This window comes from Leuciscus leuciscus (genome assembly GCF_965113295.1).
Source record: "Leuciscus leuciscus genome assembly, chromosome: 8".
Taxonomy (NCBI): Eukaryota; Metazoa; Chordata; class Actinopteri; order Cypriniformes; family Leuciscidae; genus Leuciscus; species Leuciscus leuciscus.
Genome location: NC_138732.1, coordinates 40100257 through 40166140, shown reverse-complemented (window position 1 = coordinate 40166140; position 65884 = coordinate 40100257). Strand labels below are relative to the sequence as shown.

The following is a 65884-nucleotide window of genomic DNA, read 5'->3' as shown; positions in this document are numbered from 1 at the left end:
TGCAACGCAATACACCTTAACAAACCACAAGGACACGCTCTGTGTCACGTATTTTTGAATCCGATTACGAAGCGGTCACATGGGTGTTTTGTGCGGATGAGCAGGCCGGAGCGCATTAAGGGTTTTCTGTTAGAACGGTGTCGTGTTGGCGGCCCCTAAGTTAATGTCTGACAACAGAAAATCTAAATCAAAAACGCCTTTATTGGGGATTCAGTTGTATTAAAATATAGTATGTGACAATTTAGAGAGTAGAATGATGTCACGAATATTGTTGTTATCACGTGACACCCTTCTAAATGTAATAAAGGAGGGGATTTAAGAAAACTACATTTATGTATAAAATATTTTGGCAGTATTTAAAGGGATAGTTCACTTTAAAATGAAAATTCTGTCATCCTTTACTCACCCTCAAGTTGTTTCAAACCTGTATGAATTTCTTTCTGCTGAACACAAAGGAAGATATTTTGAAGAATGTCAGTAACCATTGACTTCCATAGTATTTTTTTCCTACTATGAAAGTCAATGGTTCCAGTTAACTGTTTGGTTACTGACATACTGACACATAATACACAAGTGGTTTCACAGACAAGGTCAAAAGATGTCAAACGCATAAAGCAATAATGCTCATCAATGAAAATCAGTTTTGCACACTTTACATTTGAAGAAGCTGTTGCATGTTTTGCCCAACATGACCTCAGTCATCATCAAACTGAAGCACAATCGTCTCTGCAGGTGATATTTGCTTGCACAGTACCTGATAGAGCCGCCTATACTGAAACACTGATATAGGAGATAGGGAGTAGTTCCTGTGGGATATCTATGTTGGTCTATTAAGGTCTATACAGTACAAAAAGTTCTGTTATATGTTTTTTCAACTTTATTGTTCAAAATAGCTGCGCTTTAAACAAAGCATTTTTAAAATGTCATTGTTATGGGTTAAGTTTACATTGACATTGTTTTCAAATTTACAGTTGAAGTAAATAGACTTTTCACAAGCTAGAAGCAGCAGGAGACCTTTAAGTCGCCGTAGTCGTTCTGCAAGACCTCGCAGTAGCTTCACAAGAGTTTTCTGCTGCTTAAGAAGCATGACACAAAGTGTTGCACCAACAACGTTTGAAAGGGAGGAACTGGAAGCTGCTTACATTTTTGTTGGTGGGTATCGTGTACGTTTTTGTTTATAAACAAAAGTTGTTAAACAAAAGTTTTTCTTCTAAAAATGTTCAAGCATGACCCGATCTAGGAATCTGGTGGTGTTGCCTTGCCCAAACACAGGATGCAAAATTAAGACTTTAAAAGAAAATATGGGACATGCTGTCATCTACATACGTCCTATGCAAAAACACATAGACCTGTCCAGTTCTGTACGTTTTTTAATTTATTTTTACAACAGTTAATGACTTATTTGCTCAATTCTGTGCTTATTACATTTTAGGCAACACAATCATTTTTTTTTATTTTTTCATAATGTACTGAGTTTATTTTTTATTATTTTCATTTACAGTTATCTAAAATTCTGAGATTGCTTTTTTAATTTTTAAGGTTGTCTGCGAATCTCCCATGCTTGGGCCAATGGAGAGATGTCTTACCTGTGAAAAAGTTCAATTTCAATGAACTTAAGGTTCACACTGAGAGCTGCAGGTATGGAAAACATTGACTGGTCATAATCTTGATTTAATATTCAGTTTCTTATTAGGAAAACAAATTTTAATTTCATGTTTTTGAAGGCCTAGGACTGAATGTTCCAATCCCCTGCCACCAACATTAGAGAACGAACACCTAAATGCACATACTTCAGACAGTGATCACTCATCAACCAGTCACACACTGAGGAAAATACTGACCAACTGTTCATCCATTTAACAGAGGAAAATACAGACATGGTAAACTTCACGTTTGCATTGCTAAGAGCTTGTCTTACCATCTACTTCTGCCATAATTTCAGTTTGTAGGTTCACAATATTAGCATTTCAAAACACTTCTTATTTTTCATTTTTTTTTATTTTTCATTTTTTGTATATAATGTTCATCAAACTGAAGAAGAGAGTCTTGTGGATCATCCACATTTATTTGGTACAGGTTTTATGGTAGATGCTCTTAGGAGTGTCTTTAATATTTCTAAATTTCCTATCTCAAAATATTGTCAGGAATCTTTAAGTGAATGGCGGAGGATGCGTGAGGAGCAGGATGAGGAATATAATCAGACTTTGATAGCAGATCAAGCCAAAGTATGTAGGGTAAACTTTATAACAGACATCCTCTGATGACATTGTGTAATCTTTCTGTCTGCATTACAATGCAGTGTCTGAATGTGTCATTTGTTTCAGGAACTTCAGAAGACGAACAGTGAAGAATCAGAAGTAAAGGAAATCAGGACCCCATACTTCCGGAGCAGGAGCTTGGTTCGTATTGCCAGCAGTAAGTCAGACTTGTTCCCGGTGCGTGTTGGACTCCGGCAGGGCTGCCCTTTGTCGCCGGTTCTGTTCATAATTTTTATGGACAGAATTTCTAGGCGCAGCCAGGGGCCGGAGGGGGTCAGGTTTGGGGACCACACGATTTCATCTCTGCTCTTTGCGGATGATGTTGTCGTGTTGGCCTCATCAAACCAGGACCTCCAGCATGCACTGGGACGGTTTGCAGCCGAGTGTGAAGCGGCTGGGATGAAAATCAGCATCCAAATCCGAGGCCATGGTTCTCAGTCGGAAAAGGGTGGTTTGCCCGCTCCAGGTTGGTGGAGAGCTCCTGCCTCAAGTGGAGGAGTTCAAGTATCTTGGGGTCTTGTTCACGAGTGAGGGAAGGATGGAACGGGAGATTGACAGGCGGATCGGTGCAGCTTCTGCAGTAATGCGGTCCCTGTACCGGTCTGTCGTGGTGAAGAAGGAGCTGAGCCGCAAGGCGAAGCTCTCGATTTACCAGTCAATCTACGTTCCTACTCTCACCTATGGTCATGAGCTGTGGGTCATGACCGAAAGGACAAGATCCCGGATACAAGCGGCCGAAATGAGCTTTCTCCGCAGGGTGGCTGGGCGATCCCTTAGAGATAGGGTGAGAAGCTCGGTCACTCGGGAGGAGCTCAGAGGGGTCCTCCACATCGAGAGGGGTCAGTTGAGGTGGCTCGGGCATCTTTTCCGGACGCCTCCTGGACGCCTTCCCGGGAAGGCGTTCCGGGCATGTCCCACCGGGAGGAGACCCCGGGGAAGACCTAGGACACGCTGGAGAGACTATGTCTCCCGGCTGGCCTGGGAACGCCTCGGTGTCCCCCCGGAAGAGCTGGAGGAAGTGTCTAGGGAGAGGGAAGTCTGGGCATCCCTGCTTAGACTGCTGCCCCCGCGACCCGGCCCCGGATAAGCGGTAGAAGATGGATGGATGGATGGACTTGTATGTGTATTTACATAGCAGATGCTTAGATAACCTAAAGCAAATTACAAGCTGAAAAATTCTATAAAAGCATCAACATAGAGAAAATACTTCACTTAAATTTTTACTCTTAGATTTTCCATTGTATCCAACAATGTATCAGTGAAGAAATAATAAATGAAAAAAATGGGCCATGCTTCCATAAAAGCAGAGTAATTAGCTAAACCCACTGCATAATTACCTGATTTGAGCCTTCTAAGGATTCGTATTGTGTTTCCGACGTGTTGGCTTAGGGATTAGCAGTGGCGGTTCCACATTGAATTACACCCTGGGCGAGACCCCCTTCGAGCGTGCCCCCCGCCCCCATTTTTCTTACCCCATTGGCAGATCATGTTTTGCTTGTTTTAAGCAAAAACTCAATTTTTATTTATTTCCCCAGAAAACAAGACTTAATATCTTATGTCATTTTACTACTTTAGTAAAATAACGTTATGCATCTTTATTTAAGAAATGTTTGATATTTGGACTGGAAACAAGACAAAAATACTAAGTAAGAAAAGCATTTTTTTGCAGTGTAATAACTGAACTTGTAACAGTTTTGTTGCAAAGCACAATATTATGGTGAAATTAGATCTCGTGTTTGAGTTAAAACCGAATTATTTTTAAGCATAGCAAGAATCATAGCAAAAAGGCTAACAAATAAGAGTTATAACCACCAATTAATATTGCCCCTTCATTCATGACATGGATACCGTAATCATACAGAGAAAACATAGTTGCATACCTTTATCTTTCGCTCGTTTCTAAAACGGGCACCTGATGGCTTTGACCTTTCTTGTCCATCTCTTATTTGGCACTCGACATCGACAATCAACAGATTTCCCCTGATCCCCCCCATACCAACTGTCACTCACGACGAGTCACGACCAGAAGTCAAGACTAAACCAATTCACCTCGGTGGTGGTGACCAAGTAATCGTTTTGTATTACCTATTTTTATTAGCCATTCAGACAATTTAGAAAAACAAAAATGTGCAGGAAATATAGAGGCCTGTATTTATAATATTATGAATGAAATGTGCGTTATTTGGAAGAAAGTCGAGGTGTGACTGACTTAGATAACTATATGGATAGTTATCTATCCCCCCTTGTCCGTTCCATTTGGGAGAGACCCAGAGGTGAACTGTCATCCGCGCCCGCGCCTCCGCGCCCCCTCCCCTTTCCCCTTCTCAAACAAACAGCTTCTGTGCACGGCATCTTCTCAGGGGCGCCTGCAGCTGCAGGGGGCGCAAATTTGTCAATTCCCCACACTATCTTAAATGATAGATAATAGTCTAAATAATATTTTTTTTTTGCTCGTGCCGGCGACGCCGCCCCCCCAAAAAATGCCGCCCCGGGCGATTGCCCGGTTCGCCTGTGCCAAAAACCGCTACTGGGGATTAGGGATAGTCAGAGTTCCTTTACATCGTGTAAACATTCAATCTGGCCTTGTTTCTGATCTTGTTAAGATTGCTGTTCGTCTGCAACTACCTATTAAAGGTATTGATTTGATTCTCGGTAATGATCTCGCAGGTGGAAAGGTACTGCCGTTTCCTGAAGTAATTGAAGATCCGCTTTCTGACCTATGAAATGTTGTAGACTCAGTTGAAACATCAGTTGCATTATAGCACAATCGAGAAGGAAGCGCTGGCCTTACTGCTTGCGTTACAGTATTTTGAGGTTTATGTGGGGTCAAGTTCACTACCTCTTGTAGTCTTTACAGATCATAACCCGTTGGTTTTTCTGTCTTGGATGCGTAATCCTAACCAACATATTATGCGTTGGGCATTAATCATACAGGAGTTTAATGTAGAAATTTGCTACAAGAAGGGAAAAGAGAATGTTTTGGCAGATACTTTGTCACGTGCGGTGGAACATGTTTAATCAACTATGAGTTGTTGTTTAATGGTGAGGGTGTTACGTTACGTGGATTTTTTTGTGTGTGTCCTTATAATATTTGTGTATGCTTTTTGATCATTGCTGATTTGAAAACAGTGCTGCCGCCTGCCAGTGGTAACTGGATGATCAGCTTGCGGTCCTCTTCCGCTTGGCAGAAGAAGCCTGTTGCGGCTTCGGGTCGGCTCAGACTCCAGATCAAAAATATTTTTCTTGTGTTTCATTTAGAATGTGGTAATGTAGGAGAGACCTGCCTTTTTTTTGTTTGGAACTTATTTATGCTATGTTTTTGATAAGCGTAGTTAAAAAACTAATTCTACTTTATTGTCATTTACTTCTGTGATTCATAAATTTAATTTATGGTTTTTGCCTTCTTTGGTATTCGTTATTCGGTTCTTTTGATCTGATGGCCTGCTGAAAGCTGGTCGTATTTTTCTTTTTTCTTTAGTTTATTGCATCTTACCCCTAGCGGATGTAATACTTCCTTCTCATGATTTGGCCAAAGCTGCAGTGGAGTTCTGTTGCCTGCAGATCTTAGACTGTGACTATTCCAGGCACTCCGAAATTCTTGTAGATGCCTCTGAATTTGTGGCGTGTAAAGCCTTGGTTATACTTTCGCCTGGCTCCGCAGCGCGAGTCTCCGCAGACTGTGCGCGCACCTCTGGAAATGGACGAGGCGTTTATACTTGACGCGCTCGCCGTTGTACTATTCTGTGAAACGATAGGGGGCGACTCGAGTAATTGTCCTCTAAACCAGGGGTTTTCAACTGGTTCTGTGCCAGGGACCACCATTCTAACTAACAAGTAATTGGCGGCCCACTATTGTGTGTGTAAAGTCAAGTCAAGTCAAGTATATTTATAGCGCTTTTCACAATACAGATTGTATCAAAGCAGCTTCACAGTATCAAATTAAAATAATAGCCTACAACAAGGTTTGTTTCTAGTAGAATTTATTGATTGATAAAATTAAATTAAATATCCCCAAAATATCCCCAACATATAGTGTGTGGATTCCTTTGTCAGATAGCACAGTCAGACGTCGAATTGAGGAAAAGGATTTTTTTGTTTGTCAAGTCATTTTGCTTTTTACTGAACCTATTCACGGCTCCATCAACATTTCATGCCAAATCGCTATATTTCCTTGTTTAAAATGTACTGCAAGATGCAGTTTCTTTCCCAATCGCGATAAGTGCCAAACCTATTTTTAGCCTAAACGCGATACATCCTCTCGACTAATCAGAATTCTCTCTCTCTCTCTCTCACCCTCAAATCACTCGCGCGTATCGCGCCAGACGCTCAATTTGCCTCATTCGCGCGACCGCGCCGCGCTAAACGCCTCATTCGCGCTGCAGGACCTCCAGATGCGCGTAAACGCGTCTTTACATTGACTTGACATGAAAATCACTTGCGCCAGACGCTCTATTCGCGTTTGGTGTGAACGCTACTCACTCACTCACTCTCTCACTCACACAAGGTCATGTTGTGATTTGTTTTATGTAAAGCGGACAATGGTTCTACTTTTTATGGGTTCGACACTTTACTGAATGCCAATGTATTTATTAGGCTACTGACTGACTTGCCTTTTTTTTAAGACAAACTTTTTTTTTATGGAAAAAAAAGTGATTTTAATAGTGAAATTACGTAGGCTGGAATGCATGTCACGGACCACATGCAATGCCGCCGCGGACCACCAGGGGGCCGCGGACCACCGGTTGAAAACCCCTGCTCTAAACCATCAGGAATCAGCGGTGAGAAGAAGAAAGCTACACACGTGACAATGTTTATTTTAGTACACCACCACCAATACCACACTACAAAAAGAATCGTGTAAAACCCAGTAAACCCTGAGATTATTACTCGTGACAATAAAACGAAATATATGGATATGAGAATGTGTATACAATATAACTAAATTAACAATCTCTAACATATTTTCTAATTTCACTAAACATTTCATTAAGTTTCGTGAACATTTTTATTAAACATGTACCTTTATGTTCATTAAAAATACTTTTTATGCTATTGAATGCTCATTTTTTAAATGAAGTAACTAATTTAGACGTGCAAACTGGGTGCCGGTGTGGTGAGAAGTTCGAGCTCGGCCAGATTCGGCTCGAAGTCGTTCATCTTCGGATGCGGCGGCGCCGCGCGCGTTGTTACAAAATCTGCCGTGCACATCCCCAGGATAGTGAAGCGCCAGTTTCGGCGTCTGGTCTATTTTTTGCGCGAGCCGCGAGTGATCCGCGTCAATTCCGGCAGGAAGTCACACCAAGAAACACGAGACAATCCGGTCAATTGTCAAAATATAAGCAATTTTCAAGTTAAAATACCGCGAGTGACAACTGCGAAGCAATAGATATAGGGCAAGGGCTCTCCTCCTGTCTACTCGCACTGGGAAACAGGAAGAGGAAAATAGATTTAATAAATTTGAAGAGAGGATGTATATTTCAACGGTATATCTACACTACTACTGTCTACCATATTCTCTCTCTGGCTGCGTGTGTGTCTCGACAACGGATTAATAAAAGAAGTGTACAAACTTCTTGGTTACAGAAACATGGTGTATTCATTTTATGAGGTTATTTATGTGGTGAAGTGCTCCTTTAAGCATGACTCCGCCCCATGATTATTTAGCGGGCCTTATGAAGGGCATTTCTAGAGTGGTAGGATATGGCGTCATCCTTGCGTTCATCTGGGTGTCATGGTTGCTGGTGCTCGCTTGCTCTGTGTGAGCTGACTTTTCCGCGCAGCTGGTGTCTGTGTGGAGGTACGGAGCGTACTGCTCGAGGGTTTTTGTTCCTCTACATTGCTGCTGTAGGTCCAGTGTAGAAAAGGGAACCGATCGCACGTATAACCCGGCGTGCTGTGAGTGACTGCTACTTTACTGCTCGTAAATGGGATGAGGGAATGGTCTGCCGGATATTCGAACGGAAGTCTGGCCGATCGGCCGTTAAAGATGGCGTTTGATCGCGACGCTGTTTAGCCTCGACGCTGCTGTTTTGTTTTCATTGGTTTTGTTTCCTTTGTTTGGTTTGTTTCTATTTTGTTTTGTTAACTGTTTCTGACAACTGTTTTGTGTGCAGCTGTTTTGAGTACAGCTGCTTGTTTTTGGTTTGTTTTCTTTTTCTTATTATAATATTTGGCTTATGCTTAGATTCTGATATAATTGATTATTTGTTTTGTGTTTTTTTTTTTGTCTCTACGGTCGGAAGCAACGGTACATTGGTTCTGTGTGTTTATTGGGCGTTAATTACCCATTGCGGGCAATATTAACAATTAATGCTGTTTTCTTATAGGCTGTATTTATATTCTTTTGTTAATTAGTTTTCTCTTCTTTGTACAGGAGCAGGGGTGATCCAAAAGCGGGCAGGCTAGCCATCCTGTGCATGATGAACAGAAGTTCTCCTTTGAGTGTGCGGTAGAGGTTTTCTTGTAGTGGATTTCACGAGTGTGTGTGCTTTTGGAAGTTTTGGGCACGGTGTACTCCTTGCGGGCTGATTCGAGGCCTACTGCTCAGCCTGCCCAGCTAATGGTGCACCCCAGCTCCGTCACGAGAGTCGACATGTCTGTTTACTGATTGAACTTCGTTGCTCATATACAAAGTAGTGGCTTTGCCATCCAGCCCCATTGCTTGACTGACTCTAGTACCCTTTTTTAATTATTTATGATCATTAAATAAAGAATTATATATATTTTTGTACGTATTCACGTCTCAGTGCCTTGTGATTGTGGGAGGGAGAAACGAACTTGTGTGCCCTTTTTTTATGGGTATTTCCCCAGCTGGGTTAATGCTGGGGTGGCGTAGTCGTGACTTCATTATAGCTCTGTATGGGAGAGCGTGCCCGTAACCATCTAAAGCTCCCCCATCGCCACATTTACTTACCCATGATGTAAAAAATAGCTCTGAATAAACAACAACTGAGCAGAAGCGCTTGTCGACCTCCGCGAAGAATACGCGTCTGGTGTGAACAGGCAGGCGCCGGACCGCGCGCATTTTCCGTTCCGCGCCGCTTCCGCGTCCGGTGTGAACCAGGCGTAATGCTGCGTTCACACCAAACGCGAATATGCGTCTGGCGCGAGTGATTTCAATGTTAAGTCAATGGTAAGACGCGTTTACGCGTGTCTGGAGGTCTTGCGGCACGAATGAGGCGTTTAGCGCGGCGCGGCTCATTCGCGCGTCTAGTTCGCGCGAATTGAGCGCATGGCGCGTTAAGTGCGTTACGCGCGAATGATTTTATTAGTGCTATTTGTGCATTCACGCGTCTGCCGCCCGAGTTGAAAAATCTGAACTTCTGCGTCAATTCGCGCCGCGTTAACCAATCAGGAGCCTGCTTGCTGCTGTCACGTGGTGAAGTGACAGTTTATAATGTTATTTTATGTTTGGCCTCAATAATTTATTTGTAATATGACTAAAATGCTTGGTGTGCAAAGCAAATCTTTCACATAAAAACTCGATTTCAATATATGAGAGATACTCATTTTGTATTGAATGCTATTTATTCCATATCTATTCTAGATTATATGAAACATTATTATTCTAATGTAAAGACAACAAACACAATTAAGTGTATAAAAAACTTTTTTTTTTAAATCACAGGACAGGTTTCACTTTTGGAGGCTGGCTCCATTTATTATCAAAACAAAAATAAATGACAGATTAGGTGGGTGCATTTAGACGCATATTCGCGTTTGGTGTGAACGCAGCATAAGACCAGTGCAAGGCAAACAAATCCATATCCTGGTCCGGATTATGCCATCCTTCATCTTCCAACTGACGAAAGGTGGTGTAGAAGAGGTCTGTTACTTGGTCAAAGACATCTCTCCACAACCGCTCAATTCTTACATAAAAAACAAACTTCAATTTAAAGCAGTTCAGCAAAGGAAAACGCTATTCATGTGGCTACAAGTGAACAAGCCTACCTCTAGTTGTGCACACTTCTTCCTGTGATGTGTGAATGTCAGTTTGTTCCTCTGGTTCTTATCATGAAGCAGGCCTCCAGTACCATTACAACCATTACCTGCGGTTTTGTAGACATGTGTAAAGGATTATATTTAGGTCTGTAAGTGCAGATTCTGTGTGACCCTAGACATTAGCAACATTATCCATTAACTTTACCAAAGAAATGCTTAACACCAACCGAATAAGTTTATGATTCCCATCAATGTGCCACACACTGTTGGGAGCTGGTACACTGTAACGTCAGCATCAGGCCATCCTAAGATAGAACCTGCGCAGTTCCATTCCTTCAGGATCTTGTAACGATAAACTGAACGGAAGCAAATGCAAGTGCAAAGATGTATTTATTAGATAACAAATACTCAATGGTAAAGACAGATCGATGCAATAATATCTCCAGCGCTGAAGGCAGTCTCTCTTTGGGGGAAGCCGATGATCAGGAACACAGCCAGCAGGAGAGCGTGACACAGGGACTGAGACAGGCAATTCCCAAGTGCAGCGTGAAGGTGATGGTGAATCCGTGGTGAGATCAGAGGTGAAGTAATCCAAAGTCCAGTACACAGGAAACACACAGGAACAGGAACGAGGACGGGAAACTCAAACAACGATCTGACAAACATTAGACAAAAGACAGGGCATTAAATAGGCTGGTGAGATGACATACAGCTGCCACTGATAATCAGCGGTAACGCCCACATAAAACAATCAGCGTAACGAGACAATTAACACACAAACACACAAGACAAGAATGAGACAGCGGATCGACCAACCGTGACAGATCTACTCGTCTTAATGATGCTAAAACCCTGTGTTCTGCAACAGATTATAACAATAATATTCGGTAACGCTTTAGATTACAGCCCGGAAAGTACTGCATAATTAAAGCGATTTTACAGTGTAACTTTCGGTAATTATATTGTACCTATAAAGTACTTGCATGTAAGTATAAGGGAACAATTTGTAAAGTTTGTGGACCAGGAGAATAAAAAATATATTTATACTGTAAGTATTATAGAACTAAGGGATACTTATATTCTACTATTATGATACAACAATCTTACATTTGGGAGCAATTTAGCGAGAACATACACTGCATACCTTTTTGTAATAATGGTATACCAATACATACTGTAATAAAAAAAATTACAGAGTACATATCTATGCATTTATACAGTAATATTTTTTAACAAAAGTGCACTGAAAACTAAAACAATTGCAACTTTTGCTTAAATATTGGGGAAAGATACTATTGTTTCATGTAGTGGTGCTTACCCACTTGTTTCTTTTGTTTTGTTTTGTAATGGTTTAAATGGAAAAAGCCAATGGTAGGGATGCACCAAAATTTCAGCTGCCGAAATGTTTTGGCCTAAAATGGCATTATTGGTTTTTAGCCAAAAGAAAAAAAAGGCAGAAAATATCTGCTACTTTCAAACCTGGATGAGACATTAGATGATTAAAATGTTAATATTTGCTACATTTCCTACTTTGTATACGCAGTTGCCTGGATCTTATGTGTCCCAAGATCATCTTGTAGCCAGCACTGGGGTATCTGTGGTGTATTTCCACCAATATTCTATCCAACTCCTCATTCGTAATGGAGGTGTTCAAGTCAAGTTTCCTAAAAACAAAGCATGTTTTAATTATAGTAAGGTATTACACAAAAGGTTTATAATACAATTATATTATAATATTTTAACAAATTCCAACTTCACTGCCCTTTAACTCAATATCCAGCCTAATGTTTCTACATGCTGTATATAATACTATAAAGTCAGTCATGCGATTGACCGCTGTAGTTAAACACATGCAGGCCGTTCAAGGCATGGGAGGCTATTCTTTCTGGAAACATTGACACAACATTTTCTTTTACATACCTTAAACCATCATGTGCAAGTTTTCGTCGGACTGTCCTTAGCGACACACCGATACATCTTGCCGTCTCTTCTGCTGGAACATCCAAACGACTGGTGTTGTTCAAGAATGCTTGGAAGTACAATAGCGTTACGGCTGCTACAGTCCGAGGGACTCAGTCGTTGAATGACACTCTGTGCCTCATCAAACATAACCCAAATCCTTCCATTTACAACCACAATTATCCGCTGCGTTTGCAACATCTGTGAAACTCTATATACAAAATGATAACGAGAGGAGAATTTCTTTCGCAGAAATCAGCTAAAGCTAACAAATCATCCACAACCCCTCTCCAAAGACGTTTAAAAAAAAAAGCGATTTAACGTGCATTTAAAATGATTTATTAATGTACTTTTTATTGTTTTATTAAGCTACGTTTAAAAAACATAAATTAAATAAACTATTTTAAATTTGTCTATTTATTCATACATTTAAAATGTTTATTTATTTATTGTTTTATGGTTTTATTAAAATACATTTAAAAACACGAATCAAATAAACAACTTTAAAAATGTCTATTAATTTGTCCATTTAAAAGTGATTTATTTATATACATTTTCATGTTTGAATTATTAAATTGATAAATTGATTCTTCATTTTATTTTTAAGTGGCACTCCTGGTCCTCCATAGTTATAATGCTCAACGCTGCAAAAGGAAATCTGACTGAATGCCGCAGTCGGATGGATCGAATGAACGTTACGTATTTGTAGTTTGTTTAACCAATATCATCATGACGCCTAAAGACGGTTCAGAGAAACAATAGTTGTAAAATGCCCTCTCGATCAAATGAGAAAACTTGTGGTCGTAGAATGGAGGAAAATATCTGAATACAGATCAGCTAACAGGCGATTATTGACAGGACACGATCTCAAACACAGCACTGATATCGAGATATCTTCTGGTAAAATAAACTTTTCCAGTACCGTCAGGAGATTGTAAAGGACCGAAGAAGTCCACATCCATCTTTCACATTTTTCCTCGATTCCTGGACTCCAAGGGTCTGGGTGAGTATTCATGCTAGCTGAAGTATTAGATTTCCGCTGCTCTGCTGCAACCTTCACCTTATGTGGACTATCCCTGGCTTAGAATAGACAGCAGATAAGATGATTCTCCATGAGTTTAGTGTACACATGCCATTGTGTAAAGCTGTTTAAAGTTGTAAAAGCTGTCAAGCGCTAATATAAATGTAAGTGACCTTGAGTTTTAAAAAATCAACGAAGCATGCGCCAGTGGAGCAGTTATAAACTGACGCTCACTTACAATACAACACCTTTGAGGAGAAAGGCAGCAGCAGAGAAATTCTGTCTGATAGGAAGTCAAGAGGACAGATTTACTTAAAACAGACTCCATAATTGCCCAGAACCTGTATATTTACATCCACCTAAATCCTTCACTAACCACAACTTTAAGTGTTAAAATCACAGCAAACCTGTGCAATATGCACATTTCTGATATTTTGAAAATTTCAATATATATTGTACAGCTCTAATCTTCAATATAGCCTACACTGTAAAACATTTCCTGTAGAAATGACAGTAACTTACAGGCAGCAGTTTGCCAGTAACTTACTGTAAATTAAACTTACAGTAAAAATACTGTATTAATATTTACAGTATCATTGAACTTTAAATGTATAAATATTACAGAAACAGAAACTTTAAATTTAACCATTTAAACTTATTTACAGTATAGTATATTTTTTTACTGTAAAACACAATCATGTTATAGTCTTTTCTCCAGTAGCTAGGCCTAATATATTTTAATACAATACAAATATATGACTTTACACTGTAAAATTTACTGTTATTTGTTTACTATTTATTGTAAAACTGTACAAATTATTGTATTTCAACAGGTCACAGTACTAAAAACTAGTAAATAACTTTGAAAAGAAACAAAGACAATACTGTTTAACTTTTTATTTATTTAATTGTTCGATCTTAATACTTGAAATAACATTTTAATATTCTTGCAGATTGTACTTTCAGTTTTCCAAAATCCTGCAGTTATACATGTATGCATAAGTTTCATATTACAGCATTTTAAAACAATTCATCAACAGATTCAGTCATAAGAACAATCTTAAAAATGTACAAATTCAGAAAACTCCTGTGTAGAATGTATTTGCTCTTAGTAGATTAATAGCTTTGCTAACTGAAATCCAGAAAATCCAGGAGGATACATGAGTCTTCAGGCCAGAGTTCTTCCCAGAGATGGGGGACTCGAGTCATATGACTTGACTCGAGTCAGACTTAAGTCGCAAATTTTAGGACTTGAGACTTGCTTGACAAATATTAATAAAAGACTTGACTTGACTTTGACTTGATATTCATGACTTGAGACTTGACTCGGACTTGAGGTAAATGACTCGAAATAACTTGTCTTTTTAAAAATAAATATCTGTATTTGAACGCACCGCAACAATCACGTGACGCAGCAGGAACGCGCGCTGTGTGGACAAAAGCCGTAATAATGCTGTGTCGTAGTGATGACGCTGAAGCGCGGGATCGTTCGCCAGCTGTGAAACGGTACGTAATGCGCAAGTTTATGATGAATCAGAGAAAAAAATAAAAAATGCACAAGCGTGGTTTCTCCAGAGAGAGAGAGAGAGAGAGAGAGAGAGAGAGAGAGATCGCAGCTCATAAGCAAACTTAAGACATTACATGTCTTTAGGGGTTGTGTGTGAACGCAATCTCTGATTCCGGGAAATCACTGGCACTGGCAGTGTGAATGAACCTAAATCAAACGAACCCGGGTCAAATCTTGGGTCACTTTATCCGTGTATTTTCTGGAATCTCTGTGTGAAAGGGGCTTTGGTCACACACCCTGACAAAGGCTCATTAGCCACAACGCATAGTTGTGCAAGTACTTGTCACCCATTTTTTTAAAATATTAAAGCCATGATGAAATAAAGGCTTTCTATATATTTTTAATAATATTCGAGTGCCTTGGATTAATGATTTTTTTTTATGATCTGAATAATCCCTTACATACATTCAAATTTTCTTGAAAATGAAAATCAGGTTAAAATATGTTAAAATATGCCATATTCCAGTTTTTTCTTACCTGCATGCATCCCTTTGTACTGTCTAGTTATATGCTACCAATTTTGTCTGCTATCCCAGGGTTGCCTTGAATGTTAAAAGAAATATAAAAAAAATCTAACTGTAATTTAATAATAATTAATAATGCATAGGTACAGTCTACCGTTGTCTGGGATTTGTTTTCATGATAATCGAATGTAAAGAGTTTTATCTCTAAAAACTGTTTAGCTTATACCGCTAGTATATAGGGCATAGAGTAAGTAAAAAGAAATCGCTAGTTAATACCACTAAAAGATTGTAAAAAGACACCTACACACAAAGAAAAAAAACATACAGACTTTCGAACCGAACCATGCATACACAAATACACAAAACAAAAATTCAAACTTGCAAGCACAACCATGCACACATGCAAACAAACAATACACTCTTCACTCATACACACGCACACACATTCACTCACAAATATTAATGAATCAATCACACTCAATCAAATCTCTCTCTCTCTCTCTCTCTCTCTCTCTCTCTCTCTCTCTCTCTCTCTCTCTCTCTCTCACACACACACACACACACACACACACACACACACACACACACACACACAGTCAAACACAACCATGGACATGCAAACAATACACTTTTCACACATACACATGCACACACATTCATTCACAAATATTAATAAATCACTCACTCACACAGATTAATAATGTACAATAGTCAATCCACCTGATTGACAGGTGCAAGTTTTGTGTCAATTCAATTATTACTGTTTTTTTCTTGTTATTCTTTTGTTAAAAAGGAAAGATCTAACTTGTTGGGATGTGTTCATGTTCCATAAAGGGGATGCCAGTTTGAAGAATGCCATTTGGTGGCATAGGAACCATTATACTTGAATTGTGAATTGTTTAATACCTTTTAATGGTCTTCTGCAATGTTTGAGGCATATTTATTTTTCATGCTTTAATGTTGGCCTAATTTCAGTTACATTTACATTTTAGGCTATGTAGTTTGAAATGTTTATTTATTTTTTATTGTAGTAACCACTCAGCTGTATGTGGAAATGCATATTTAAAAAAAAAATGTTGCAAATAAAACCATAGTCCACAGCTTATGTAGTTTTAAATTATTTTAATATATAAATTCAGTGAAATCATCAAACGTTTGTATGACTTGCCAGTGACTTGTGACCCAAGCTATGACTTGACTTGACTTGCTTGACATAAAGCAGTGACTTGACTTGACTTGACTTGCTTTTCACAAAATTGACTCGGACTTGCTTGAGACTTGAAGGTTAAGACTTGAGACTTACTTGTGACTTGCACATGTGTGACTTACTCCCACCTCTGGTTCTTCCCACTTCTTTTGCTGACCTGGAACTTTGAGGAGCACTTGCTGTTGTCAGGGTTAATCCTCACAATTAACCTTTACATAACAGAAATAATTGTTAGATCATTTGATGTGTAAAAATGTTTTAAACATTGGTTAAGACAGAAATGTAATTTTTGTCATCATTTACTCACCCTTATGATGTTACAAACCCATAAGACTCATTCACTCATTTTTAGAACACAAAGTTTTTTAACGTCAAGTGCATACATACATTGTTAAAGGAATCCATATGATCTGAGAGGTTTTAGACAAGTAATTACTTCTCAAGTATAAAATAAATCATTTGTCTTTATGCATTTCTTGAGCTAGAATATTTTGGTTGAGTGGAATTTCAGTAGATGGACAAAAATTATGGGAGATTAAAAATAATGAATTTGCGATGAACAAAAGTCATATGTGTTTGGAACAACATGAAGGTGTAAACAACAGAAGTAAACAATAGAAGTCTTTTAACTGTATTAAGATTTGCAAACTTAGCTAAATATTTTAAAGGGTCATAAAACACTAAAGTCATTTTAACAGAGGTGTTTGTGTTACACATCATAGAAGACAATGTTAGCATCCAATAATTGTAATTGTATAGGAGAAAACTGGTTAATTTTCTTCTTTTTTTTCACTATTTTCATCTTCCAGGTTTAAAATCCAACACGATCTCATGAAACTGCGTATCTATAGCACGAATGATATTTCTTGTATCATTTATACGCCAAAACGAGTTTTTGCGTTCAAATGATACGCACTGTAAACCCCTTGGGTAGGATTAGGGGTGAGGAGGGCGTGCATATTACACGCCATAAACTGCGTATCATATGATACGTATCATATGAAAACAAAACAAAAACATAACCAGCCAGTGTTCAAGTTCTCTCTGCTTGCTGTAGCTCGATTCAAATCGGTAAGCTTTTAATAATGTTTTTAATTCCAGTGGTACTGGTGGATTTCCGCGGGAAATTCGAGCATGTCTTTGCGTCATTACGTCACATCTGTCCACATAAAGGAGGAGTCTCGGCTAGTAGGCTATATTGCGTGTGAGGATGTTCGAGGTGGAGATTTATAGCCTTTTCTCACAGCACTTGAAATAATTAAACTTATGGCGGATCCAGAATGTTTCAAACGACAATCACCAGTGACAACTGGAGATTCACCAGTTGTAAAACCCAAAAGACTTCGGACTTCGGAGTGGCTAGAGAAAAAAGAGACTGCAACCAGATAAGGATACACATCGGCAGGGCTTTTGAAAGATGGCGTGAACTCCGTGTTTTAAAGGGGTTCAAAACGGACGCAGAGACGGCTTTATTTCTGCTAGACAGGTAAGACAGTTCAATAGTTTAATTACGTAATAATAGTAGCACACTTGGTCGCTTAATTTACACAGTTACGGAGTTTCCTTTGTTGTGCCTTTCTCGTTTTGCTATTATGGTAAATATGAATTATCTTGTGCTAGCTATGAGAGGGAGCAATTCACCTCTACTCCAAGAAAATCAAACCCGCCTCCTCCGTTGTCAAGTATTGGATCTGAATCAGATCGGTAAAGTAAAAATGTTCCTGTCGTAAGATGTTTATATTATATTATAACACGTTTATGCATAACAGGGATTCCGTTCATACACCGTTTATTTCATAGCACTATGATTGTTATTTGTTTGTATAAAATAACCATAGCTGTCAACATTGAACATTGAAAATATGGGAGATTTCCCAGAATCCATCCCCCAAATAAGGGATTTTTTTTTTTACACGATTAAAAAACAAACTTTAAAAAAACCCAATAATCATTAACAGTCTAAAGAGTTTATAACTACACAATATATATGAAAGAATTACAGACCAATGGATATGTTTAAAGTGCTTTATTTATGAACAAAGTAAACATTACTTACACATTTTCATTTGTTACAACGTGTTTTAGCTTAATGTTGGGAGACAGAGTGAGAAAGAACTCAAAGAATTGGTGGTTAATTCTGTGATTTTGGCCGTCGGCGTCCTGATCCATCATTGCACATCACACTCATCTACTCTACTCTCCTTGAAGTTCACTTCCCGCTACTTTTTCCCTCTTACATTTACATTTACATTTAGTCATTTAGCAGACGCCCTTATCCAAAGCGACTTACAAATTAGGACTAAGTTCAGCGAGTCATCATAAAGAGGCAAAAGCAACAACAACGCAGGAAGTGCTCAAAATACGAAGTTCTGGTATTATTCAGAGTAGCATAAGCCTGATAAGTGATGTTTCAAAGGGAAAGGATTTTTTTTTATTTTTTTTATTTTTTATTTTTTTTTTATAAGGTTAAGTGCTCACGGAAGAGATTGGTTTTCAGCTGTTTTTTGAATGTTGTCAGGGATTCTGCATTCCGGATGAGGGTGGGGAGAGCGTTCCACCAGCATGGAACTGTAAATGAGAATGTTCTGGAAAGTGATTTTGTGGCTTTCTGTGATGGAACCACGAGACGTCGCTCGTTGACCGATCGTAGGTGTCTGGTAGGGATGTAGACTCGTAGGAGTGAGTGAAAGTAGGAGGGAGCTGAGCCTGTGATAGTTCTGTAAGCAAGCGTCAGTGCCTTGAACTTGATGCGAGCAGCGAGAGGTAGCCAGTGCAGAGAGATGAACAGAGGAGTGACGTGGGCCCTCTCTTCCTCCCGCGTCCGTGCCGCTGCGACTGTCTTCTTCTTCTTCTTCTTCGATAGAAGCCTAAGCTACTGTCTGTACACTGCCACCTGCTTTACTGGAGGTCTAGCAACCCAAGTGCAAGCCACTTCACAGACACAGATAGTTGCGTGTTCTGAGTTAACACAATCAGAGCGTAAAAATACGGGATATTTTACGGGAAAATACTAAAACGGGAAGACAGCGGGAAAAGAGCTAAAATACGTGAGAAACCCGGAAAAAACGGGAGGGTTGACAGCTATGAAAATAACTGCTCTTCTATGATTTGCACGGTTTGACATGATATGATGCGATCGTTAGATTTAATCGGCACGATTTACTGCAATGCTTTTTCCCCTTAGTTGATCAGAACAAAAGTGGATGTTACTTACTTGTTCAGACGTCATTTTCCGTTGAAAATTCTAATATTGGTCATACTTCTAAAAAGTATATTCTGTGATTCTGAAAGCCCGTATCCACACCGGCGCGGTGATTGACAGCCGCTCACTCTCCTCAAAACATTGGATTCATCCGCGCTGTTTCATGCCGATGTACAACCCAAGTAAAGTTGATAATTCCGCAAATAACTGCAATTGCAGATTTCGAACAGAGATGGCGACAAAGAGGAGAAACTACAGACTGCAGCTTTAATCAAACAACAAAAGACAGTTCTTGATTGAATAACTTCTGTAACCATATTTATAATGTATATTTTATTCATAAATGTGGTATTATTTTACATTTGATTACAAAAATCTTAAAACACTTTATTTCAATCGTATCTTTGTTCAGTTGTATTTATTTGTGTGATTGCTAATTTGTTTATTTGTTCATTGTCTTTAATGCTTGAAATTTATACTAGTTAGGTTAGTTGTTTTTGCTAAGGTATTTTTAAAACGTAGACTAATGTTCCTTGTTTAATTATTCTTTAGCATGTTGATTTTTGTTTATGGTATTCAGTTACAATGAAATATTTTGCAATTAAACTTAGAATAATGTAAATGATATAAACGTTTTTATATATATATATATATATATTTTATAATAGGGATCAATAAGAATCGGAATCATTAAAATTCAAACGATACTCAACCCTAGTGTGACTCAGCAGTGCCATATTATAAAACATTAAGCAGTGAGACATTTCTGTAATTGTAATATGAAGCAGCACAACTGTTTTCAACATTGATAATATTAATCAGAAATTATATTAGAATGATTTCTGAAGGATCATGTGACACTGAAGACTGAGTAATGATTATGAAAATTCAGCTTTGATCACAGGAATAAATGTTAAACAGCAAAAGTATTTCACAATATTTCTATTTTTGATCAGATAAATGCAGCCTTAGATAGTGAGCAAAATTATTATTATTGTTTAATCTTACAGACCCCACACTTTTTGAACAGCAGTGTATGTAAAGTTGGTTAAACTTAATGAAAAACTATATCCTTTGAATTACTACAGACACAAGGATAAAGAAAAACTTGAAGTCTAATATCCAGCAGAGATATTCAGAAACGGCACTATTACATTTTAATTGGAAATTTAACAATTCCAATTCTTATCGATTCCTAATTAAATATTTTTATTCCATTGAGGTAAAAAACAAACAAACTTGGATATCATTCACATTTATTCTAAGACATATCCAAATATCAAACAAAGTGCCATTTCATTTTCAAGAAATACAGCACAAGCTAAATATTTCACATTAGTTTTGAAATTATAAGACATATATGCTGTTCAAAAAGCATTGGTAGTGAATGATGTTCATAGTTAAAGTTATGATCTACACCTGTGTGAGGAACTGACTTCATACATCCACTAAAACACAAGCTGATCAAAACACGCTGAGCTAAAATTATGAATCAACGAAAAGTTAGTTATGATAAACTCTCCTGTGCAGGAATTTAGTATCAGTGACATTCAGACACTCTCAAATATCTATATATGTATATGGAGCTGCTGGATATACAAGTATATCCCAGTGTCTCTAAGTTGATCAAACTACAGATAACATTGTTCATTCAAATCATTTACAAAATAGGGCGAAACGTCCCTTTTAAAGAGTAGAAATGCTGAGCTTACCCATGTCTTTCGGCAGCAGTGCTGTGCTTCAGTGTAACGCTGCTCTCAGTCTCTCCTACACAGACTCAGAGAACAGCCTTAAGAAACAATGTGTCTCTTCAATGGACTGGCTCAGAGTTCAGGGAGCAGACTGACAGGGTCATGATGATGCAGAAACATGCTCGCTTAAAATAAGTGCCTCTGATTTACACTATCAGCAGCTTCAAGATGCAAAGGGTTTGATAAAGAAGTACAGGCCACTTTCATCTCAGAGAATTTATGAGTGTTAAATTTTAATTTTATTAAAAGTTTAATGTGTTTGTAATTTTATTTACCCTTAATTTTAGTTCAACATAAGATTGTTTGTAAAGTATATAGCTTTGGAAAAGAGGAACTGCTAATGAGCTATAACTTTAGTGTGTAGATTTGTATGAGATCGGGCTCTCTGCTGACCTCTAGTGTTCACACGTCAAACTGCTTTAGCATCAAATTAGAAGCAGTGCTAATTGTAGTCCATTAATACTGATAACAAATTACAGGACAAAAATTGAAGTTAGTAACGTAATGCATTACATTACACATTTAAGGTAATTTGACTACTGTTTGATTACTTTTAGACTTTTTACCTAACTCGTTTATCACATTGATTTGAATAGCATAATCATGTACCATATTGATAAAAAAATAAAAAAAAAGAGAGAAAGAAAGAAAATATATTCCATTCTTTGTTATCAATAACATGAAGTGCATTTAATATTACATTACGTCAGGGGTTCCCAGACTGGGTTTGTGAGTTTAATAAAAAAAATATTAAGTAATTAAATGATCATTTAAAAAAAAAAAAAACAAACAAAAAAAACAACCAAAGTAAAACACTTACTAAAAATACTAAAATTTGTTGACCTGCATGTCATGTGACCACCAACGTTAGTGAACTGTCAACCTAATTTTATTATTCTTTATTATTAATATTGACTTAATTTTATTATTGACCTAATTTTATTAACTTAAAATCTCAGGAGGTATTTAAGTAAATATATTAGGTCAAAAAGGTTCAGCTGACAAAAAAGATGGTGAATCCCTGCATTGCATGTAAATATGAAAATATAAGAATTTGTCATTTTTAATGTGTTTGAAAGACAAAAGCCTTCCAAAGACAGTAATGCATTTAATGACTGATATCACCCTGTAGCCCAAGACACCTGGGTGGGAGACTCCTGGGAAAACTATAACTGCTGGAAGAGGTGTTACTGAGGCCAGTAGGGGGCGCTCAATTTAAATAATAATGAATGTGTTTGGAGTTGATTAGATATGCAATGTTGAAAAAAAAAACACTTGTTAAAATTTTTATGATTTTTCATAAATGCAGTGATCAAATGCTGGGCCTCATTTATAAAACGTGGTTATGCACAGATTTGATCTTAGAGTCTGCGTACGCTAAAATCCACACCAGCTTTCATATTTATAAAAACTGTAAATTGTTGTGCCCAAGGGCATTATTTCCTTTTAATATAATTTCATTAATATCAGGAGTTTCAAAGCTGTTAAGATATTTGAAGAACTTTTGTCCAGCAATTTGTATGTCAGGGTGGCACAACTGCAAACATGGCACTTTTATTATGAATTGACAAGGTAACAGTAAGCATGATAATGCATCATCCAGAGGAGCCCAACTGATCCCTGTGGCCGAGTGAAAAGGTTTGTAGATTTCTCTCAAATAATAGAAAAACTGCTAATTTCAAGGATGGGTAGTTTGGTACACTTTCCATGTCTATACATAAAACTATCTGGTTGTACCGCCTGACATAAAAACAGTCAAAAATGAATTTAAACACTTTGAAATGTTATTTAACAACTGAAACTTGTTCAAACACATTATTTGTGACTGATATATATGCATGACATTAATTTTAAAAAGATATTTAAAAAACACTTTTTTGAAGCTTTATTTGTCAATGACGCATTTATGAACAACAGCAGAACATCTCGGTTACATTCATTGTTACATTATATTGTCACATTCTGGCTCAAGGAAGTAACAAAATAAAGGGATCAGAGTCCAAAAATATATGAAACAAAATATTTATTTAAGTCTAGGGGTTAAACGATAAAGAAAATAGACATACAACAGTAAATAAGCAAACAATGAATAGAAAAACAATATGAAGGTCCAGGATAACTGCTGGATAGGGATAATACTCCTGCTCCAACAAAGAACAGACATCTTAAATACATTCCCAAATTTAAGACAGGTGTGGATCCTTATCTGGCAACTTATAGAAAGAAAGACAACAGAAAAAACCCAAAACAAAATTGAGCCTCATTCCCTGAAGGGGGGAACGGAGACATTACGTCGATGTCACAGTGTATTGGGATCACGTCAGAGAGCTCCAATCATCTTCGAGTGTAAACAGAATGCACATTGGTGTGCGAAATTTGCATCTCGTACTCCGCCCCGTAGCGCGGGTATAAATAGGAAGCGGATGCAAGCACCAGTTGTTTTTCAGTGAGTAGGGGTGGAACGGTACACAGAAGTCACGGTTCGGTTCATACCTCGGTTCAGACATCACAGTTCGGTACGAGTTCGGTACAATTGGAGGGAAAAGCAAAACAAAAATGCAGAAGGCATTTTTTTTTTTTTGCATGTCTCAGGCTGTACCACCAAAGGAAAATAAATGTCTTAAAACCTTGTATTTTTAAATAAGTTTTATTAATAAAGTAAAGGCATGTAGTGCATTGACAATAGTTTTATATAATTAGTTTATTAATTAAATTAATAAAAAGACAAAAAGACCTTGAGATATGTTTGCTAATTGTACCTGAATGAATTTAAAATTAATTTGCTATATTTCAGATCAATATATTTGTTTTCCTTAATTTTAATTAACACTAACTTTATTCTCATCTGAATTATAAATAATTTATTTCTGTATAAAATAATACTACCATTAAAAACACATTTGATTTTCTTTTTTAATCAATGTAGAATGTGTAACTTAAAAATAAACAGATTAGTCCTGTTTGAGGACAAGACATGAAAACCAATGCAATATGATGAATGTCCAAAAAATGGCACCCAGAGATGTTTTTAAATGGGGTTGGATAAATATGTTTTGCTTTTAAACAGTGTGTGTGTGTGTGTGTGTGTGTGTGTGTGTGTGTGTGTGTGTGTGTGTGTGTGTGTGTGTGCGTGTGCGTGTATGTGTGTAAGATTTTGGTTGGGTGACAGCTGTAAGAGTTTACAGTTTGACAAAAGCACAATGTTGTGTTTTATTGCGAGTGTACACAAATATAAGTAAACACTTTGCAGTTTGAATGATGTCCTGTAAGAACAAAATGACGGAGTATGTTTTTATGTTTCTACTGTTCGATCGTGCCCGCGCCTCACGCACACACACACACACACACACACAACATATTCCAGCATTGCAATCTTGAAATTGCAGCCTGTTCATTATAGCCACCGAGCTTCAGAGCTAAGGCGGAGTTACAGATTAGGTGTCCCTAAAGAACCCGCGTCTCTAACAGTAGTTCCGCATTACATTTATCAATTTGCACGCGAGTTTTATTTATTCTTATACCATGTATTCTCCATGTATATTCATGCGCCGAACCGTGACGCCGTACCGTTTCGGTTCAATACGAATACATGTACCGTTCCACTCCACCCCTATCACTGAGTATCCGAGCAAGGACCCGGCGCACAGCAGTGGTCCAGCAATGGTGGCGACGGGACGTAACGTCTCTGTTCCCAACACTTACGTATTGGGATCCCAAGTAAAACGCCACCTATTCTGGGGCGGAAGATCGGACAGGGCTTTCGCCGAGGATGTCTATTACTGCTGTTCCGCATGACCCATCAAGGAAAACTATTGGATAGCACTGGGAAAGCGTGTCCTTTCTAAGGGAAAAGAACGCTGCGTAAGCCACATCATGCCCATAGGGAGGGAGCCGAACCGTGGAAGAATACACACATGGGATCGCCGTAGGGATCGCAACATATGGGACCCAGCCTAGCACAGGTTCCACCAATGAATGGAACTCATTCAATGAATCTTACACGCAAATGAGTGTTAGGCCTGGCACCGGACGCTGCGTCACGTCCGACTGTCGGAGGGTGTGGAGGAACTCAGCAGGGTTCGCCTAGACGGATAACTCACTATGAGCAAAGATAGCTCATGTATCCGGTCCATAGGTGGGGAATGGCGCAGTAAAACAACACTTAAGTGTGTGACCAGGAAGAGGCAACACTCCAAGTGGAGTGGGCTCTCAACCAGCACGTACTTGCTTCGTAGTGGCGTTATGAGGCGGCCCAGTGCAAGACGTAATACTAACAACTCGAGGCAGTCTATGTGCCAATGCAGTTGAGGGCCTGTCCAGATCCCTGCAACTGCATGCCTTTTATACGTGGCCCCCCAGCCACTGGTGGAGGCATCCATGGTGACCACAGCATGCCTGGACACTCATTCTAGTGGAACTCCTGCCCATCAAAACGAAGGGTCTGACCACGGGCTGAAGGTTTGGAGGCAGGCCGGTGTGATGGTCACAAAAAGCGTGCTGCTCTGCCACGCCCATCTAGGGACTCAGCTGTGAAGCCAGTGCTGAAACGGCCTCATATGAAGCAATCCGAGTGACGTTACTGCAGCTGCGGATGCCATATGCCCCAGGAGCCTCTGAAAAGGATAAAAACATGACAGTACGGGTCCTTCAGGGCGATTGCTGCGAACCAATCTCTTGGACGGATGCATCCGAAAATGCATTTCTGCGTTAGCATCTTAAACAGGAACCTGTGCAGGGCCCGGTTCAAAACTCGCAGGTCCAAGATCGACCATGACCCACCGCCTTTCTTGGGTACAATGAAGTACGGGCTGTAGAAGCAAGTCTTCATATTGGCTGGAGGGACTGGCTCTATTGCGTCCTTCGCCAGTAGGACTGTGATTTCCACTTGTAACACAGGGGCAACCTCGTTCAGCACAAGGTTAAGTGCACGCCCCTGAACTTGGGAGGATGTCAGCCGAACTGATAGCCGAGTCTGATGGTGCTGATGAGCCAGCTGGATGGGCCGGGGAGCGCTAGCCAGGCTCTCAGAGACTGTGCCAGGGGGATCAACAGAACCACAGACATAAACGCAGTGGGGTAAAAAAGTGGAAGGCAGTTACCAGACTAGGATGGCATAGCAGCCCAAAGTGGGGTCTGAGTGTGCGGTGCAACACTTATCTGACTCCACCGATTGGCAGGGGACGCGTGAGAAGGCATCACGTTCTCGAACCCCATCAGGTTGTTGGCTGGCGATGGAAGAGGGGGCTGAGGGTGGCAAGGCATAGCATCGCACACCAACCTTGCCCTCTTGGGACCCAGGAACAGATGAAATTTCTCTTTTATTGAAAATGTGGGTACCGCTGGCGGAAAACAAACAGAGCAAACTGAAGATTCTTCATTGCCTTCCCGGTACATCCCAGAGGGCGAGGTCGGTTCCCCTACGGAGCTCACGCACGAGCTCACGGTGAGGGCTACCCTTGTGCATGTCCATTATTGTGCTATGGCCTGATGGACCTGCAGGGATGAGGCGGCCTATCCACAGCAGGGTTTTTCCTGCATATAGAATTGTGAGGCGGCCGCCTCCATCAAATTTCGGGCCGCCTCCGTCTGTCGACAAAAACTCAAGACGGAATCACATGATTAGATACCTCTTTTCCACCGACACGATTCCGCAGCGGGTTCACGGCCGGGTTCCATTCCATTCTCAAACCGTTCTGCGCATTTCGACTGCATCAGAATAAGCACGAGCCCGGCCCTGGCCCGAGACGCTCAAGCACAAGTCCGACAGCTCATCAGAATTATCAGCCCGAGTCCGACTCGAGTCCGTTTTTTTTATTAATATTATTACACAGCGGCAGCCTGCCCTATTTGCAGCCATTAAAATAGGTCAGTTTTGTTAGTTATGTTTCTTTTCATTTCTTTATCATGTTAATTTAGACAAATGTTTTGGAGCATTTTTTTTTTAAATGACGACCAAGCAGCCGAACCGACAGCGAGTATAGCCTACAACATGTTTGATCAATTTAGCCTCTCAAATCAACGCTAATAGGCTACTTTACTTGGCTACAATCCATAGATAGGCTATAAAACACTTCAAGCATATCACACAGACAGTTAATTTAACAAATGATTATTTATTAAACCACAGTGAGTAAAACAACTTTTTTTGAAATACTGAGGCAGGCTCAGGCTGCTCGAACCAGCGCTCGCAAACGAAAGGAGCAATAGCCTATCTAAACCAATTAAATTAAATAAACTTGCAGGTTATCTTACCTCAAAAATGCACGACAGAACATGGCCATTCTTTTTTCCAGTAGTTTCCAACAGTTAAACGAAAATAAAAGTCCAATCAAACGAAAAGCATCCGTAGTTTCCAACAGTTAAACGAAAATAAAGTCCAATGAAACGAAAAGTTAGAGCAGTCTTTTACAGAGCATCGTGGAGAAAAAGAATAGCATCCACAGTGTAGCCTAAGGTTTTAACCCAGTCCTCCTCTCTTCTCGCTGCGTTTTAAGTTGGCCATCTGCGATTTTTTCTCTTAATATTCTCCATTATTTGCACATGAGGTGAATCGTGGGTCGCGCTGATGGGAAACCTTCTGTGTGTGTGCGTGCGTGCGTGCGTGTGTGTGTGTGTGTGTGTGTGTGCGTGCGTGCATGAGACTGTCATGTCAGTCATATATGTCACTGTGTAATTATAAGATTATGAAAGTTATGAGGTTATGAAATGTCTTTCTATGTTTGTTTTTCTATCGTCGTCGTCAGCTTCTCATATTTTTTTAATTAATGTCTAAAAATATAAAAAGAAGGAACCCAAAAAAAGCCAGAGGCCCGGCCCGCATGTGAATTATGACGTGAGAATTGGCCCGAAGCCCGGCCCTAGGGGCATAAATAAGTCAATAATAATAATATTGGCACGTCGGGCTCGGGCTGAAATGCAGGGCTTTAAGCACCTAAACTGTCTCAAACGGAGCAAGGTAAATTTCTGCGAAAGCGCACGAGCCCCTGCCCCTCCCCCTTTTCAACATCACCTGTCAGTTATCACAACCTCCACAGATGCACGAAAGTCAAGAAGCACCTTCTCTGCAGCATCGAAGTGCCTTCACTTGTCACAGCCAGGTACCGATACTGTTTTTCTTAAGCTTCGGCTCTCAAACTAGTTAGGTTACTTAAAATATATCCATAGAGCCAGCCTGACTTAGGCAATAGCCGAAATTCTTCTGCCGTTTTTATAAAATAAGCTATCACAAGTAGCAGTCACGTAATTTACTAGTACTGTTTTGTAATTTCATGGCCCCCTATGAACTGTAGCCTAAATAAAATCAAATTATCTGATTATTAAAATACCTAAAAATAAATAAATACATGCTTGTAAAAAGTTTTTTTTTTTCACCTTCTAGTGGTCATTATACATAAAAAGATGCACCAGATTAATGCATTTATCTTTAAAATGTACAAAATTTTCTTACGGGGGAGCATGCCCCCGGACCCCCCTAGAGGTACCAAGCTATCGGATTTTGCCACCTCCGCCTCATTTTCAGCCAGGAAAAACCCTGCACAGGCTCTGTAAGCCTTGCCCGTGAGAACAGACAAGAACTTACAGGCATTGGATGGGAGGCGCAGATTACCACTTCAGGAAGTAGCGGGCTTTCAGGAATTAGCTCTCTCAATGCTGAAGCACACAGGGGAAATAGCCGCAGCAACACTGGCAGGGAATGGTGAAGCCTGCTACAGTGATCACTTACTCAGTTGTATAAACTGCAATCTCCTTGGAAACGCCCTTGAATCAATCAGTGCTGTGATAACAGCAGTTGAGAGCTGTGAGAGTTGCAGTTGAGAGCAGTTGAGAGCTTGTTGTGTGTGCATGTGGGCATGGTCACTGATCAGTACCGCTGATCAACGGCGCCACCTGCATCTGATCAGCGGCTCCTATTTATGCTCACAGTTTTCGTCTTGTGTTGTCAGATTGTTGTGGATGTTTCCCGGTGTGTTCTTGTCTCCTGCCTGTCTTCGAGTTTCCCGTGTTGCACCTGTATCCGGTATTCCAGTTCTCTTCACTCTGCCTTCTTCCACAGAGGTTCTGATCTTCTGGTCCCCGAGTCTTTGCAGCGATTGCATAGGACATCCTTCATCCCTTCACCATCTTGAGAGATCGGGTTATTCATCAGCTTTCCTGCGCTACCAAGAGCGATTGTTCCTGGACACTGGATCTGACTTGCTATTGAATGCATTGTTTTACTGACCATAACAGAATGATCTGACCACTCATGGATTGTACTTGGACTCAAGTACACCTGAGCTAGGTGAATTCCTGTCCCGAAGCATAGCTAGGCTGGATCAGCAGGAGGAGAATCTGGCCGTTACAGGACGAGCAGTGCAAGCCTTGGAAGCGCAGGTGTCCAAGCTCACCCAACAGCTTCAACACCTAGCAAGTCCAACTGCGCCCACCCTGTAGATTTAAAAATCTTGTTTTCCCCTGTTGTTTGATTTCATGGAAACAGACACCAGTGATTTTGCCAAGAGATCTCTTATTTATTTTATATAAGACATAGGAAGAAGAGACAATGGATAAAACGAAGGTCTTGATTCAGCAGCCTTTCCATCTCTTCCTGATTTTCGGACAGAAGGGCTTGGTTTTTATACCACTAGCATCTCTCTGCCATAGACAAAGACTATCAGTTATTGTATATGTTGACCAGGAAACTGCATTATCAGAAAAACACATGATGTGAAACACATGATTATTATGTAACTAAAACAGTACATCACCAGAGAAACATGTGGTTCCCATTAACATATGAATGTATCTCCTTATACTATGCTTGGTGAAAACACTGCACATACATTTCAGTCTAACTTCAACACGCACTCACCCAAAGTCTCTTCTCCATGATTCACAAAATACAATGATTACAAATGATTATAAATGTATATAAAAATTATAACATACGTAATACTACTGATTAATAATACTACTGATTATGAATATCAATAAAAAATTATAATAATACTAAAAACAACATTAAATGATGAAATTTGAGTCTTCACACCCCACCGCCTGTTCCCCCCACTCTTCCAGCATCCAGCCGTCAACCGGAGCCACGCCTTCCCACTCCTGAGCCTTATTCTGGTGAGCCGAACTTTTGCAGAGCGTTTTTAACCAAATGCTCAATGTTTTTTTCTCTCCAGCCACAAACTTTCAGTACTGAGCAGTCGAAGGTGGCCTTCGTGCTTACATTGTTGTCGGGGCATGCAGCTCTGTGGGGAACAGTGGTGTGGGAGAATCAACATCAGTGCTGTTCCTCGTTCCAAGCACTATCAGAGTATTCGATCAGGCGGTCGCGGGACGAGAGGTGACTCGACAACTCGCGGATCTCTGCCAGAGTAACCAATCCGTCTTTGATTACTCGATCGAGTTTCGCACCCTTGCAGCTGAGTGCCACTGGAACGAGGAAGCACAGTGTATCATGTTCCTGCATAGGTTGGCTGACCATATCCAGAGGGAGATATTCACCTTCGATCTTCCAAAAAGCCTAGATGGACTGATTGAGCTGGCGCTATGGGTAGACACTCGTCTACATCGCCTGGAGCAACGGACAAGCACGACCTTGGTCCCCAGGAGTTTCGAAAGCCCTCAAGCCAGTGGCAGCGATACGGTCAGCCCTGTCTTAGATCACGAGCCCATGCAGGTGAGTAGAGCTCGGCTTTCCCAGGAGGAGAGAGAGAGACAGAGATCAAAAGGATTATGCCTCTACTTCGGCGGAGCTGGACATTTCCTGAACACCTGTCCCGTAAAAGACCAGGCCCAGCAGTAAGTATGAGGCTACTGTCGGGCGGGATCTCTATGGATAAGACCTCATCTTCAACTCTCCTCCCGGTAAGATTGCTATGGGCAACCCGGTCCCACCATTGCCAAGCACTACTGGACTTGGGGGCTGGAGGTAATTTTATGGACTTAGCCTTGGCTCGCAAACTCCAGATACCCATCACATCACTCAAGAACAAGATTCCCGGTCCCGGTTCCTCCCCCTCCGCGACTCGTAGACGGGGAACCAACGTATTCGGTCAAACGTATTCTTAACTCAAGACGGAGGGGACGTGGATTTCAGTACCTGGTGGACTGGGAAGGTTACGGTCCGGAGGAGAGAAATTGGGTTCCTGCTAGGAACATTCTGGATCACACCCTTATTGATGATTACAATCAACAGGTAAGTTCTTCTGGGAACGCCAGGAGGTGCTCCTGGGGAGGGGTACTGTCACAGTTCATGAATTCACTGACTCTTTCTCGCCTTGTGTTGTTATGTGTGCATGTGGGCGTGGTCACTGATCAGTACTGCTGATCAACGGCGCCACCTGCATCTAATCAGTGGCTCCTATTTATGCTCACAGTTTTCGTCTTGTGTTGTCAGATTGTTGTGGATGTTTCCTGGTGTGTTCTTGTCTCCTGCCTGTCTTTGAGTTTCCTGTGTTGAACCTGTATCCGGTATTCCAGTTCTCTTCAATCTGCCATTTTCCACGGAGGTTCTGATCTTCTGGTCCCCGAGTCTTTGCGGGGATCGCATTGGACATCCTTCATACCTTCACCATCTCGAGAGACCGGGTTGTTCATCAGCGTCCCTGCATTACCAAGAGCGATTGTTCCTGGACACTGGATCTGACTACTCATTACTTTACTGCTGACTTTATCCTTCAATAAACTGCGTTTACTTGATATTGAATCCACTGTTTTACTGACCATAACAACTATAGGCCTAAATATATATTTTATTAAACTTGTCTTGTTTTACAGGATTAAATTCTCTTATAATGTTTTTTTTTTTATTATATTATGCTACATATTATCACTTAATTCTTTAATAATTTCATTAAATCCAGAATATGCTTGAAAGCACAAATAAAATAAAACTATACATCCAGTCTGTCTTCAGGAAAAAGCTGAATAAACAAAGCTATTATGTTAAGAAAGTGTCTTTGTTACGAACTGCTCCCTTTTACAGGGGCAATCCAGAATCATAATCTAAATAACAGGCAAAAGGTCAATCACACGGGCGAACAATCCAAATGAGCAACCGGGCAGAAAACACAGGCAAAAGTGTAATCCAGTAAACGGGCAGCTAATCAGCCTTATTTTTTTTTATCAAATTAGGCCAGTGTACATTATGTGAAAGTTATGAATAGTCTTAAATAAATAAATTGATGCCTAACTTATAAGACTAATTTCAGCGGTTTATGCAAACAGCCCCAGAAGTTTCAAAAGATCATCAGAAACTCCACCCTCTTACAAAATCTTTCAGGAAGTGACTAGTCTTATTATTTCTACCTTTCATTTTTCCTGAAAGCCAAAACAAGGTGTGAAGAAAAGAGGAGGACACATTGTTTTAGGGATTTTGTGTATTTCTGATTGAAACCAGATTAGATTTTGATTGTAATGGTTATTTACTCTTTAAACCAAAGTTCAGGAAGTAAAAGTAAATTGTAGATCATTGGATCTTTTACAAGACGAGGAAATGGATTCAAAATCTGTGGAAGAGCTTTCTTGTCCTGTTTGCAGTGAAATCTTCAAGACTCCTGTTCTTCTGTCCTGTAGTCACAGTATTTGTAAAGAGTGTCTACAACAGTTCTGGAAAACTAAGAAAACTCAGGAGTGTCCTGTCTGCAGGAGAAAATCATCTAGACGTGATCCTCCAGTTAATCTAACGTTAAAAAACTTGTGCGAATCGTTCCTGAAGGAGAGAAATGAGAAACGTTCATCAAGATCTGAGGAGATCTGTAGTTTACACAGTGAGAAACTCAAACTCTTCTGTCTGGAGGACAAACAGGCTGTGTGTTTAGTGTGCAGAGACTCAGAGAAACACACCAATCACACATTCAGACCCATCAGTGAAGTGGTTTCATCTTACAAGGTAAAACAAATGTCTCTCATTGCATATGCTAAATACAGTGCTAAACATATAAACAGTATTATTTGTGTATACAATAGACCAATATTTATTTTTACTTAGACTAAATCTCTCTGACTTACTACTGATATAAAATCTGGCAATAATCTTCAACCCTCTGATGTTTAAATCTTCTTAAAAGTAACAGCAAAAAATAGAAATGTCATGGGTTATTCATATGTTTTTTTTCCATCTTAACCTGTAGGAGGAATTTAATACAGCACTGACGTCCTTACAAAACAAGCTCAAACATGGAGAAGAAATGAAGAAAAAGTGTGATGACAGAATTGAACACATCAAGGTGAGGATATAAAGAGTTAAATACTCAACATTCACACACAGAGTTTATTATTGACATTAGTGGAGTGTGTGTTCATACAGCGCTGACTGAAGTGAATGTGATTTGATTTCAGTCTCAAGCTGAGCACACAGAGCGTCAGATTAAAGAAGAGTTTGAGAAGCTTCATCAGTTTCTCAGAGATGAAGAAGAAGCTTCAATCACTGCACTGAGAGAGGAAGAGGAGCAGAAGAAGCAGAGGATGAAGGAGAAGCTGGAGGAGATGAACACACACATCTCAGCTCTTTCACACACAATCAGAGACATGGAGGAGATGATGAAAGACAATGACGTCTCGTTTCTAAAGGTGACAAATCAATCTGGCTTCATTCTTTGTGCATAAAACAACTTGTATAGAGAGACTCATTGACAATGAGAGTGTTTGATAAGATATTAAAAAGTTTTCAAACTCTATATTTTCCAGAACTTTAACGCCTCAATGGAAAGGTAAGTGAGCTGCTCGTATCTCTTCTCTCAGTGGATCTGAACTCAAATTCACTGCAGTTCTGACTCCTGAATGTTCCTCAGAGTCCAGATCTCACAGCCGGATCCACGGATGAGTTCTGGAGCTTTGATTCATGTGTCGCATTATCTGGGTAATCTGCCGTTCAGAGTCTGGAAGAAGATGCTGGAAACTGTCCAACACAGTGAGTCTCAGCAGATTTGACACCAGTGCTGAAGATAGTTCAGATATAAACACACACAACATTAACATTTGATAGAAATAATTTTAATAATCACTTGAATCACTAAGTTAATCTGAACTGTATTTCAGAAAATCATCAGATGATACAGTGAACTCATAATGAAAAGTCTATTCCTCATGGTTTATGTTTATGTATTAGGATACAATCGTGTTTATTCAAGACTGATATTAAATAGAGACAGAGGTGGAAAGTAACGAATTACATTTACTCGCGTTATATAATAGAGTCGTTTTTGTGTGTACATCCACTTTTTTAAGTAGTTTTTAAAATCTGTAATTTTACTTTTACTGAAGTACGTTTGTTTGAAGTATTGTACTTCGCTACATTTGAAATCATATCCGTTTATGAGTAAAAAAAAAGAAGTGATGCAGACCCAGCTGAAAGCGAGCCGTCGAATTCTTTTGACCAGTGTGGAAATAATTTGGATGTAGAAAAAACGAGTGGTTGTCCTCGAGGATAGATATCCAATTTGCAAAAAATGTGGACGCAAAGTGTCTGCAAAAAGAGGAAACAAAGAACAGCATCGCTCCGTGCAGATAAAGGGATGTGGGTCATTCCTGGGATTCGGTAATATTTCAGTACCCCAGACTTTTTAAAGTGGTGGTTCACCAAAATTAAATATTAAAATCTTTCCACAATACTTTGGTATGTCCATTATAATGAATAAAAAATGATAATATTGCATTTTTATAATAAAATAATGTCTTATTTCTACTGTAAACTAAACATTTTGTCAGGTTCATTCTCTGGTACTTCACTGAATTTGTACTTAGAAAATATTTAACAAATTGTACACAGTGTAAAATTTTGTTGGCAATGTGGTAAGTATTTATTTGTGTGAATTTCTTGTGAAAAAAACAAAACAAAACGAGATATTTGATAAAAATGTTTGTGATGTCCGTCAGTCTGAACTCAACCCCGTCACACCAACTATTCTCTGCCTATAATAATTTAGACTCCACCCATATGTGACATAATTTACCAGAAATGACATCATTCAGGTCTTTTTAACAGTGTTGCATAAGATGGTAAGTATCATACTTTTTATTAATATTTTTGAGGCCTATTATAGTCAAGGGAGAGCACTGTCAAGCTTAACAACTCAACCCCATCACATAAAAATGAAGATGGAAAATTATTATTTTTCAAAATTTTATTTTAATCCATAAGTATATACAATGTACTTGTTTCATTGCTGCCATGTATGGTCTACTCTCCTACACTACAAGATGAGCAGTGGACATTTTGTGCAGAAAACCTCAACCTCACATATCGTACTCGGTTACTAACGTAACCTCGGTTCTCTCTAGAAGAGGGAACGAGTACTGCGTAATATCTTACGCTATGGGGAAAATCTCTTTTCCGCGAGACACTGAAGCCAAAAATTATCCTTAATTTTGGAATAATGTAAAACGCGTCGCGGCAGCATGCAGACATAGGCGAGACAGCTCGTGCGCAGCAGCAGCCTATCGAAAGGCCCCATCGTGACGTCAGCTCCAATGGGGGCGCTTCGCGCCCACTGCGTCACATCCCGCTGAAACGGGCGTGGCCTTGGGCTATAAACATAGTTTCGAGAGGCTGGTTTAGCTGGTTTTTCATCGCCGGAGCGAACCAGAGCATGTGCAGGCACGGCAAGATACGCAGTACTCGTTCCCTCTTCTAGAGAGAACCGAGGTTACGTTAGTGACCGAGTACGTTCTCTTACGAGAGGTTCTCTCGTACTGCGTAATATCTTACGCTATGGGGAACACAGTGTAAAACGCTGTGCATGCTGAGATCCAATACCAAAGTCCCAAGGGCAAGTGCCCGGGGCTCATATAGTACATGATCATCAGGGACTCACAGAGAGTCCAGGAAGAGGGGCTAGAATAGCATCATTCCTGTAATAAATAGCATCCTATAAGGAGCAATTATATTGATAGTGTTCCACACTCACCTAATGCTGTAAACATACAGAAAGATATATAATGCATTTTTTTATTTATTATAATAACTTTATTTAATGATATAAATAAAAATATAATAAATATGTAATATAGTACACATATTTTGCAAAATACTCTTTATAGCTCTTTTTTTCTAGCCAACTAACTGCTAGCCTTTATTATGGTCATTAAATGGCTTTCCTGAGGTAAATGTTGTGACATACATAATTGTTCTCCAGCTGTTTACCATTTGTTTGGTTGATTGGTCGATATAATGTATGAGGAATATACATTTCGGTAAGTTGTACTGTATCTTTCAACATTGTTCATTTGTGTTTATTTACTAGCTAGAGATGATCGGTTCACGTGCCGCTAGGGATCCGTCGTGACTCGCGTCACATTTACAAGCGCCAAAATTTCGTAATAAAAGTGACAGAATCTGAGAGCTGAGATTTTTTTATATCATAAGTAACCTGCTCTGTCTATTCTGTCAGTCTCCGTGTCCTCTTTGCTTCGCGATAAAGTACACAACCAAGCAATGAAAAAAAAGCTTGTAATTAAGGCCGTAACATTGACTTACCTGTCGAGAAGAAAGCAGGAAACTTCAGCGTCTCTTTTGAAAGCTTTCTCCTGCGTTAGCTTTCCCGACATTAACCCTTGTTTTTGTAATCTCCGGTCACGTTTCCTTTTACGGTCTATTTTGGACTTTTTCGACGATGAGGACTCCTTATCCTGTGACTCAGCATATGTATGAATGAACGGTGTATAAATAACCGTGCAGTGCAGCCTTTTAAACTTGACGGTGCAGTGACAAGCGCCTCTCACTGATCTGCGCCTCCACTTCTGCTGACTTCAGTCACGTGACACTGGTTCTGAACGAAAACACGTTGTGGAAACGCGTTGGCCGAGTACTTTTTGTCCCTCTCTGCTATTATAGTTTTTCAAGATGGCGGAACTACATGGAAGCCTCCGTGGACCTACCCGTCCCATGTATATAAAGATAATAAATTCTTCGTTTACGAGGATTAGTCTGATCATTGGCATAGGTATTTGTACACCATTGAGGGCATATTTATGAATAAAAATATTGATTTTAGATAATAAAATACCTAAAAAGCTACACATAGTCCCTTTAATGCCCTGACCAGGCAAAGGAAGCTGCCGTCCTTTTCCTCGTTAGAGACCGGCAGGGCGGACAGTGAAATCACCTGAGCCCTGAACGGTGTGTTGAGGGATTTAGGAACGTACCCGTGCCTCGGTTTGAGTATGACTTTCGAGTCATTTGGCCCAAACTCCATACATGTCGCGCTCACTGAGAGCGCTTGTAAGTCCCCTATGCGCTTTACTGAAGCGAGAGCCAGAAGAAACACTGTCTTGAAAGACAAGTGTTTGATATCCGTTGATTGGATCGGCTCGAAAGGGGCACCTTTCATGGCCTCCAAGACCGTAGAAAGGTCCCACATGGGAACTGAGGGAGGTCTGGGAGGATTTAACCTCTTAGCTCCTCTAAGGAAGCGAATGACCAGATTGTTCCTTCCAAGTGACTGGCCAAGCGTCGGTTTAGAAAACGCTGCTATAGCCGCCACGTAAACCTTGAGTGTGGATGGGGCTCTGCCCCTCATCCAGTAGCTTTTGTAGGAAGGAGAGAACCTCCGTCACCCCACAATTTGGGGGTGAAAAGCCACGGGCTGTGCACCAGCTAGAGAACACAGACCATAATTGAGTAAGAGAGCCGTCTCGTAGAGGGGGCCCTAGCCTGCATGATCGTGTTTAACACTCCCTCCGGGAGGTTAGCGGGTACCCGTTGATGGCCCACGCATGTAGGGACCAAAGCTCCGGGTGAGGATGCCAGATCGAGCCCCCGGCCTGAGAGAGGAGGTCCCTCCTCACTGGTATCGGCCATGGGGCAGCGCTCGTCAGCTGCATCAGAACTGGGAACCAAGCCTGGTTCTTCCAGAACGGAGCCACTAGTAGCACTGAGCATCCGTTTTCCCTGATCCGCTCTAACACCTGAGGTAGGAGCGCGACGGGGGGAAAAGCATAGGGCGGGCAGCGGGGCCAGACGTGGGCCAGCGCATCCCTGCTCTTAGAGAAAAACTCCAGACAGTGAGCGTTTTCTTGAGACGCAAACAGGTCTACTTCCGCTCTGCCGAATGTCTCACACAGCAGTTGGATTGTCTGCGGGTGTAGAGACCTTTCTCCTGCTGGAACATTGTTCCTGGACAGTCTGTCTGGTCCCACATTCAGGTGGCCAGGCACATGCGCTGCTCTCAGCGAGCTCAGATTGTGCTGAGCCCAGACCAGGAGGCGTTCCGTCAGCCTGTAAAGGTTTCGGGACCTGATACCTCCCTGGCGATTTATGTAGGCCACCACTGACATGTTGTGGTGTCCTGTTATCTGGGGACAAAAGCGCCTCAGCGCGTTGTCGACTGCCATCATTTCCAAGCAGTTTATGTGTAGAGCTTTTCCCGTTCTGACCACTGGCCGAAGAATGGTCTGCCCTCGAGCAGCGCTCCCCATCCCGAGGTGGAGGTGTCCGTAGACACCACCTTCACACTCGAGGAAGTCCCCAGGCTTACACCTGACTGGTACCAGTCGATCGCTTTCCAAGGTTTCAGAGCTGAGACGCATTTCTGATCGACCTTGAGGCGAAAAAGACTGGAGGTCCACGCTCGGCGCGGTACTCACGCTTTTAGCCAGAACTGCAGTGTGCGCATGCGAAGCAGACCCAACTGAAGTACTGATGATGCTGAGGCCATGAGACCCAGCATCCTTTGAAACTTTCACGGCGGGACTATAGCGCCGCAGCGGAAGGTTTCCGTCATGCGCTGAATATCCAGTCTGCGCTGTGGCGATAGCTGAGCTGTCAAAGACAACGAGTCCAGATCTGTGCCCAGAAAAGATATTCTCTGACTGGGAGACAGTGAACTTTTTGCCCAATTGACTTTGAGACCCAGATTCTCGAGATGCTCGAGTAATATGGTCCTGTGTTCTATGATCTCTCAGTGTGACTGAGCTAGAACCAGCCAATCGTCCAATTAGTTCAAAACTCGCATTCCCCGAAGTTTCAGGGGAGCGAGGGCACATCGTGAATGTACGGGGTGCTAGGGACAGGCCAAATGGTATGACTGTGTATTGATATGCCTGGCCCTCGAAGGCGAATCTCAAAATCGCCTGTGACGTGACACTATTTGTATTTGGAAATACGCGTCCTTCAGATCTATTGACACAAACCAGTCCCCCTGGTGAATTTGCGAGAGGATTTTCCTGGTTGTGAGCATTCTGAACCGGCGTTTTGAAAGCACTTTGTTCAGCCGTCTTAGATCTAGAATGGGTCTGAGACCCCCGTCTTTTTTCGGTACCAGAAAATATCTGCTGCACAGACCCCCTTCGCTCTGAGCTTGAGATAAAGGCTCTATGGCCCCTTTGCTCAACAGTTTTGCAATTTCGGTTCGAAGTAGATGTGCTACTTCCTTTTCCACCGTGGTTTCGATTCGTGCCACACAACGGGGCGTCGAGCGAACTATTGCGAATAGCCTCTTTCTTTAATGTTCAGCACCCATTCTGATACCCCAGGAAGCTTTGCCCACACATTTGCATGAATAGCTAGGGGTTGAATGAGATCTGGGCTCTGGCCGTGACATAGTGGCGGCCGGAGAGCTTCGGTATGCTGTAACAGACGCCACGCTTGCAGCGTTCGAGGCGGGGGGCGCGCTGATGACAGCGGGCAGCCTGCCCGCGCTCGACTCTCTTATGGCGGGTAGCTGAGAGAGAGCGAGCGGGGGGGAACCCGTGGGGCTCGTCATGACTGTGAGTGAATGTGGGCGCGGGACAGCGGGCACATTTACTACACTGAAAACACCGTCGGCTTGAGCTGACTGTATGTGTGTTGGTTTCGTTTTTACAGAAACCGAGAGACATGCAGTGTGTAGTGTTTGTGGGCACTGGGTCGTGGGCACATTCACTACATTTAGTGCGCAATTGAAATGAGTCGATTTTATGTGCGCGAGCCCTGTGGGACGGGCTGTGCCTGTGTGCAGGAATGAGCACTGGGCAGTGGGCATTTTTACTACTCATAACACCATCGGCCGTGGCCGGACATTTAACGCACAATCGACATGAGCCGATTTTATTTGTGCGAGCCCTGGGCTTGTCATGCCTGTGAGTGAACGTGGGCGCGGGACAGCGGGCACATTTACTACACTGAGAACGCCGTCGGCTTGAGCCGACTGTATGTGCGTTGGTTTTGTTTTTACAGAAACCGTGAGACAAGCAGTGTGTAGTGTTTTTGGGCACTGGGTCGTGGGCACATTCACTACATTTAATGCACAATTGACATGAGTCGATTTCAGGTGTGCGAGCCCTGAAATGTGGCGGGCTGTGCTTATGTGTAGGAATAGTGCTTATGTGTAGCACTGGGCGTGGGCATTTTACTACCCTCATAACACCATCGGCCGTGGCCGGAATACCAGAAATACACTCTTTGGGGCTGTTTACACCTGGCCACTTCATGCGTTTTCTCATATCGGATAGCTATCCGATCGTGAAAAGACCAGGTGTAAATGCCCTCCGAAACGCATTCGAGACGGATTTGAATCCGATCGCTCAAACCACTTCAGGAGGTGGTCTGGGCCGCATTCCAGATGAAACTGGACAAGTGTAAATGCATCTGGTTGTTGAAACCACATATGTAAATTGTACTCCTCCCAAAAATGCAAAAAAAAAAATAAGCGTGTGAGAGCGTGTTATAGGCTATATGTAATGTTATAGTCAGATATGACGACGCTACTGCAAAACGCATCACCTCAGATGAGAAGCTGAGCATCTATTCATTAAACCAACGTTCAAACTATCGCAAATCAAAGTGAAAGTAAGTCGCAGACGCTTAACACACAATCATCATCATTAAAAGTAAAGAAACGAAATGATCTTACCAGGGCTGTTGCCGCTCTCTCTTATTGCGGTCTTTGATTTTGACATTTTAGCTGATCAATAAAATGCAGCTCATATCTGTTGCTTTCGGTGACGTGAACTCCATTAAATCTGCATATAGCGCGGGAATTGAAGATCGGATTTAAATCCGTTTCGCAAAAACACATTTATGTGACCAGGTGTAAATGGAATCGTTTTGATAAATCAGATAGCTATCCGATCTGAGAAAACGCATGAAGTGGCCAGGTGTAAACAGCCCCTTTATGAGATTTATCTGGGCCGACATAAAAACGGCGTTTGTGTGCAGGCAAACGGGCTGTGGTACCGGCTTGTTTTCTGCAAAATACACTGGAACAGTCGCATTTTCTGGAACTGAACGATCAAGAAGTTTTGGTGGAAGTCTGGCCGCAGCGGGACTTGAACACCGTCGTTTTCCTAGGCGGGCTAGGAAGACTTTGCCTCGGGCTTTACCAGATAGCATCATCTTGTCTTGTGACGGCGTTTGATTGCAGGCGTGCATGCATTATAACAGGCTCGTTTACTGCAATATTGATATTTCCAGTCGCCTAAACTTAGGAGGGGACTGAGAAATGTGTGAGAAATGGAGGTTGGTCCTGCCTCAGCGGGACTAAAACACTCTCCTTTCTCCTTCCGCCGATGAGTGACGCACGCGAGGAGCGGGGTAGCTTTCTTGTAATGTAAAGAAAAACTAGCCCCTTTGAAGGAAAAACATCCATTCAGAGAGCGTCATCATGTCTTGTGACGGCGTTCGTTTGCAGGCGTGCGTGTATTACAACAGGCTCGTTCACTGCAATATTGACATTTCCAGTCGCCTGAACTTAGGAGGGAACTGAGAAATGTGTGAGAAATGGAGGATGGTCCAGCCTCAGCGATGAGTGACGCGCGCGAACTGAGCGCGGGGGCGGGGAAGCTCTCCTATGACGTAAAGAGAGCTAGCCGCGTGACCGTCCGCTTCTGACATTCCATGTGAGCGGAACAGAGGGAGAGGGACGACCATTCCTTACTGCTCGACGCCAGGATAGAGAAGCTGTAATCCTCCATAAACGCACCTTCTTCGTCGTTATCTATGACGGAAGCGGCGGCAGACGGCGGCCGCTGTCCGTCAGTGAGAGACTCGAGCGAAGCAGGCGGCGAAGCTGGCGGGCGAACCGGCGAGCTTTACGGCGCGGCACCGCGGCGGGCGGAGGCGCAGTCTCGACGAAAGATGCCAGGCGAGTCCTCAGAGTCAACACGGGCATCAGCTCGCAGTGAGGAGAGCCACTGTCGGCGAGCGCGAGAGCTGCATGTTTCTCACCCAGGCGGGAAACGCGATGACATGGCGGTCCCCGTCGCTAAGTGGGGCTCGGCACGAGCCACAGGAAAGGGGCATCTTGAAAAAGACACCCGGCTCTTTTAGTGCAATGAGAGTGAACACACACACACACAAAACACAGTAGAGGAGAAAAGGATATAACGCCGGATGGCGCAGCAGGAACGGCGACTGAAGGCGCCGCGGCCAGCGGCTTCAGATGCAGTGGCTCGTCCCGCTGAAAAGGCTTTTTCTGACAGTGCGGCTTCTTTCTCTCAGGATCCAGCGATGCGTGAGCTCCGCTGAAGAGATGAAAAATCAGCTAAACCAGCCTCTCGAAGCTATGTTTATAGCCCAAGGCCACGCCCGTTTCAGCGGGACGTGACGCAGTGGGCGCGAAGCGCCCCCATTGGAGCTGACGTTGCGATGGGGCCTTTCGATAGGCTGCTGCAGTTGCCGCAGGGCAGCCAATAGTCGCACGAGCTGTCTCGCCTATGTCTGCATGCTGCCGCAACCCGTTTTACATTATTCCAAAATTAAGGATAATTTTTGGCTTCAGTATCTCGCGGAAAAGAGATTTTCCCCATAGCATAAGTTATTACGCAGTACGAGAGAACCTCTCGTAAGAGAACTGTATATTTCTCATTATTTCGGGGTTGAAAACTTGTGACAGGGTTGAGTTTTTCACTTACTTTATGTGAATATTAAAGCTCAAAAAGACTGCTATGTAAATATATAATCTGCTTGTTCTGCATGTCTCTGTGTGAATGAGATGTGCCGCTTCTTCTACTACTCAAGTACTCGACGCACTCATGGTGTTTTCAGCGTCTCATAAACAATATGAGGACATTAATAAATGAACATTTCCAGAGCTGCTTTGAGAGAACGCCTAATGAGCATTTTCATCATTTTATTTGAGAAAAAACAGTCAAATACTCTCTGAAACATTCCCTACAACCCGTCAAAATAACAGTTTAACTAGGAGAAATTATGACAGAAATATATTACTATTGTAGGCCTATAATAGAAGGTACTTCTCAAAATAATAATAATAACAACAACAATAATAATACAATTTATTTAAACATTATTTAAAGAATATATTTGTTGTCCATGGTTTAATTTAGTAAATCTATTTTGCAGCACTTAAAAGTTTAAATTTTCATTTGATTACCACTGTTTTTGATAATATATTTGTATTAAATTATAAAAAGAAACATTAATTTTCTGAATAAAATACATTTCGTAGGACTCTATTATTCTTAAACATTTTAATAAATTATTAATGTAAAAAATTTGTTGTTTATCTAATTCATGATCAATTATTGAATTTAGTTGATTAGACATGTTTTACTGAAATTTTAATAAACAAAACAAACAAATGGATTCAATTTGTAATAATAAAAGCATTTGTTCAACCAAAAAAACTGTTCCCCATCGAGGAACTCGCGATGCGTCGATGATGCTTTGGGAACGCCTCCTGTGTGATTGCGTCTGAAGCATCTATGTCAACTAGTCCAATGGCGGTAGTGAGCATCACAGGCGGGTGACGTCATGACCAGGAAAGGATAAAAGCACATTTAACGGGTGGGGATACGCACAAGCTTTGTGTGATTTGTTTGGGAGTGGAGCATGTGGTATCAGCCTTCGAGGGGGCTGATTGCCAGCATTGTGAGAAGCTGCCGCTTCGCACGCTCCACTCCCGCCTGTCACTTTTCGACACTGAAAGTGGCGAGGCTCGACCCGCTGGACCCTGCTGAGGCAGAACGGAGAAGGCATTCCTGGGCTTCGCAAATGGATCTCTCAGCGGGGTTGGAGACGGGTCCGAGGACCCTTTCTCCTCCCTTACCTGGGAGATCCTTCGCTCGATCCCCGGTGTCGGAAGCCCGCCCTGCGGCTTCTTCCGCCTGGGGAGAGAGCCCAATGCTGCAGTGCTTTTCCTCCGCCATCTCTTTCCCCAGCACATGAAGAGTTGGTGGATGTGATATCTAGAGCTGTGGAAAAATTACACATATCATGGCCAGTAGAGAAACAGGGCGCTCGTCCCAAAAGTAAATTAGACGAGGGTTTCCTGCCATCTAATATTTCACCTCCATCACAGAGCCTGCCTTTCTTTCCCGATCTGCAAAGTGAGCTGTCTAGATCGTGGAACAAACCATACTCTTCACGTTTGTTCAGCCCTCAAGTTCATGTATATTCAAATATAAAGAGTATGAACGAGTATGGTTATGGTTCAATGACCCGGGCAGAACAGACACTTGCGAGCTATCTGTTGCCCGGTTCAGCATCGCCCATGAAGGCTCCAGTTTTGCCCACTAAACCATTAAAAACAACTTCCACGCCATTGGGTAAAGCTTATACGGCAGCAGGTCAGGAGCATGCCTTCACACTATGGCGCTGCTTCAGGCATATCAGGCTGACCTGCTGGGGGATTTAGATAAGAGTGAGGGAGTTAATAGTGAATAAATTCGAGAACTTCGTCGCGCTACTGATTTGTCACTCAGAGCTACCAAAGAGACCGCCAGAGCAATTAGGCGGTCTATGGCAGCGCTGGTGGCTACTGAAAGGCATCTTTGGTTGAATTTATCTGAGATCAAAGACAAAGATAGATCTTTTCTTTTGGATGCTCCGTTAATTCCCGATGGCCTGTTCGGTAAAGCTGTAAATGAAGTAGTCGAAAGATTTCAGGAGACTAAAAAGCATTCGGAGGCATTCAAAAATATTTCTCCCTCGCCGATCTAAACCCACTGGGGCTGCTGGGCGTGAGCAGCTCCAGCCGGCATGCTCCTCATATCGTGCGCAACAAAAGGAGAGTGTCGCATCCCGCGCCCCCCCCCCCCACAGAAATCATGGGGGCCGGGCTGACAGTCTCAGCCGATGCAATATAAGCAGAAGGTGGATCCGAGGACCGTTCTTCTCGCGAAGAAAGCTTCGGCTCAAAAGAGGTCCTGATGCCATCAGTATCGGACCTGTGAGGGCAGCCCCAATCAACATGGAATGGTGTACACCTCAGTACACGGTGCCCGTTCCATCTCGGTACTCTCACGAGGTTGTTCTGCCAACCCCGCCACCCTTGGTGCTTCAGGGGCGCAGCGGTCTCCAGCGGGTCTCTGGCGCAGTTTCACCTCAACGCTGCGACAGGCTTGCTCCCTCTGAGGGGGGTTCCAATTACACCAGAGGCCAGACTCGAGAAGCTGGTTCCCTTAGTAGAATTTCTGACAGAATGGAAGAATATGCTGAATATATCTCTATGGGTCCTGCAGTTAATAGAGAAGGGTTACAGAATCCAATTTGGTTCTCGTCCAGCACGCTACAGTGGGTATTACTCACATTAGTACAGCCTGAGCAGGCTCTGGTAATGGAGCAAGAAGTGGAGGCTCTGTTAGCAAAGGAAGCGATAGAGCAGGTGTATCCACCCGACAGCCGTTTTTACAGCTGTTATTTCATTGTTCCAAAAAAGGATGGAGGGTTGCATCCCATCTTAGATCTTCGTCGTTTGAATCATACAGTTCAGAAACTCAAGTTCAAAATGCTGACACTCAAACAGATCGTGACTCAATGGTCTGAGGACTGGTTTGTCACGATAGATCTAAAATACGCTTACTTCCATGTCTCCATCCTGCCTCAGGACAGGAAGTTCCTAAGGTTTTCTTTCGGGGGCAAAGAATACCAGTATCGGGTGCTTCCTTTCGGTCTAGCTCTATCACCCCGCACATTCACAAAGTGCATAGATGCAGCTCTGGCCCCGCTCAGGCTGCAGGGCATACGCATTCTGAATTACATAGATGACTGGCTGATTTTAGCGGAATCAGAACAGTTGGCGGTTCGGCATCGAGATGTCGTCCTTGCTCATATGCAGAAATTGGGGTTGAGGCTCAATGCCAAGAAGAGTGTGCTATCTCCAGTACAGAGGACCACTTTTCTTGGAGTGGTCTGGGATTTGGTCACGATGCGAGCCGCTCTATCGCCCGCTCGTGTAGCCGCTATCCTCACAGCCATGGAAGAGCTAAAGCTGGGCCAGTCACGCACTGTGAGACAGTTCGAGAGACTGTTGGGCCTCATGGTAGCGGCGTCCAATGTGATACCCTTTGGCCTGCTGTACATGAGACCTTTGCAGTGGTGGCTCAGGACCAAAGGGTTCTCCCCGAGGGGAAACCCACTTCATACATTCAAGATCACGCGGCGGTGTCTCCGCGCCTTGGCTAAATGGAGGGAGCACTGGTTCCTGTCCCAGGGCCGGTACTGGGAGCTCTTTGCCATCGAGTTGTGATATCGACAGATGCTTCCCTTACCGGCTGGGGAGCGGTAATGGAACGCTGCTCAGCTCAGGGTCTGTGGGAAAGTCATCATCTCTCTTGGCATATAAATTGCCTGGAGATGATGGCTGTCTTCAATGTGTTGAGGCACTTCCTCCCAGACCTAAGGGGCCATCATGTGCTTATCCGCACAGACAATACATCGGTGGTTTCTTACATCAACCGTCAGGGGGGTCTGCGTTCGCGTCCACTATACAAACTGGCGCACCAGATCCTCCTCTGGTCTCTGGGGAAATTACGCTCTATGAGGGAAGTGTATATACCAGGGATTCAGAATATAGGAGCAGTTACCCTGTCGAGGCAGGGGCTGAGGCCAGGGGAATGGAGACTCCACCCCGAGGCGGTGGAGATCATTTGGGAATTTTACGGCCAGGCAGAGGTGCTGTCCACTTTGGTTCTCCCTTACACCCCCAGCCCCCCTGGGGCTGGACGCTATGGTGCAGACGTTGCTGAGGCTACGTCTGTATGCTTTTCCCCCTGTTGCTCTGCTCCCAGGAGTTCTGGAGAGAGCCGCCAGGACGGAGTAAGCCTATTGCTAGTAGTACCACGCTGGCCGAGTCGATTCTGGTTTGCGGACCTGATTCATATCCTCAACGGCCCTCCCTTGGAGATCCCCATCAGGAGAGACCTTCTGTCTCAGACCGGGGGTACTATATTTCACCCCCGGACAGAGATTTGGAAGTTGTGGATGTGGCCCCTGAGGGGGCACAACTCATAGAGAGCGGTCTCTCAACCGAGGTTGTGGAGACCATTCTTAGCTCCAGAGCTCCAGCTACGAGGAAACTTTATTTACTCAAATGGAATGTCTTTTCTACTTGGTGTCACCAGCAGCAGTGCGAGCCCGTCCACTGTTCTGTTGGGTCAGTACTTGAGTTTTTACAAGACCGCTTCTCATCAGGTCTATGTCCATCCACCTTAACCCTCTGGAGTCTGAGCGTTTTTTTGGGCCCTGGGGGTGTTCTGACATGCCCTGACATTTGTGCTTTTTTCAGTTGCTTATAAACATATTAATGGCAAAGGTGTAAATTCACTCTATATAGCACAAACAGGACTACAATAATATGTGAGCCACATGTATGTACATGTTTTCATTTTTGAGAGAATAATGTTTATGCGTGGTTATCGAAAAAACTAAAAATTAAAATTTTTGAAATAAGACCACAAAACACATACTAAATATGTGGCAATAAGACTTTTGACTTATGGATGTCGTCGCCTATAGTTTTTTCTTCAAAATTATGTGAAAATAGTCTTGCTTTATCGTTCACATAAAACCATACATTGATTTAAATTGATGTAAAACAGGTTTTGCTTGGAAAGCCAATATGCGAGGGGGCGTGAACGAGGAGTGGTTTACACCTTAGAATACACCCACTCTGCATAATTAGCCATTCACTCAGGTGTGACACTGACTGAGCCACAATGAAAGGACAAAAGATATATTTAGAAGAAGACTTATATTGACCATTTAAGATTTTGCTTACATCTATCTTGTAAATATGTTTTGCTATTTTATTAAAATGGTTACAATTACAACAATAATTACAATTTCAACAATATTTCAAGTGTACTCTTTCTTTGTAAAAAAAAATGATTATAGGCCCTACATTTTATCTATGTATTCATTAGTTTGAATATAACCAACATTGGAACAGCTAACATCTTAGTTGATGACTTTATTTTTGACAAAAATCGTATTTTATATATAGAAATGGCTAAACAAAAGCTTATTTGATGTGGCAGTATATTCTACAGTAAAAACTGTACCCAAATCTACTAAACAAAATGTTGTCTTTCATATTTCGTCTGACTGTAACATTGTTTTCATGAAATATTAGGGCATATTGTTAATTTGCAGTTTAATACGTTGCTTATACAAATAGCCTACATTTTATTTCAACATTCAGTCGATGTTTACTTATCTCAGTATAGCAATACAGTTTGCTAAAACATCATCATTCATTCACACACGCGATTTAAATTTAAACTGTCTTTGCCAGCTGTGGTAAACAGCGCGCATCTGTGCCGTTCATTCATTCATAAACAGAAACCCACGTGAAGAAATTCACGTGAGAAGGAAAAAACTTACTTGTATTCCTCAGCTCGCTCCTCGATATACCCGCACTTCTGAGGGACATTTTCGATTAGTATTATTCCTCACAGCGCTGCAAGACGGTGTAAACAATGATCTAAATAAACGTGTGTGTTTTCTCGAGCTGATGGGGGCGTTCACAGGATTGCCTCAGCCATTTGCGTTTGAATAGCGCGCGCTCTCCGTGGGCGGGGCCGATTATAACGTAATGAGATGAGATGAGCTCGACTGGAATCGCTCTCTTTTAATACAGATTTCACAAGATGAGAATAATTGTTTTTTTATATAAATGACTTCATTTAAAAGAAGAGAATTCAAGCTTCATGCCTGTCTGTCTGTATGTCTGTTTGACTGAGTATTCGCTGAGTTATTGTTAATTTTCGGACGCGTTTCAGAATGGACTTCACTGGCAGAGAGAAGGCAGAACTCGCTTCGTGTTTATTTTTCTTTATTTGGCAAAAAGCACAACACTTTGTTTTTATTGTGAGTATACACAAAAATAATACACATTTAACAGAATCGATTGATGTATGAAACTCCTATGGAAAATCAAAGTCAACAGAGTATTTATGAGTTTCTTTTACACTAATAAAAAAAAAGCGAGCTGGTATCGCCGGCGATACCGTAGACCTCAGGGGGTTAAAGGTTTATGTGGCGGCCATTGCGGCTTTCCACGCCCCGGTGGGGGGGTACATCTCTGGGTCGAGACCCACTTATTACTCGTTTCCTTCATGGCACGTTGAGGTTGAGATCTGCAACACGCACTAGGGTGCTGGCCTGGGACCTTTCAATAGTATTAGAAGGCCTTTCTAGGGCTCCATTTGAACCCCTAGATTCAGTCTCAGAGAAGTTTCTCACATTTAAGACCATATTTCTTCTTGCTATTTCGTCCTTTAAAAGAGTCGGAGACCTTAAGGTCCTTTCGGTTTCTCCCTCCTGCCTTGAATTTGCACCTGGGATGGTCAAAGCTTTTCTCTTCCCTAAGCAGGGATACGTCCCTAAGGTACCGACCAATATTCCGAGGCCTATTGTGATACAGGCTTTCTGTCCTCCTCTATTTACATCTTCGGACAAGGAAAAGTTGAACTTTTTGTGTCCAGTGCGAGCATTGGACACTTATGTTCATCGGACTTCTTCCTGAGGAAGTCCGATCAATTATTTGTATGTTTCGGATCACCTAAGTTAGGTCTTACTGCTTCTAAGCAGACTATGAGCAAATGGATAGTCGAGGCTATCTCTCTTGCCTATGAGTCATCTTGCCTTCCGTGTCCTCTGGAGGTTAGAGCTCACTTTACTAGGAGTATGGCGGCCTCTAAAGCCTTGTTATCTGGACCCTCTCTTTAAGACGTCTGTGATGCAGCAGGCTGGTCCTCACCGCTCACATTCGTCAGGTTTTATAGCCTAGACCTGGACGCTACTACAGGGTCTCAGGTTCTTAATGCTTGATGTACTAGTTCTGTACAGGCTGACACTCAGGTTCTTGAAATTATGGCGATTTGGGTATTCTCATTCCCAAAGCGTCATCGACGCATTGCGAGTTCCTCGATGGGGAACGTCTCGGTTACGACTGTAACCTTAGTTCCCCGAGAAGGGAACGAGATGATGCGTTGCTCTGCCATACTTCCTTCATCCCTGTGATCGACTTGCTTCGGCATATTTCGAAGCTAGTGCCGGTTGCACCGCATGTGCTTTTATCCTTTCCTGGTCATGACGTCACCTGCCTGTGACACTCACTCCCGCCATTGGACTAGTTGACATAGATGCTTCAGACGCAATCACGCAGGAGGCGTTCCCAAAGCGTCATCGATGCATCGTCTCGTTCCCTTCTCGGGGAACTAAGGTTACAGTCGTAACAGAGACGTTTTCATTCATCTAACTGTCATTTTAACTGATGATAATAATAATAAACATAATGTAATAATACTGTTTATATATTTAATAATTGATTAATACCAGAAACTGTGATATTTTCGGAGATGTTGTCATACTGTGAAAATCTCATCCTGTTACAACCCTACACAGGAGAGTCCCCACCACACCCCTGCTGTAAAAAAGTAACTCAATAACTTATACTCTGAGCAAATACTCGAGTAGAATATTTTATTACTCTTTCCACCTCTGCTGAGAGACCACTGTTATCATAGCATGATTTATGATCTCTTTCAACAAAGTCTTTATATGTGTTTTACATTTACATTTAAATACATCATATTTAATCCTGTAATCTGATGTTATTCTCTTTGCAGCTCCGTTGACTCTGGATCCAAACACAGCATATCGTCGTCTCACACTCTCTGCTGATCTGACCAGTGTGTCGGTCAGTCGTGTAGATAAAACACTTCCTGATAATCCAGAGAGGTTTGACTGGTATCCATGTGTCCTGGGATCTGAGGGCTTTAACTCAGGAACACACTGCTGGGATGTGGAGGTTGGAGACAGTACACACTGGATTCTTGGAATAACAACAGCATCAAACCAAAGGAAGGGAGAGGCTTTCTTTAAGTCTAATGTCTGCTGTGTGCAGTACATGAACAGCAAATACGGCTCACAATCCCCAGAGAAACCCTACACTGTCTTTACTGTTAAACAGAAGCTTCAGCGTGTGAGAGTTCAGCTGGACTATGACAGAGGAACAGTGTCATTCTCTGATCCTGTAATTAAAGACTGTCTGCGCAAATTCAGGACATCCTTCACAGAGACTGTCTTTCCATTCTTATATAATTACTGCACAACTTCTCCTCTGAGGATCTTACCAGTTAAACTGTTTATTACAGCAGAAAATCACAGTTAAATCTGCTTCTGCTTCTAGATTAATACAGTTTTGCAAATTATGCTTCAATAATAACACTGTAATCAAAGGGTCTCATTGATCAATCATAATTAAATGTAAAATTTAAAAACAACTTTTAACCCTTGTGTTTCCTTAAGGACATGTTTGTCTCTTTCAGGTTTTTTTTTTATTTTATTTTTTTTATCATTGTTCCTGTGTTAATGCCAACTGCACTTTATTGTATTTTTCTTATTTCACCCTCATTTCCTTTCATAAATCACTGGGTACACAAAATATTTACACTCAGGATCTTAAGGACAAAAATGTCCCCATTGAAACTCATTAAAACTGCCAATTTCTTTTTATCCCAGGGCCATTTAACTATTAAATAATTCAGTCTTTGTTAATAGACTTTTGTTCTGTTGGCAAGGCTTCAAAAATTACAAATTTAAAAATGTAAATGTATTTTTACAAGATGGTGCCGGTTTCTCAGGTTTGGCCTATAAAGTGAATACTCACTTTTTTCCTGTTTTCTGCTTCTGCATATTAGATTCAGTTGGATAAATTATCGTGTAATAATTGTGTGTTTGTGTGTGTGTGTGTGTGTGTGTGTGTGTGTGTGTGTGTGTGTGTGTGTGTGTGTGTGTGTGTGTGTGTACTAAAAAAAAATTATTTGTGCATGTAATATTTGATAAAGGTTAACGATTAAATAAGTCATACAATAATACCCACTTTGGTAACACTTTATAATAACTGCACGCTATTAATCATTAGTTAAGCATTAGTAAACAGTTAATTTGTCATTTATAAAGCATTAATACACATTAATAAGCAGTTTATAAATACAGTTCTTGATTTTAAAGCATATCTATAAAGTGTTTAATAATTGCATTTTCATACTTTATTAATGAACAATTTATAATTTCTAAATGAAGTATTGCATTGTTTACAAACCGGTTATTTAGGAGTTGTCAGTGGTTCATAAGATCACTTAGAAAGTGTAAGTAAATGATTGATAAACTGTTTAAATACATATTATTAGTCAGACATATAGTAATAGTTACTTAGTGTGTTAATAAATGCTTTATTATCATGTATTTCTACTGTAAGTCATGGTTAATTCAGGTAGTTATAAAGCATTTAGTAGTGCTCTGTTAACTATTTTTGTGAGCTCATCTAAAGTGAGGACTAGTTATGCCTTGTAAAGCATTTATAAAGGAGATTTAAAGGCTGTTAAATGTTTATATTCTCTATCACTGTGTTGTGTTTGTTTCCTTTTTCTGTTTAGAAGAAAACTGAGTCTTTAAATCTCCTTTGTAAATGCTGTACAAGGCATAACTAATCCTCACTTTAGATGAGCTCACAAAATAGTTAACTGACCACTACTAAATGCTTTATAACTACCTTAATCTACTACATTTACTTACACTTAATCAATGATCTTATTAATCAATGACAATACCTAGTTTGTAAATAATGGTAAATAATGTAACTGGTTTGTAAATAATGCTATACTTCATTTAGAAATGATAAATTGATCATTAATAAAGCTTGAAAATACAATTATTAAACACATTATAGATATGCTTATAAATCAAGAATAAAGCATTTATAACTGTATTTATAAACTGCTTATTAATGTCTATTAATGCTTTATAACTGATGAATTAACTGTTTAGTAATGCTTAACTAATGATTAATAGCATGCAGTTATTATAAAGTGTTACCGAAACGTTCTCATAATAATGAGAAACTTCCTCGTAATAATGACTTAACATCTCATAATAATGACTTAACATCTCGTAATAATGAGAAACTTTCTCGTAATAATGACTTATCATCTCGTAATAATGAGAAATTTTCTCAGAATTATGACTTAACATCTCGTAATAATGAGAAACTTTCTCATAATAATGACTTAACATCTCGTAATAATGAGAAACTTTCTCATAATAATGACTTAACATCTCGTAATAATGAGAAACTTTCTCGTAATAATGAGAAACTTTCTCGTAATAATGACTTAACATCTCGTAATAATGAGAAACTTTCTCGTAATAATGAGAAACTTTCTCATAATTATGACTTAACATCTCGTAATAATGAGAAATTTTCTCGTAATAATGACTTATTTTCTCACACTTCTACGCATGCGCAAAGCAGCGGGGCAGAAGGGCGTGCCACACTAGCGACATCCGCTGGTCAAAGCCGTGTAATGCATCACAGCAAACATGGCACGCTCTGCAGTGAATAACATTAATGATAAATGATCAGTATATGAGACGGGCTTCCATACTAGGTAGTCTTTTATTCATTTGTAATATTCATTTGTATTTTTGTGTATTCACAAGCAGCAACACAGGGTGATCCATGGATTTCAAATAGATCCAGGAATGATAAGACAGCACACCTTTCCAAATCTGTTTTAAGAACAATTCATCTGGAAATCTGTGTAAGGGTCCGTTCATACAGAACACGCTTTTTCATTGCTTTTCTAGGCATACGCGCACTAGACGGACGTTGCACTCGCTCTTCTGCAGCGTCTCGCGCATGACACGGCGTTCTAAAAATGTGGCGCTCAATTGAAAAGAAGTTCAGCTTTTAAAAACACGTCTCAAGACCTTGCGTTTTCCCCCATTCCACTGCCCACTTATGTGTAAATGTCCCAAAAGTCATAAACATCTTAAAGGTTATTTCTGTATTGATATCTTCCAGATGAACCGGCACATCAAATATCCTAGAAGCATCTGCAAAATACGTGTTATATTAACACATACCCATATATTTTATGAAGATGTTACACTTAAACTTGACGAATAAATGTAATATTCCAACTTTAATCTGATAGTTTTGTAAATTTATGTAACAATTTCCATTGGTGTGCACAAGCAGGCGTCCTTCTTTACCATGGTAACCGTCCTGCTTCTGCATTCCACTTTCACACCTTATCGTGCGCATGGAAAAGTATGGAAGATATAGACCTACTGATGATGTTATTTAATGATACTACAGATTTCACTTAGTAGATCACATTGACTTTAATGAAATCAACTGTTTTGCAGAGCGTGGAACACAAAACATATTTTGAAAAATGTCGGTAACCAAACAGTTGATGGACCCCATTGACTTCCATAGTATTTTTTTTCCTACTATGGAAGTCAATGGGGTCCATCAACTGTTTGGTTACCGACATTTTTCAAAATATCTTCTTTAGTGTTCAGCAGAAAAAAGAAATTCATACAGGTTTGAAACAACTTGAGGGTGAGTAAATGATGACAGAATTTTAATTTTTGGGTGAACTATCCCTTTAATATGGACCAAACAACATTTAATTTAATGTCTACTTAATCTTTGGTCACTTTTGTACGATAGACATGCAATAGCCTATGTAATTTCTTTAAAAAATGACGTGCACATCAAAACATGCAAACTCAGAGTGAGAGGTTCAACTTTTATTTTGAAATCGCGATGGAAAAGAATTTGCATATTTAGAAACATATTTAAGTATTCTCCTGTGTTGGCCTTAAAGGTGAACTAAGTAACTTTTTTACCTTAACCGAACAGCTTCGGAGTCATTGGAATAGTTTTATGACTTTTTTCGGGTTGAATGGTGGTCGTCTCGCACCCCCCGAGCGCCTGTGAGCCGAAAAACCACCCTTGCAACTTTGAGCCGGCGGGCCGCCGGCCTCAGCGTCAGGAAGTATCGCGTGATATCAGGTCTCGCGATGTAACGAATTGCTTTACATCATTTAGTCAGACTCGAATAAATATCGTTCTTGTTGATAGACTAGTAGACATCTTCAGAGGTTATCTGTGCCTGTTCGATGTCCGACGCTTTGTAACGCGTTGTGTCAGGAGGAGAAATAGGGATAGCTCACAGATGAAGTTATTACAGAGGCCAGACAGACTCACGGAGGCGATTGGTATCTCACAACTTGCACTTTATTCCCCAGTCGAACTCATGTAACTGTCTCTCACCTGTTCTACCATCCACAGCTTTACTTGATAAACAAAAGTAGGATAAGAATGAGCATCAAACTGAAATAACCCGCATACATGGGGTGTTCGAGGTGCACATACAATACAGACTGCCGACAGTTCAACAGGGCGCGCGCAGCTCTTAAAGGGGTCACACCTTATTTCCACTCATTACAGCTTCCATCCTACTGAACAGGTACCGGTATAGAGGGCGGAAGGGATCAGGCCGTGAGTGCAGAGATGGCTCTGCGCGAGTGGTATTTACGACAGTAATGTTAAATATAAGTACTCCACAGCGACTCTAGGGGTCGCTGTTTGACAAAAACGGAAAGCTGCATGGTGTGCCTTTAAATCTGGTTCATCTCCCAGATGAACGTTAAAGGGTTAGTTCTCTTACGAGAGGTTCTCTCGTACTGCGTAATATCTTACGCTATGGGGAAATCTCTTTTCCGCGAGATACTGAAGCCAAAAATTATCCTTAATTTTGGAATAATGTAAAACGCGTTGCGGCAGCATGCAGACATCGGCGAAACAGCTCGCGCGCCTATTAGCTGCTCTGCGGCAACTGCAGCAGCCTATTGAAAGGCCCCGTCGTGACGTCAGCTCCAATGAGGGCGCTTCGCGCCCACTGCGTCACGTCCCGCCGAAACGGGCGTGGCCTTGGGCTATAAATATAGCTCGAGAGGCTGGTATAGCTGATTTTCATCTCTTCAGCGGAGCTCACGCATCGCTGGATCCAGAGAGAAGAAGCCGCGCCGTCAAAAAAGCCTTTTCAGCGGGACGAGCCTTGCATCGAAGCCGCTGGCCGAGCCGCCTTCTGCCGCCGTTCCTGCTGCGCTATCCGGCGCACTATATCCTTTACAATACTAGTGTGTGTTCGCCGCCGTGACACACACTCTCTCTCTAAAAGAGCTCGAGCGTCTTTCTTAAGATGTCTCGCACCTTCTGTGGCTCGTGCCGAGCCCCACTCAGCGACGGGGACCGCCATGTCATCTGCGTTTCCTGCCTGGGTGAACGACATGCAGCTCTCGCTCTCGCTGACGGCGGATGCCCTCACTGCGAGCTACTGCCTATGGCGACTCTGAGGACTCGCCTGGCATTCTTCCACGAGACTGCACTCCCGCCCGCTGCGGTACCGCGCCGTAAAAAGCGCCGTGCTCAGCGGGTCCCGGAGCCTCCTTCAACCGTTACAAGCTCGCCGGTTCGCCCGCCAGCTTCACCGCCAGCTTCACCGCCCGCTTCACCTGAGTCTATCACTCCCGGACAACGGCCGCCGTCTGCCGCCGCTTCCGTTGTGGATGACACTGAAGAAGTGGCGATTGTAGAGGAGGACAGCTGCTCTATCCTGGCGTCGGGCAGTGAGGATTGGTCGAGCTCTGTGGATCTCGCCCCCTCTGCCCGCGAGTCTTCCGGGAAAAGAGCGAGCATTGAAGCGGAGCTAACGCGCCTGCTCACACAGGCCGTGCAGAGCCTCGGCCTCGAGTGGTCGACGCCCGCGGAGCCTGCGCACAACCGGCTGGATGGTTGTTACCTGCTAGGAGACCGCGTTTCGCCACCTTCTAGACCCGCGCCGTTTCTTCCTGAGCTTCATGAAGAACTCGCGAAGTCCTGGTGTGCCCCCTTCTCAGCCAGGGTGCGTACCTCTGCCTCAGCAGCATTCTCCGTTGTGGACGGTGCTAAAAAAAGAGGATACCATTCTCTTCCTCTGGTGGAAGAAGCGGTAGCTGCCCATCTTTGCCCGCCCTCTGCTGGACGGCGTGCAAAGACGGCGCTTCCGTCTAAAGCCTGCCGCACTACTTCAGCCATGCACAGCCGCGCTTACACCGCCGCTGGACAGGCTGCATCTGCGTTGCACACAATGGCTACATTGCAGATCTTCCAAGCCAACCTTCTCCGAAAGCTGCATGAGGAAGGGCCGGAAGCTATCAGTGTGCCGGATTTAAGAAGCGCTACGGATCTTGCACTCCGCGCCACTAAATCCGCTGCACAGGCCATAGGGCGGAACATGGCCTCTCTCACCGTTGCTGAGAGACACTTATGGTTGACGCTCTCTGAAATGCCGGACTCGGAGCGCACTGCGTTCCTCGACGCCCCCATCTCTCCTGCCGGTCTCTTTGGATCTTCCGTCAAAGATTTCGCGGACAGATTCGCTGAGGAGCAGAAAACATCACAAGCCATGAAGCATTTCCTGCCGAAGCGCGCTAGCTCTGCAACAGGCCGCTCTAAACAGCCGTCTGCTCGAAGCTCCCAGCCACAGCCTCCGCCCATCGCCGCCGCTTCACAGCGTCGACAGGCCCGAGACTTGAGACCGCGCTCTCGCTCTGCCAGCCGCCGCCCCCCACGTTGGCCCCGGCAGAAGGTTGAGATAAAGCCCGAGGCCTCAAAGTCTTCCTAGCCCGCCTAGGAAAACGACGGTGTTCAAGTCTCGCTGCGGCCAGACTTCCACCAAAACTTCTCGCTCGTTCAGTTCCAGAAAATGCGACTGTTCCAGTGTATTATGCAGTAAACAAGCCGGTACCACGGCCCGCTTGCCTGCACACAAACGCCGTTTTTACGGCGACCCAGATGAATCTCTCAAAGAGTGTTTTTCCTGGTATTCCGGCCACGGCCAATGGTGTTATGAGTGTAGTAAAAATGCCCGCTGCCCAGTGCCCATTCCTACACACAGACACAGCCCGCCCCACAGGGCTCACGCACATAAAATCGACTCATGTCGGTTGTGCATTAAATGTAGTGAACGTCCCCACGATCCAGTGCCCACAACACTACACACTACATGTCTTTCGGTTTCTGTAAAAACGAAACCAACACACATACAGTCAGCTCAGGCCGACGGTGTTTTCAGTGCAGTAAATGTGCCCGCGGTTATACGCCCACATTCACTTACAGACATGACAAGCCCCACGGGGTCCCCCCCGCTCGTTCTCCCTCAGCTATCCGCCCAAGGAGAGTCGAGCGCGGACAGGCTGCCCGCTGTGATCAGCGCGCCCCCACCTCAAACGCTGCAGATGCGGCGTCTATGTTACAGCATACCGAAGCTCTACGGCCGCCACTATGTCACGGCCAGAGGCCAGATCTCATTCAACCCCTAGCTATTCGTGCGAATGCATGGGCAAAGCTCCCCGGGGTATCAGAATGGGTGCTGAACATTATAGAAAGAGGCTATTCGCTACAGTTCGCTCGACGCCCCCGCAGTTGCGCGGCGCGAATCGAAACCACGGTGGAAAAGGAAGTAGCACATCTACTTCGAGCCGAGATTGCGAAACTGTTGAGCAAAGGGGCCATAGAGCCTTTATCTCAAGCTCAGAGCGAAGGGAGTATGTACAGCAGATATTTTATGGTACCGAAGAAAGACGGGGGTCTCAGACCCATTCTAGATCTAAGACAGCTGAACAAAGCGCTTGCAAAGCGCCGGTTCAAAATGCTCACGACCAGGAAAATCCTCTCGCAAATTCGCCAAGGGGACTGGTTTGTGTCAATAGATCTGAAGGACGCGTATTTTCAAATACAAATAGCGTCACGTCACAGGCGATTTTTGAGATTCGCCTTCGAGGGCCAGGCATATCAATACACAGTCCTACCGTTCGGCCTGTCCATAGCACCCCGTACATTCACGATGTGCATGGACCCGGCCCTCGCTCCCCTGAAACTTCGGGGAATGCGAGTTTTGAACTATTTGGACGATTGGCTTGTTCTAGCTCAGACTCACTCAGAGCTCATAGAACACAGGACCATGTTACTCGAACATCTCGAGAACTTGGGTCTCAGAGTCAATTGGGCGAAGAGTTCACTGTCTCCCAGTCAGAGAATATCTTTTCTGGGCACAGAACTGGACTCGCTGTCTATGACAGCTCAGCTATCGCCTCAGCGCAGACTGGACATTCAGCGCATGACGGAAACCTTCTGCTGCGGCGCTATAGTCCCGCTCAGAAAATTTCAAAGGATGCTGGGTCTCATGGCCTCAGCATCATCAGTACTCCAGCTGGGTCTGCTTCGCATGCGCCCACTGCAGTTCTGGTTAAAAGCGCGAGTGCCGCGCCGAGCGTGGACCTCCGGTCTTTTTCGCCTCAAGGTCAATCAGAAATGCATCTCAGCCCTGAAACCTTGGAAAGCGATCGACTGGTACCAGTCAGGTGTAAGCCTGGGGACTTCCTCGAGTGTGAAGGTGGTGTCTACGGACGCCTCCACCTCGGGATGGGGAGCGCTGCTCGAGGGCAGACCGTTCTTTGGCCAGTGGTCAGAACGGGAAAAGCTTCTACACATGAACTGCTTGGAAATGATAGCAGTCGACAACGCGCTGAGGCGCTTTTGTCCCCAGATAGCAGGACACCACGTCTTGGTCCGTTCGGACAACATGTCAGTGGTGGCCTATATAAATCGCCGAAACCTTTACAGGCTGACGGAACGCCTCCTGGTCTGGGCTGCAGCGTTTATACGCCCACGTATAAATATAATTAATTATTATTCATAACGGATTATGATCAATAATTTATATTTTAATTATTTTTAATTATTTTCAGAATTTACTGTAGCAGAATCAATAGTATGATCATTTTATCAGTTCATCCAATGAACAGAAAGCATAAACAAGTATTAACCCTAGGAAATATAATATCTTCCTGGCCAAGAAAGGATTAATCCCCAGCTAACAATAAATTAAGAAATAATCACGGGTAAAAGCATCGGTAACTTAAATCGAAGTTCAAGACAATAAAATGTATAAGCAGATACACAAGTAATCTCTTTGTTCAAATACAAACAATACTTTATTGATTATATACTAACACATAAACTAATATCTAACACAAACACACACACACACACACACATTCATACGAGTTGCAGAAGGAAAAAGAGTAAGGAAAGATTAAGTTTTAAGAGTGAGTTTAAGAGTGAGATGATGAAATCCCAAGTTTATGCACTTATAAGACATGACCTGGAACGAACCATCAATCATTAATTTAACCCTTCTATCGTTTCTTAGACAGGTTATTAAATTGATATCACTACACCAGTTCAGCTCTTAGTCTGGAGGTATACTTGCTGGTCTTTGCTTTTGGGGATTCCCTTTTTCATAAATCAACTCCATAGCTGATTCCAAGTGATCAAGGGCTTAGGACGTTCCAATTCAGCCCATTGCAGTTTCCGCCAGTAGTGGGCACTCGTGCAACGTAAGCAATGACGTACATCAGAGTGAACGAGATGGAGGGAAGTTACACAACAGAATGTATCTCTGAAGGAAACGTACTCGGTTACTAACGTAACCTCGGTTCTCTCTAGAGAGAGGAAAGAGTACTGCGTAGAATACGCTAGGGGAAAATCCTTTTCCACGAGAATACTGAAGCCAAAAAAATTATCCTTTAATTTTGTATTAATGTAAAACGCGTTGCGGCAGCATACAGACATAGGCGAGGCAGCTCGCGCGCCTATTGGCTGGTCTGCTGGCAACTGCTTAAGCCTATCGAGCGAGACCTAGAGTGACGTCAGACCCAATGAGGGCGCTTCGCGCCCTCTGCGTCACGTCCCGCCGAGACGGGCGTGGCTTAGGTCTATAAATACCGCTCGCAGGCATTATTTCTCTGGTTTTTCATAGTCGAAGCAACCAGAGCGCGTGCAGGCACGGCAGGATACGCAGTACTCGTTCCTCTCTCTAGAGAGAACCGAGGTTACGTTAGTAACCGAGTACGTTCTCTTACGAGAGATACTCTCGTACTGCGTAGAATACGCTAGGGGAACCTACTGTAAAACGCTGTGCGTGCTGGGATCTGATACCATAGACTCAAGGGCGACAGCCCGGAGTTCATACAGTACATAATCACCCAGGGGACTCACAGGGAATCCTGGAAGAGAGGGGGGTTAGCCACTATCTTCCTTATAGCAGCATAGAGCAAGGATTGCAATACTCAATAGCTGCATAACTGACAGCGCCAGTTATGAGATTTTGGCCATACTAGACCGACAGTAGTCTGGCCTGTAGTGCGGGAACCTCTAGGTTGTAAAACCTTATAAATGTAGACGGAGAGGCCCAGCCTGCCGCCATACAAATATCTTGCAAGGCAATCCCACTTGACCATGCCCACGATGAAGCCATGCTTCTCGTGGAGTGCGCTTTGACACCCAGCGGGCACTGCATGCCCTTGGTTGTGTAAGCTAGCGCTATTGCGTCCACTACCCATCTGGATAGGGTCTGTTTCGAAGCGGCTAGTCCCTTAGAACGCCCGCTGAACGAAACAAAGAGCTGCTCCGTCTGTCTGAAAACAGACGAGCGAGACACATAAGCTCTTAACGCCCTGACTGGGCAAAGGGAGCTTTCGTCCATATTTCCTTCAGTGACCGGCAGGGCAGACAGGGAAATGACCTGTGCTCTGAACGGTGTATTGAGGGATTTAGGAACATAACCGTGCTTAGGTTTGAGTATAACTCTAGAGTCATTCGGCCCAAATTCCATGCACGTCGCGCTTACTGAGAGCGCGTGTAAGTCCCCTATGCGCTTCACTGAAGCGAGAGCCAGAAGAAACGCCGTCTTGAAAGAGAGGTGTTTAAGATCAATCTCCTGCAAGGGCTCAAATGGATGACCTTTCATGGCTTCCAGTACCGTAGAAAGGTCCCATATAGGGACTGTGGGAGGTCTGGGAGGATTCAGTCTCTTAGCTCCTCGAAGGAAGCGAATGACTAAATCGTTCCTTCCAATAGACTGGCCGAGCGTGGTCGAAGAGAACACTGCTATGGCCGCTACATAGACTTTGAGCGTGGAAGGGGACCTGCCCTTATCCAACAGCTCCTGTAGGAAGGAGAGAACCTCCGTCACACCGCAATGCAGGGGTGACACACCACGAGCTGTGCACCAGCTAGAGAACACTGACCATTTTGAGGCATAGAGACGTCGCGTAGACGGAGCTCTGGCCTGTGTGATAGTGTTTAACACTCCCTGTGGGAGGTCAGCGGGTACCCGTTGATGGCCCACACATGCAGGGACCACAGCTCTGGGTGAGGATGCCAAATCGAGCCGTTGGCTTGAGAGAGGAGATCCCTCCTCAGAGGCACTGGCCACGGGGCGGTGCTCGCTAACTGCATCACAATTGGGAACCAAGGTTGGCTCATCCAAAGTGGGGCTACAAGCAGCACTGAGCATCCTTCTTCCCTGACCCGTTCTACCACCTGAGTCAGGAGGGAGACGGGGGGAAAAGCGTAGAGAGGACGGCGAGGCCACTCGTGGGTCAGCGCGTCCTTGCTCTTCGAGAAAAATTCTGGACAGTGAGCATTTTCTTGAGACGCGGTGCGTGGTACTCTCTTTCTGAGCCAGAACTGCAGTGGGCGCATGCGCAGAAGGCCCAACTGGAGAACTGAAGATGCTGAGGCCATCAGACCGAGCATCCTTTGAAAGGCTTTGAGAGGGACTATCGCGCCGCAGCGGAACGAGCCGGCTGCGCGCCGAATGTCCAGTGTGCGCTGAGATGACAGGCGTGCTGTCATTAGCAGCGAGTTCAGCTCTATTCCCAGAAAAGATATAATCTGTCTGGGGAAAAGCGAGCTCTTTTCCCAGTTCACTGCGAGTAAAATGGTCCTGTGCTCTACGAGCTCTGAGTGAGATTGGGCTAGAATCAGCCAGTCGTCCAGATAGTTCAGCACTCGTATGCCCCGTAATCTGAGGGGTGCGAGCGCTGCGTCCATGCACTTCGTAAATGTACGGGGTGCCAGGGACAAGCCGAAAGGCAGGACTGTGTACTGATATGCCTGGCCCTCGAAGGCGAATCTCAAAAATCGCCTGTGACGTGACGCTATCTGTATTTGAAAATACGCGTCCTTTAGATCTATTGACACAAACCAGTCCCCCTGGCGGACGTGCGCGAGGATTTTTCTGGTTGTGAGCATCCTGAACTGGCGCTTCATAAGCGCTCTGTTCAGCTGCCGCAGATCTAGTATGGGTCTGAGACCCCCGTCTTTTTTGGGCACCAGGAAGTATCTGCTGTAAAGCTCCCCTTCGCTTTGAGCTTGAGATAGGGGTTCTATAGCCCCTTTGCTCAACAGTTTCAAAATCTCGGCTCGAAGTAGATGAGCTACTTTCGATTCTACCGTGGTCTCGACGCGCGCCATGAAGCGGTGAGGGCGTCGGCGAAACTGCAGCGAATAGCCTTCTTTTATGATGTTCAGCACCCATCTCGAAACCCCGGGAAGCTTTTCCCACGCAGGTGCGCGAGTAGCTAGGGGCTGGATGCGAAGCACGCTCTGATCGGCTCGCGATACAGCGGCTTTTGTGTGCTGTGACATAAGCGTCGCGCTCATGACATCTGAGGCAGGGGGCGCGCTGATAACAGCGGGATGCCCGCGCTCGACATAAGCGTCGCGCTCATGACATCTGAGGCAGGGGGCGCGCTGATAACAGCGGGATGCCCGCGCTCGACTCCTCCGCAGTGTTTAGCTGAGAGGAGGAGGGCTGGGCTAGTTCATGTCTGTGTGTGGGCGTGGGCGCAGAGCAGCGGGCACATACCCCACCTTTACAGCATTGCTCGCGTGAGCAGAGCATATGCATACTGGTCCTGTATTTACAGGGACCGTGAGACATGTGGGAAGTAGCGTTTGTGGGCACTGGGTAGTGGGCACTTTTGCTACATTTGAAGCGCAATCGATCTGAGTCGATTTTATGTGCGCGGGCCCTGTGTGAAGGGCTGTGCTTGTGTGTAGGAATGGGCACTGAGTAGTGGGCATTTTTTCTACACATGAAACACCGTCGGCTGTGGCCGGGACACCAGAAAATACACTCTTTAAGGGATTTATCTGGGTAGCCGTAAAAACGGCTTTTGTGTGCAGGCAAGCGGGTAATGGAACCGGCTTGTTGGCTGCTAAATACGCTGGACCAGTCACATTTCCTGGAACTGGACGAGCGGCAAGCTTTGGTGGAAGTCCGGCCGCAGCGGGACTTGGACACCGTCGCTTTCCTAGGCGTGCTAGGACGATTTCGGGGCCTCTGGCTTCAACGCAATCTTCTGCCGCGGGCCACGCGGGGCGGGGCGGCGGCCGGATGAGCGAGAGCGCGGTCTCGAGCTCTGGGTTTGGCGGCGTTGAGAAGAGGAGGCGGCGGGCGGAGGCTTAGGCTGTGAGCTCTGAGCAGACGGTTTCGCACGGCCTGCTGCAGAACCGGAGCGCTTCGGGAGGAAGTGCTTCATGGCCTGGGTCGCTTTCTGCACCTCAGCGAACCTATCGGCGAAATCTTTGACCGAGGTTCCGAAGAGGCCGGCAGGGGAAAGCGGCGCGTCGAGGAACGCGGTGCGTTCTGACTCAGTCATGTCAGAGAGCGTAAGCCACAGATGTCTCTCAGACACGGTGAGCGAGGCCATGCTCCGTCCAATGGCCTGTGCTGCTGACTTGGTGGCGCGAAGAGCGAAGTCTGTAGTGCTCCTCAAGTCCGGCACGCAGATTGCGTCAGGTCCTCTCTCGTCCAGCTGGCGGAGGAGATCGGCCTGGTATATCTGGAGCGTGGCCATGGTGTGCAACGCTGACGCGGCCTGCCCGGCGGCGGAGAAAGCGCGGCGGAGCAGGGCTGACGTCGTGCGGCAGGCTTTTGAGGGCAGCGCCATCTTAGCACGCCGTCCAGCAGAGGGCGGGCATAAGTGCGCTGCAATAGCCTCTTCGACCGGCGGTAGGGAGTGGTAGCCTCTGTTCTTTGCGTCGTCGACAGCGGAGAACGCCAAAGAGACAGAGGATCGTGTCCTGGCCGAAAAAAAGGGGAGCCCCAAGACTTAGCGACTTCTTCATGAAGCTCAGGAAGAAAAGGCGCTGGCTTGGATGCAGGTGAAACGCGCTCCCCAGGCAGGAAGTAGCCGTCCAGCCGGTTGTGAGCAGGCTGCTCAGGCGTAATCCACTCGAGGCCGAGGCTCGCCGTGGCCTGAGTGAGCACGCGCATGAGCTCCGCCTCAATGCTCGCTCTCTTTCCCGTAGAAGCACGGGCAGGGGGGGCGGGATCCTCAGAGCTCGCCCAATCCTCACTGCCTGATGCTATGAGAGAGCAGGAATCCCCCTCTCGTAGCAGCGCGTCGATCTCATCAGCGTCATCGACAGAAGCGGCGGCAGACCGCGGCCGCTGTCCGTCCGGAAGTGAAGCTGGTGAAACCGGAGAAGCAGGCGGGCGCACCGGCGAGCTTTGACGGCTGGGAGAGGGCTCCGGGATTCGCTGAGCGCGGCGCTTTTTACGGCGCGGCACAACAGCAGGTGTGGGCGCAGTCTCGTTGAACAG

General features: G+C 43.2%; 1 protein-coding gene and 1 long non-coding RNA gene across 2 annotated transcripts; both read left to right on the top strand.

The window, feature by feature from the left end:
- Positions 1-7489: 7489 nt before the first annotated feature.
- LOC309505142 lies at positions 7490-8985 on the top strand. The gene is made up of 2 exons (XR_014208322.1): positions 7490-8055; positions 8632-8985. It is a non-coding gene; the product is annotated as an uncharacterized lncRNA (long non-coding RNA).
- A 23339-nt stretch (positions 8986-32324) lies between these two features.
- LOC309505014 (zinc-binding protein A33-like) lies at positions 32325-52288 on the top strand. The gene is made up of 6 exons (XM_082178366.1): positions 32325-33251; positions 33493-33588; positions 33701-33931; positions 34049-34071; positions 34153-34271; positions 51152-52288. The coding sequence occupies exons 1-6, from the start codon at positions 32856-32858 to the stop codon at positions 51694-51696; spliced, it is 1410 nt and encodes a 469-aa protein (XP_082034492.1). The 5' UTR covers positions 32325-32855; the 3' UTR covers positions 51697-52288.
- Positions 52289-65884: the final 13596 nt, after the last annotated feature.

Coding starts and splice junctions, on each gene's coding strand:
- LOC309505014 (XM_082178366.1), top strand. CDS start 32,856: ATGGATTCAAAATCTGTGGAAGAGCTTTCTTGTCCTGTTTGCAGTGAA. Junction 33,932..34,048: donor ATGACGTCTCGTTTCTAAAG/GTGACAAATCAA, acceptor TATATTTTCCAG/AACTTTAACGCCTCAATGGA. Junction 34,072..34,152: donor TTTAACGCCTCAATGGAAAG/GTAAGTGAGCTG, acceptor AATGTTCCTCAG/AGTCCAGATCTCACAGCCGG.